This window comes from Sceloporus occidentalis, unplaced genomic scaffold, assembly GCF_023333645.1.
Source record: "Sceloporus occidentalis isolate IW3139 unplaced genomic scaffold, rSceOcc1.0.p SCAF_95, whole genome shotgun sequence".
Classification (NCBI taxonomy): Eukaryota; Metazoa; Chordata; class Lepidosauria; order Squamata; family Phrynosomatidae; genus Sceloporus; species Sceloporus occidentalis.
Genome location: NW_028317075.1, coordinates 2,695,826 through 2,767,914, shown reverse-complemented (window position 1 = coordinate 2,767,914; position 72,089 = coordinate 2,695,826). Strand labels below are relative to the sequence as shown.

At 39.8% G+C, this 72,089-nt stretch overlaps 3 protein-coding genes across 3 annotated transcripts; 2 read left to right on the top strand and 1 right to left on the bottom strand.

The window, feature by feature from the left end:
* Window positions 1-12,803: 12,803 nt before the first annotated feature.
* Window positions 12,804-14,279, top strand: LOC149284328 (UDP-glucuronosyltransferase 2A1-like). Its single transcript, XM_089496901.1, has 2 exons — window positions 12,804-13,544; window positions 14,250-14,279. The coding sequence occupies exons 1-2, from the start codon at window positions 12,804-12,806 to the stop codon at window positions 14,277-14,279; spliced, it is 771 nt and encodes a 256-aa protein (XP_089353027.1).
* A 12,596-nt stretch (window positions 14,280-26,875) lies between these two features.
* LOC149284327 (UDP-glucuronosyltransferase 2C1-like) lies at window positions 26,876-47,123 on the top strand. The gene is made up of 7 exons (XM_089496900.1): window positions 26,876-27,587; window positions 38,856-39,488; window positions 41,870-42,018; window positions 44,159-44,290; window positions 44,379-44,466; window positions 45,557-45,776; window positions 46,844-47,123. Exons 1-7 carry the CDS (start codon window positions 26,876-26,878, stop codon window positions 47,121-47,123), a joined length of 2,214 nt encoding a protein of 737 aa, XP_089353026.1.
* Window positions 47,124-50,234: 3,111 nt separating this feature from the next.
* LOC149284326 (YTH domain-containing protein 1-like) lies at window positions 50,235-68,707 on the bottom strand. Its single transcript, XM_089496912.1, has 17 exons — window positions 68,677-68,707; window positions 66,640-66,741; window positions 66,108-66,436; window positions 65,354-65,699; window positions 61,214-61,303; window positions 60,389-60,442; window positions 59,096-59,190; window positions 58,548-58,656; window positions 58,082-58,199; window positions 57,866-57,950; window positions 57,271-57,437; window positions 54,994-55,076; window positions 53,685-53,721; window positions 53,559-53,598; window positions 51,638-51,700; window positions 50,732-50,866; window positions 50,235-50,474 (listed from the first exon to the last, which is right to left on the bottom strand). The coding sequence occupies exons 1-17, from the start codon at window positions 68,705-68,707 to the stop codon at window positions 50,235-50,237; spliced, it is 2,124 nt and encodes a 707-aa protein (XP_089353038.1).
* Window positions 68,708-72,089: the final 3,382 nt, after the last annotated feature.

Sequence of the window (72,089 nt, the reverse complement as noted above, 5' to 3'; positions counted from 1 at the left end):
AACATACAGACTTACGTACCCCCCACACAAGCAGACCGTTACAAACATACTCAGACACACATACACTAACATGCAAACTACTATATCCTGACACACTCACACATTTGGACACACACATACTAACATACCCAGACACACACACACATCACTACACAGGCAGATACACACACACGGTCACCACACTAACTTACCCAGACACACACAATCACCACATTTAACATACACACACAGTCACTACAAAAAGTGTATCTTTCAGGGCAACCACCGCCACATTCTTCACTCTTACAACCCCTGGGTGAGGAGCGTCAACCCGAACACACCCTTGGAGACGGGTTGTTGGACTCACGGTGCCTTGCCAAAGCGCACATGAGCAGCACAAAGAAGTATACAGGTCGAACACTCCAAATGCAGGTCTTTTTAAAAAAATTAGTGTCAAAGAATCCAGACAGACCAACTGCTTAGCGCATTTGATGCCAAACATAGTGCTTCTTCATAAGTTTCAGATACCACACTCAGGTAAGAGAACAGGACGTCCAAGGCCAGTACACTTGTGGTGGTTGTAACTCCCCAGATGGCAGCCTTGCATGGTACTACTGCAAGGTCATGCAATGTGACCCCGCTTAACTCCGCCTTCTGCTTAACAGCACTGGGGAGGGCTGTCTGGGTACCATGGACCCACTGGGACCCATGTAAGCGCCAGTCCTTTTTGATATCCTAAATGTATTAAACAAATCTCTGGAACTCCAGGATTTAATGCTGGTCGCAGTAAAAATATTTGGCTATATTGTCAGTATTTAAGTGCTTAGAAGAATTTTTAAAATAATTTGAGTCTGCAGTAATGAAATTCATTCATATGGATGTTTTATTCCTTAATGCTGCATTTGGTGATTAGCAGTGTTTAAACTAGATATCAAATATAGAATGCAAAATAATATTTACTGTATTGGACAACCAAATGTTAATTTAAGCTATCTTTGCAAGTTCCTTTTTTTATTACTTTTACTGAAAGGGTGTTAGGGTTTAGGTTTAGAAGTGGTAAAGGCGAATACAATGAGGAAATTTAAACATACATCACATAGGCAAATGGCTCCTGAGATAAGACCAAGGTCAGAGTTTTTATATAAGAAAAAATAGAGTAGATGGTGCTTAGAACATTTTTTAATTCATAGTTTTTTTGGATAATACTCCTAATGTTGATACTGTAATATTTTCTTTAGAGTCTGCACTGTTGAGCATCTATCTTATGGATATTTTTTTCCATAATTCATGTACACCGACCAGCCATAACATTATGACCACTGACACGTGAAGTGAATAACACTGATGATCTTGTTATCAGTGCATCAGTTATCACCACCTGTCAGTGGGTGGGATATATTAGGCAGCAAGTAAACATTTCTTCCTCAAAGTTGATGTGTTAGAAGCTGGGAAAAAGTGCGGCTGGATGTGGAGGCCTTAACAGCTTTAAACTCCCCGATAACGTGCGATGAAGTCAAAGCCGCATTAAAACTTACCCCTAAGGGCAAGAGCCCGGGCCCGGACGGTCTTACAAGCTGATATTACAGCCGCTTCTTCCCGGTTTTGGGCTTTCACTTAACAAACCTTTTTAACCAGCTTGCTGCCGGACACACTCCTGTCCCCCACACTAGCCTAGCCCACATTGTAGCTATCCCCAAGCCAGGCAGAGACGCGGACTGCTGCTCTAATTATCGCCCCATCTCCCTGATTAATACGGATCTTAAATTGATGGCCAAGGTGATGGCGTTACACTTCCAACAATTTATCCCGTCCCTGGTTCATAGGCACCAGGTCGGCTTTGTCTCTGGGAGGGAGGCCAGGGATAACACCATCAGAGTGTTGAATTTAATGACGTATGCCCATGACCATAAATTCCCTTACGCGCTGGTATCTATGGATGCCGAAAAGGCGTTCGATAGGGTGGCCTGGCCCTTTCTCTTCCAAACTCTAGATGCAATTGGCTTAACAGGGAACTTTCTTAACCAAATTAAAGCTTTATACTCTAACCCCTCAGCCCAAATTAAGGTCAATGGTATCCTGTCCGATACCCTACATATTCGCAACGGTACGAGACAGGGTTGCCCCCTGTCTCCATTGCTGTTCATTTTGACTATGGAGCCCCTGGCATGCGCCCTTAGGGAAAACGCCAATATCACCAGCATAACCATCGCCCATCATACCCACAAACTTGCCATCTATGCTAATGACATGCTTTGTATGATCACACAGCCACATTCTTCCCTCACACATATCATCGAGGGGCTTGATTCCTTTCAGGTTCTCTCGAACTATAAAATAAATTTACAGAAATCTGAGATTCTAGGTATCAATGTACCTGACCTGCTTAGGGAGAGACTCACAAGATCCTTCCCCTTTAAGTGGCAGCCCTCAGCGATTAAGTATCTGGGTTTGTGGTTACCCTCAGATTTATCCCAGCTCCGTCAGCTGAACTATGACACTTTGCCTTATTCGGTTATTGCTGACCACCGTAAATGGACGGTTCCGCACAGATCATGGTTTGGCCAGATAGGGGTCCTGAAAATGAATATACTCCCTAGATTCCTATACCTGCTGCAATGCTTACCGATATCTCTTCCCAGGGCGTACCTTAAGACTTGCCAGGGGATATTCCGTAAATATATATGGGGGAACTCAAACCCTCGATTGTCTTTCACTCATTTGATTAGACCCAAAAACAGGGGCAGCTTAGGGGTCCCATGTGTGGTACTGGACGGCAGCTCACCTCCGCCGCATAGTGGAGTGGTCGTTGGAGGTCCCGAAGCTCTGGGTGCCCCTGGAAAACTCCTTCCTGATGCATCACATTGCGGCAGTGCCGTGGCTTCCGGACCGCTTTCAGCACCTGACAATACCCAATCATCCCACTATATCGGCCTCACTGCGTGTATTCAAATGGCTGACTTCCCGCCGCCTCTTACTGACGTCCCCTAGCCCCCTATTCCCCCTTACACAAAACCCGCTATCGACCACACTATACAAGTGGGGCTCAAGGGTCTTTCCGCACAGCTTCGAGCTAAACATCTCCGACTCTACCAACTTCTCCAGGGCTACCAACTTCTCCGACCCCTTCGAGATCTGCTTCGACAGGCCTCCCCATCCTTCCAATGCGTTTTTCTACACATCAACTCAAACACTACATATCCACTCTCCTACCGAATGCTCAACTCACTAGACCACTCTCCAATTTTGAGAACCTCTGCATCTCACCTCGCGAACCCTCCCACCTCCTCTCTCAAATTTACACCCTCTTGATTGACGAATACTGCAAGACCAAACCGTTTTTTTTGAGCCTGTGGGAAAGGGATCTTTCTCTTTCTGCCATGCTCTCTTACTCTGAGTGGGATTAAATCTTATTGCTCACTCATAAAAGCTCCATCTCTAGCAAGATACAAGAGTGTTCCTTTAAATTGCTCTCACGCTGGTATAAGGTCCCGCAAGACCTGCATCACTACTTACCACTTGTCTCCCCCTTATGCTGGAGGTGTGGCGCTGACATTGGCTCCTACATACATCTTTGGTGGGACTGCAAAGACATTTGGCCGTTTTTGGGACACAGTGGGCGCGGTGGTCAAAGAAATAGCAGACCCCGATTTCGTGCCCTCCCCTGTGGCATTCCTCTTTCATCACACCCGTTCCTCCTATGGCTCTTACAAGAGATCTTTATATATTTCACTTTATCCAGGCTGCTAAGTCGATTATCCCCCGATTCTGGAAAACCCCGGGCCCACCACCCGTTGGTGCCTGGATATCCAGGGTGAAAACAATCTCCCATATGGAGGATTTAGTCGCCGCGTCCAAGGGGGAGGAATACAGGAATACCCTTAGGTGGCTCCCTTGGTAGACTTTAATTTCCTCATCACGTATGCGAGACTTGGGTATAGAAAATCCCCCTTCGGTTTAGACCAGTCCCTTCTTTCCGCATATTGTCACCGCCGCCTGCTGGGCTACCTTTATCTATTGAAACTTAGCTCTGTTTTGCGTACTCATCATGGGTTGACACGTGTCTGACAGGCCTGCCATGCAGTGTATTTCTTTGGGGTTTTTTTTACATTTTTTTTTATTTTTTATATATTTTTTTTATACAGAAATGGTTAGAGGTCCTCCTGAACATGCCAGTGATGTCACAATGACATCACAGCTCACATTATAATTTTTTTTAGTATTATTTATATTATTATTTTAATGATTTATTTAATATTATTTTTTTAATGAATTAACTTTTTTTTTTTTTTTTCAGCTTTTCTCTTTCAAGACGGGAGGGGGAGTGAGAGACATGGTTTCTCACTTCCCTCCCCGCGATCCCCCTGCACTGATCACACTGTGATCTCTATGCAGGTCCTCACAGACCTGTATAGAGATCGCAGCGTCTCTGTGCCTCATCGGCAGGGGATATCCTGTCCTCCGATGACCTTCCGGGTTACGTCACGCAACCCGGAAGGGAATGCCCGATCGCACGTTTGAAACTGGGCGATCGTGCGATCGGGCAGTTAGCAATGTAACAGCTTACCTGCTTTCATGCCGGAAGCTGTTACAGCAGATCGGACAGCAGAAAGCCGGCAATGCTTCTGCTGTCAGTGGGGAGTCCAGGCTGTCAAACGACTGCCTGGTCTCCCGTGCAGCGGCAGGGATGTGTCCCTAGGGACGTCCATAGGGGTTTCTTAATAGGCATTTTTTGGACTTCCAGGTACGTCTATAGGGGATTGAAGGGGTTAAAGGCCTGCAGTTCTTTACATTTTAGTTTGGGTTCTTTTGGGACCTCCTGGATTAATTGGCAATGCATGCTTAGGGGAATTTTGGTAGGCCGGCTACTCCTTGGTAGGTTCACCATTGTTCCAAGTTTTCTCTATTTGTGTGTCTACATGTGCTACTTTTTGAGATCCTTTAGCCTACTTTTGCAAGACAGGTTCTATTTAATTGATGTTTACATTCAACAGGGCTGGCAATAGTTATACATGGGTGTGTCTAGTGAAATTGAAATTAAATTTGGTTTATTGGTTGGCAATTATTTTTTCACATTGGACCAGGCTGGGTTGGATAGCTTTTTTCCTTCTATAAATGAAATCATTTAAAAACTGGATTTTGTGTTTATTTGGGTTATATATTAATAATATTAAAATTAGTTTGATGATCTGAAACATTTAAGTGTGACAAAAATGCAAAAATAGAAGAAACTGGAAAGGGGGTGAATGCTTTTTGACAACACTGTATATTTTGCCTTCAAATTTTTACGTTTTAGGTTCTTTACATACACTTTAGGACATGAAGAGTGGATTACCCCTTTTACTGTTTGGAATGCAATTAGACACTGCCACCTAGAGCTTAACCACATTATTGCTGTTAAATATACAAACTGCATTGTAAAAACATCCAGTTGCTCAATATTTGATCCTTGGGTTTACATCTAACATGCGCTACAACTGATTATTCCATATAGTCAGGGGCGTACCTAGAGTATTTGGCACCTGGGGCGGATCTTGTATGTGGCACCCCCCCACACACACTTTAAAAGTACATAGCTTCTATCGTTATATTTTGAGGCACACATTGACGGGGGTACAGCATAACCGTTATCATTATATACTGAGACACACATTGACGGGGGTACAACATAACTGTTATCATCATATACTGAATTAATTAATTAATTCTCTAATTCATTCACACAATTCATCCACACATTAATTCATTCATTCTCTCTCATTCACACAATGTATCCCCTACTCACAATCTACCCCCTCTCCTCCCCCTACTCACTATCTACCCCCTTCTTACTATCTAGCCCATTCCCCTTCTTACTATCTATCCCCTCCCCCTTCTTACTATATATCCCCCCTCACTCCTTTTTACTATCTACCCCCCATTTGCAGTTTGCTTACCCTCGAACTCTCACCACCGCAGTCAGGGCAGCGGTAGGGGGCAGAGGAGAGAAAGGGGGTCGAGCGATTGCTAAAAATGTTTTCATGTTTCCACTCGGTGCGACCACTTTCTCTCCTCCTATCCCTGCCGCCTGCTGCCTCGGCGTGGCCCTGGCGATTGGAATGGCGCATGATGCCCCTGCTGTCATAGCGCCCTGCGCGGCTGGACAGCTCACACACCCCCTAAGTCCGGCCCTGGGTTGCAGGAGTGGGGCCCTGACATGACCCAATCCTTGCCCATTCCCCTTTAAATGGGGGTGTGCAGTTTCCTCTGCTTGATACTGATATACATATATATATATCTACAGTGGTGTGAAAAAGAAAGTACACCATCTTTGAAATCTATGGTTTTACATATTAGGACATAATAACAATCATCCATTCCTTAGAAGGTCTAAAAATTAGGTAAATACAACCTCAGATGAACAATAACACATGACATAGTACACCGTGTCTACAACAAAAATAAAGTAAAAATGGAGAAGCCATGTGTGAAAACTTTTGATTTAATAGCTTGTAAAACCACATTTGGCAGCAATAACTTGAAGTAATCATTTTCTGTATGGCCATTGCAAGACCTTGATTTTTTCTTTTTCAGCATCACTGTTGCGTGGTAGGAAATTAAGTGCGTCATCAGAAAGACGTTCGTTTGTTTGCATTGCCTGTCCTGTATTCCAGGGAAAGTCCTGCAGTCAGGTGTTCCAGGAGCCAGGAGGAACGTGCCATGACTGCCACACGTGGGGATGGGCAGCTTGGTGAGTGTGTTAGGGATACTGATCCCACACGAGCTGGCCAGCATAAAAGTATCACGCTACAGGGTACACAAAAGGTTAGTGGGGATGTTAACACACAGATTGCTTCATTATTTGGGGTGGTGTTTGTTACACTAAATGGTTAATTTAAATTTTTCATGTTAATTATTTATGTTAATTTATGTTTATTTATTGGTTTCAGTATGTTGGTCATTGTCCTGTTAACGCACCTATTTTATGTTTTAGGTCTGCGTGGCAATGGCTAATGTTAAATAAAACGGCTGTGGCCTTTTCTAACCCAACCTTAGTTGTCGTGTATTTATTGGGGGGTTATGCATTTCTGGGGCGGCCTAGCATGGGAGTCGAGGCTGCCGAAGTCATGAATACTGACACTGTCATTAATTAAGCACTTAACAAAGTTAGCGTCAAGCCGGGTTAGGGATAATTTACAAAGTGCAATTTTGGATGTGTCACAGTATTGTACCAAGATGTTACTAAAGCGGTGTGGTCATACACATTCCAAATAAATATTGTGTTTCCAGTGTTGTTATTTCCCCAAGGTGAGCCCAAAATAAGCAGTACATGGTCATGCATTAAAAAAAAGTACTTACCTTCCTAAAACACTGCTGCTTCAGAGCTCCTTTACAGTCCAAATTTTGGCTGCTTGAAGCTGCTAATAACTGGCAAGATAGCATTCCCATTGAAATCAGTAAGGGGGCATAGAGGGTCTCATTAGACTTGCATAGCATGGGCAGAGGCGTATATAGGGTATGGCAGCCATGGCACGTGCCATGGGCGCCATCTCAAGGGGGGCGCCGGTGAGCGGCTTTTAAATGCCGTTTTTGGGGGGTTTTTTTGATGCGGAGGAGAGAGAGGGGCGCCTAGAAACCGCTCGGCGCCCCTCATTCTCCTCCACGAGCCCTCTACCCCCGTCCCGGTGTCGGCATTTCATGCCGGCATATTGCGGCGCTCAGCATGAAATGCCGGCACCAGCGAGCAGCTTTTAAACACTGATGCGGAGGAGAGAGAGGGGCGCCTAGCAACCGCTCGGCGCCCCTCGTTCTCCCCCGCATCAAAAAAAAGAAGACAGCGTTTAAAAGCCGTTCGCTGGTGCCCGCTGCTTCACTGCTGGTCTCTGAAATATGACGTCATATTACGGCGCTCAGCAGTGAAGCAGCGGGCACCAGCGAGCGGTGCAGGAAGACAGCAGCATCGTGCTCCCGTCGCTGGACTTCAAGGTGAGAGAGGGGGAGGGGGGGTATATAGTGGGTAGGGGGAGGGAGAGGGGTTAGAAAGTGATAGGGGAAGGGGAGGGGGTAGATATAAGTAAAGAGTGTGCATTAGTGTGTGGATGCATTGAGTGAATGAGAGAGAGAGCATGAGTTAATATGTGAATGTATTGTCTGAATGAGGGAGAGCATGAGTTAATGTGTGGATGAGTTGTCTGAATGAGGGAGAGCATGAGTTAATATGTGAATGTATTGTCTGAATGAGGGAGAGCATGAGTTAATGTGTGGATGAATTGTCTGAATGAGGGAGAGCATGAGTTAATGTGTGGATGCATTGAGAGCATTAGTTAATGTGTGGATGAATTGTCTGAATGAGGGAGAGCATGAGTTAATGTGTGGATGCATTGAGTGAATGAGGGAGAGCATGAGTTAATGTGTTGATGCATTGAGTGAATGAGGGAGAGCATGAGTTAATGTGTGGATGAATTGTCTGAATGAGGGAGAGCATGAGTTAATGTGTGGATGCATTGAGTGTTTGTGTATCATAGATGTATAATTGTGGAAGGGCAAAGATGGCACTAGCAGGAGGTTTGAGCCTTGGGGACCAAGATGGCACAGGCAGGGTGTATATGGGACAAAGATGGCACTGGCCGGACTGTTTGGGGACAAAGTTGACTTGTGCTGGGCTATTTGGGGACAAAGATTGCAAATCTTATGTGTGTAATCTGGGTGCTGGTCAGGTTCTATGTGGGCAGTGTGGACGCCAGGGCTGGCTTTGGGCTGTGCAACCTGTGATCTATGCCTGTAATTTAGGGGGTTTTAAATATACCTTTAATGCCGTGTTTTTATGTGAATTCTAATTGATCTTTACCTGCAAAGCTGGCTTTTGTGTTATTCTGTAGATCCATATCTGCTATGCTATGTTTCCATACATTATTTATGTGTACCTGCAAATACAGGGTTAATATGTCTTATTCAGTTGATCTATACCTGCGATGCTACGTTTCATATATTTATTGTATACCTGCAAATACAGGACTTGTATGTCTGATTCTGTTTATTTGATATATACCTTCAGTGCTGAGATCACAAGTGAATTTCAATTGATCTGGGTTTGTGTGTTGATCTATACCCGCTATCGGCAGCAGGGACTAATATTTATATATATTTATATATGGGCAGCAGGGGCTAGTAAATGGGTTTTAGATATTTGGACAGGGGCGCAATTTCAGTGCTTGCCATAGGCGCTATTTTCAGTAGATACGCCTCTGAGCATGGGATCTGCCCAGTGGTGAATATTTCATATGTGCACAATGGGCTGACCACATCTCCTACAAACCTAGATGCTGATGCCCTTCGGGTCACAGTCTAAATGCATAAAAGGATATTCTGATGAATCCCCCAATGCATTTGCACAGAGGAAAAAAAACATTAATTGGAAGGTGACGCTCAACTGTCGCATGCATTAAATTGTCCCCTAAAAATTTGGGTTTAAATAGATCAAACTCATAGTGGTTCTGAATTGCTGTTGTTACAATAATACATTTATTCAGAAGCAGAGTTACGTCGGAAACAGAATTTGAAAAAAAACAAAACAAGCCTGTCTAGTTTTCCAATGTTCCTCATGTAAAGACCTACACCTTAATCATTCCTTAGTCCTAGATTCCCATGCATTTTTACATTCACTCACTGTATTGGCCTGTGTCACTTCTACTTGGAAACTGTTTTCTACTACCCTCTGCAAACATCCTTTCATTACTTATAATGTGTTCATTTTCCATCCATATGTCATTGCCATATGGATAAAAAGGCACCTACATTGGTATACAATTGGACTTGTAACCCCACTATTGAACCAAATGTGGGCTGAAATCGAAGCATCATGTCCATATATACCACAAGGGCTAATCTGGCTAATCTGAAATAGACTGGTGGAATTGTAGTAGACTTTGACATTGTCTATTATAAACAAACACAAGACATGATACTAGATTGTAAAAAACAATGTTTATTGTTAAACAATGTACATGACTTTATATCAATACAATTTGAATATTGGAAAAAAAATCAATAAAAATGTTTTGGGTAAAAATAAGGCACCTAAAGTCTCCATGTCGTCTATTGATACAATCCAATTATGATCACTTCCTGGTAGTATCCAATCTGATGAAAATATGTCTAGTATTTTATCATGAAGTCTTGGCAGCCTTCAGGTAAACTAACCCAAAATCTGTACACTTGACTTTTTCCTTTATGTCTTTTGTGATTTCAGATACATTAATAGGAGAATATAATCTTTCATATACTCAAGTGTGTACAAAAAAATTCTCACTGAACCCATTGGTCAAGTATAATTTTAATTACTTTCCAAAGATAAAAGACGTAGTATAAGGCTTAGATGTGAATTGTACATGTAATTGAAGTTGGTATAAGAAAATATTTTTTGATTACACTTTAATCTCCATTCAACACACAGAAAACGGCAAGAACACCAATACAATTACCACTGGTTTTTCTACTTTGAAAAAGAGACCATCTGGCAACACTACCAACAACAGACTTATAAGGAGTATAACAATGTAATGTAAAGTAATCACCTCATCAACACATGCAGAGCCTCTTATTTTAGAATAAAGTAGATAAATACAAAGATTTAGCATGAATTGTGTTTTTCCTTGCACTTCACAGTTCTATTGAGGTCATCCATAATGGTGTAGTTGGTTGTGCATTATATGAAAAATAAATGTACGAATATGTATGTTTGTATATTCACAGATGAGCCATAACATTATCACTACCTACCTAATATTGTGTAGGCCCCCTTTTGCCATGAAAACAGCCCTGACCCTTCTGAGGCATGGACTTCACTAGGCCTCTGAAGCTGTGCTGTGGCATCTGGCATCATGGCATTAGTAGCAGACCCTTTAAGTTCTGTAACTTGAGAGGTGGGACCACAATGGATGCATCCTGGTGCCTTGTGTTCTTCCAGTCAACGACGAACACGCACCTGGCCATCCATGTGATGTAAAAGAAAGCATGATTCATCAGACCAGGCCATGTTCTTACATTGCTCCATGGTCGAGCTCTTATGCTCACATGCTTGTTAGAGGCACTTTTGGCAGTGGACAGGGGTCAGCATGGGCACCCTGACTCCTCTTTGGCTACTCAGCCCCATACGCAACAAACTGCAGTGCACTGTGTGTTCTGACACCGTTCTGTCAGAGCCAGTATTAACTTTTTCAGCAACTTGAGCTACATTAGCTCATCTGTTGGACTTGACCACCTAGACCAGCCTTCGACCCCCACGTGCATCAATGAGCCTTGGACGTCCATGACGCTGTCGCCGGTTTGACACTTTTCCTTATATAGACCACTTTTGATACTGACCACTGCACACTGGGAACACCCCACAAGAGCTGCAGTTTTGGAGATGCTGTGACCCAGTCATCTAGCATCACAATTTGGCCCTCGTCAAAGTCGCACAGATCCTTATGCCTGCCCATTTCTGCTGCTTCTAACACATCAACTCAGAGGACGAAATGCTCACTTGCTGCCTAATATATCCCACTCACTGACAGGTGCCATGATAACAAGATTATTAGTGTTATTCACTTCACCTGTCAGTGGTCATAATGTTATGGCTGATCTTTGTATGTTGCACATTAATCTTTGAGGTCTTTTCTCAACATTCAAAGTTGAGTGGTCAGTCAAGTAAAAAACTAATGTGAGTCACTAGACTGAGAGTCTCGTGAGTCACTAGAAAGTTGCATTCTCTTTGCATTGAGTTGCTCACAAATGCATATGACTTGCATGTCTTTACTTAAAACTCCCTAGTTTAAAAAAAAGAAAAGTGTGGTGGGATGGGGTAATACAATAAACCATCTCTAGAAACTCAGAGCAAATGCTTGGTTTCCCCTTGTGACTCCACCCTGTGATGGGATACATATAAATACAAATCTTAAGGGAAAATAAAGGCAAGTAAAATCTCTGAGTAGGCATGTGCCCACCACACTTCTCCCCTATGATGTGGGATGTTAAGGGGTTAAGTATACACATAAACAATGAAATCTCCCTACCCCTTCACCAAGACAAAGATTTTTTAAAAACCTGCTACAACCCGCTATAAGAGGTAAGAGGATGCAAGACTATAAAAATGCAATATCCATCCAGCAACATTATATTAAAAATATTTTTTATTGTGACATGTACCTATGTTTAAAGTAACATATGTGACATCAAATGCTGGCCTTCAACAAGAGTCATTGCTTCAGTAGCAGAAAAAATTATTGTCATTTATCACCATACCACTTTAGTCCAACATCTGGTACATGGATGCATTAAAATCACTGTTGCCCTTCACGACAAATTCTTTAAGGGTTAAAAGGGAAGGTGTGTGCCTAAAAGTGTGGCAAGAAGTGTAATGAATCTGCAGTTTCTCATGACTTTGCTCCTATTGTTTACATAATCTTCTTTGTAATAAACTATGAATATTAGCCATTGCACAGATATATATAAACCTGATTTGGCATTCACGTTCAACGCAGCAAGAGCTAAAGGTAAGCAATGTAAGAGCTCAATAATTCACTTCAGATGCATATTTATTAAATCAATGGTGTATGTATATATATATATATATATATATACATATATATATTATATGTCACGCATATAATTAATTATGCAAATTAGCATGGCTGGTATTTGTGTAAACGCATAAAAATGCCCCCTGTGATACATATTTTCTTTATAAGAAATCTAATTCTTTGTCCAATTGCTTCATCTATAGAGAATCATCTGGTACAGAAGGTGTAAACATAAACATTACCACCACAAAAAATATATTTAGCCGGTAAGCAAAATTACACTTTGACATGGCCTTACTGGATAAGACGTACAGCCTATTGGCTCAAATGCTTATCATTCAAGTTCTTCTTGCAAAAACCATGTTCTGTGGGAATATATTGATTTGGCCAGCAGAAGGAAGTCACTGGCTAAACATTAAAAATATCATTGATGAACTGATAAACAGGGGTCATAATGTGACCATTTTGGCTTCCTCTGGATCAGCTTATATCCGGCCAAGCCAGAAAACTTTTCCAGAGACGTACGAGACATTTTACGTTCCATACGGAAAAGAAGACATTCATTTGCTAATTGAACAATTTGTCAAGTTGTGGATGTATGAAAAACCAAACATTACTTTCCTTCAATTCTACCAACGTTTAAGCATTTTGACTTCAAAGTGGCATCAATTCAACAAGAACAATTGCAACAGTGTTCTTAAAAGTCAGGAGCTATTTATGAGATTAAAATCACAGCAGTTCAATGTCTTAATATCTGATCCAGTGACTCCATGTGGGGAACTGGTGGCTCTGGCACTGGGAATCCCTTTCATGTATTCCCTAAGGTTCACACCAGGCTTAGCAGTAGAAAGACACTGTGGCAAAATATCCACGCCTCCATCTTTCACCCCAGCTGTTCTTTCCGAGCTGACTGACAGAATGTCGTTTTCTGAAAGAATGAAGAACGTTGTGTCGTATCTAATACAGGACTACATATTTTTCTCACTCTGGAGAGAATGGGATCAATACTACAGTGAAATTTTAGGTAAGGTATATATGCATAAAGGTTTTACACTTCAAATGTAGAAATGTTTGATATGTATTACACATACTTTTGGAGTCATCCTCCTGTAGGTGCTGGTCAGGTATGTCCTGCCCTGACTACATAAGAATATAAGAACACAAGGAATAGATAACAGCACAGGTACCCTCTCCTTATTTTATGCACACATACAGTGTAACAGTTAAACAGGGACACATAAAGAAATGTATCATGCAGGACAGCAGTGATTTAAATGCAGCCTTGAAGTATACAAAATTTGTTAACGGTATTTTGGTGCACCCTGCAGAAACTAACAATGACGAGAGTGAGGCCAGTGCTTAGGTCGATGCTATTCAGAAGATTTGCTGCAAGTAAATAAATGATCTAGAACTGGCTTTTTGATAGGCTGGTACTGCTGTGGTTAATAGGTGAGCAAATTGTAGGTCACTAGTAGAATCCTTGCACTTATGTATTTCACTCAAAGTCAGTTTGCATAGCTCAGTGGTGAGGAGGAATGGCGCATTGTTGCCTAGGTCAACTAGGGCAGTTGCTCCACCAGAAAGCAGCTTTCCCTACAGGATGATCATCCTCTCCTGTGCGCAGCTGCTCAATAGTGAGAAGAATAGTGATCTAGTGTGTAATCAATCGATTTACACTACAGTAATCTGAGCCTAGCTGACCCACCCTCTTTTGTATCTATTCCCCTTTCTCAGATGGATGACATCATGTCACTCAGCAAATAAGATACCCAGTGTAAGGAAGAAGAACATCTGAGGGAACTGTCTGAAAAAGTAAATGTTATTACACTACTGAGTTTGTTGGAAGAAGCCTATACCTACAGTGTTGCCCCAGGGCCTCACATGGTACTGACCTGCCCCTGTATGTGTATGTGTGTTCTATATTATGTAAGTGCATACAGGCATTGGGAATTTTCAATTACATGAAACATGGGTTGATTGGCAAAAAAGTTCATTTTTCGTTTTGTACCCTGTGGGACCGAGGCTGTTTTGACACTTCTGTGGTGCTTGTGTTCAGCTGTAATTTTCTCCTCACCCATTTAGTGTACCCACATAAGTTATATATTGTTTTTTTCAGGACAAGATGGGCTTTCTTCAGATACCATTATTTTGATTGTATCATCTTATTTACTATAAAAAAAATAAAAAAAAAGTGGTGAAAAATTGAAAAAAAACACATTTTATGACTTTTATTTGAAAAATCTTTTAGTCACCTAAAAAAGCAAGTAAAAAAACTAGCTAAATAGATTCTACTACTTGTCCTGAGTTTAGAAATACCCAATGTTTTTATCTTTTTTTGCTGTTTTTTGTAAGTTATAGGGCAATAAATACAAGCAGCGTTTTATGATTTCCAAATCTTTTTTAACAAATCTGGTCAGTCTGCCTCCATCTCCTCTTTGGAATATCTTTGAAGCCGGTTAACTCAATTTAACCCATTCAAACCATATATTTGTGAAAACTAGACACCCCAGGGTATTCCAAATGCTGTTATTTTAACCCTTTCCATGCACCAATTATAGAACTACACTTTGTCAAACTTTGTAATAGTAATTTTTTTTTTTTTTTTCACACAAATTGTACTTTAGTTATAGATATACAGGTCCTGGTATATGTCACTGTCAAACAACCCCCCAATATGTGTTCAGGAACATCTCCTGAGTACAGCGATACCCCACATGCATGGGTTTGTCAGATTGTTTGGCTGGTAAAAGGCTACTTTTGGGGCATGCGTAATCCAGGTGGTCATTTGGTCATTCTGCCTCCATCTCCTCTTTGGAATATCTTTGAAGCGGGTTAACTCAATTTAACCCATTCAAACCATATATTTTTGAAAACTAGACACCCCAGGGTATTCCAAATGCTGTTATTTTAACCCTTTCCATGCACCAATTATAGAACTACACTTTGTCAAACTTTGTAATAGTAATTTTTTTTTATTTTTTTTTCACACAAATTGTACTTTAGTTATAGATATACAGGTTCTGGTATATGTCACTGTCAAACAACACCCCAATGTGTGTTCAGGAACATCTCCTGAGTGCAGTGATACCCGACATGCATGGGTTTGTCTGGTTGTTTGAGATTTAAAATGCCACATTTGGGAAGTGCGCTTTTTTTCTCCATTTTGGTCAGTCTGTACCTATGCCCTATCTTTGAGCTCGGCCACTCCAATTTACCCCATCAGCCATTTTTTTTATATATTAGACACCCCTTGGGTATTTGAAGTGCTTTTATTTTAACTCTTTGTTGAGATTTTTGAGAAATTTTAGCACTTGCTCAAAATAATAAACTTTATTTTTTTATTTTATTTTATTTTTTTAATACTTTTTTTTATATTTTTTTTACACATTTTGCTGGTACTGGATGGTTCATCAAGTGACATCACTGCATAATTATTTTTAAATGTTTGCAAATTTTTTTTTTCCATTTTTTTTTTTTTTTTTTAATATTTTACTAATCACATAGTGATTAGAAAGCTGGGTTCCATTGACTTGCTTGGTTGAATGCAGTACCTGTATTCAACCTGCAAGTGGAGCCAGAGTTCTCTAGAGGGTCTGGAGACCGTCTAGCGAACTCTTTCTTCTTTATTGTTTTTTTCCCGGGCCACCGCCATCTTGCTGATGGCGAAGATCACCGGTAGCTGCGGCTGTGACCGCTCTCCGGAGCGGTCACAGCCCATCCAAAGGTAAGTGTTTGGTGTCGCTGGATGCCTCCTGATCGAGGCATTCCAGCGACACCATTTAAGTTTAACGCTTTTAAAACAGGCGTCCGCCGCCATACAATGTATGGCGGCTGTTGACGCCCCGGGGCAGACATGGCCCCCGATGCCGATCTTGGCGTTACTGAATGCCTCGACATCGAGGCATTACAGTAACGCCGTTTAAGCGAAGAAAGTGATCGTTGATCACTTTCTAAGCTTATTTAATTTTTTGACGGTTCAGGACCGTCAAAGGTCATTTAGTGACCTTCTTGTCATGACGGTCCTGAACCGGCAAAGGTCGCGAAGGGGTTAAACTCTCTGTATGAATATATTAGCCATGCTAATTTGCATAATTAATTATATGCGTGACATCACAGAGACATAATGTGCACCTACGCCCCCCCAAATATTTCCTGGCACAGAAACCTAATGTGCACCTACCCCCCCAATATTTCCTGTCACAGAAACATAATGTGCATCCAACCCCCCCAAATATTTCCTGTCACAGAAACATAATGCGCATCTACCCCCCCAAATATTTCCTGTCACAGAAACATAATGTGCATCCAACCCCCCCAAATATTTCCTGTCACAGAAACATAATGTGCACCTACTTCCCCCCCAAAAAAATATTTCCTGTCACAGAAACATAATGTGCATCCAACCCCCCAAATATTTCCTGTCACAGAAACATAATGTGCACCTACTTCCCCCCAATATTTCCTGTCACAGAAACATAATGTGCACCTACCTTCCTCCCCAATATTTCCTGTCACAGAAACATAATGTGCACCTATCCCCCCAATATTTCCTGTCACAGAAACATAATGTCCACCTACCTTCCCCCCCAAAAAATATATCCTGTCACAGAAACATAATGTGCACCTACCTCCCCCCCCAAAAAATGTTTCCTGTCACAGGAACATAATGTGCACCTACCCCCCCAATATTTCCTGTCACAGAAACATAATGTGCACCTACCCCCCCAATATTTTGTGTCACAGAAACATAATGTGCACCTACCCCCCCCCCCCAAATTTTTGCTGTCACAGAAACATAATGTGCACCTACTTTAGTTTACTTTTATCAGGGCAGGCAGGAGTAGGGACATAAGGCTTTTTCCTCCGAGTCCACAGGCAGCAAGCTTGCACAGGCCGGTCGGTCTGCAGATCCTGCCTTACTCCAGAGCGCTGGGGAAGTGACGTCATGAAATTAAACATCACTTCCCCCAAGCGCTCAGCTTCCGCCAAACACGCCGTCGCGGCACGTAGCGCTGCGCTAAAGACAGAGCGGCAGGAGGGGGAGCGCTATAATGGATGCTACCCCTCCTGCCAATCACCGGTCTGCCCTGCAAAAAATACCGGCCATTGCATGGCTGGTATTTTTAACATACCGTTAGCGGCAGGGTGCTCTAAAAACCTGCTGTGCTGGTGAAATACCGGCCAGGTGCAACCCTATATGAATACCATGTATATCATATTAACATCACCTGACACAACTTCTTACATTGCTGTGAAACAGGAATTAAGCCTACAATGTTAAAGAAGCTTATATTGATCTAGTAACAATGACCCATTTATTTAAACGGATGATTGCATGTACAATATAATCCGATAATACGTGATTGAGATCTATAATTCAAAACATCTTTTAGCACAACATACTATTAAATGCCTGATGTATTATTCATGAAACTTTACCCATTTACCATGAATATATCTAGGTTGTTAGCTAATCAGGTTCTCTAGTTACACCATACATTGATCTGAGTACTGTGCCTTCCTTAAAGAAGACACCTGGGAAACTAAAAATAGTCTCTTTTCGTGTGAATAAGCTATTGAGTCCAATGATGTATACATTTTCTATAAATACACTTTATTTGAAAAATGTTGAAAAAGTAGCACACTTAGTTAATGAACAATTCTTCTTATACCTTAATACAATGTTTTATTATTTAAGGAGTCATTGAACTTTAGAAAATGAGAACATAATTCTATGGAAGAAACAATTTTTTGAAAATGGTGTATCGTTACTAAGATGAATAGCTACTCCTTTACCCGAAGCCTATTAGATGACCAGTTGCAAACATGCTATGATGTTGTTTAAAGCCAATAGGCTCTTCCAGTGAGAAATACTCTTGGGTGGGCTCAAGTCAAACTCAGCCACTTAGGAGCCAAGCTGGCTAAAACACACATTTTTCTTCTGGACTCTCTGTATCCAGATGTGTACCTACCTCTATAAAAGATGTATTCAAATTGGCCATAGAAATGTAAGACTTTACAGTTGAAGGAGGCATTAGAGTTAAGAAAGGTATAATCAACCTATGAATTAAACATATTTTGTGTAGTTTCAACACATCAACCTTAATACATCTTTATTAGTGAGATGCCCTGTAAGATGCCTATAGCAATCTATATTATATTCATGTGTACTATGGACTGGACATGAACAGGAACTCCTTTATTCCTATCATGCAATTCCTTTATAATAGAGTTGCAGGGAAACGTATATGAATTATGTGGATTTCCGCATTATTGGTCAGTATAGTTGATCTTATCTTTAACTAAGTTACAACAATAGACAAACACAGACTGCTTGAACTAATAGCACACAAGCAAATACACATGTGCATGTCTTTTGTTCCCGCAACGATATACATAACTTTTTTAGTAACAAATGTTGCTTTTCGAATTACGGTTACTTGCTAGCTATGTTTACAGTGGGCATTCAAATCTGCAGTGGTGCAGATTACAATTAAAAACATGTATATGTTCTATGCTCCTTCTAATGAACCCCGCAAAATTGAGCTTTAAAAACCTTCCACACCATCAATGATCACAGTGTGGGCCAGTGCATTGGGACCATGTGTTTAGGTGTTTACCATGACCCAAGATTTCTCATGGCGGCACTGCCTAGTATGAACGTTCTTAGCCATCCCTTGTATGGCTTCAGAATATTCCATCCTGTCCTGAATCAGAACTGCAGCCAATAGACTGATATCAAGTTATTTAGTGTTCTCCTTCAACTTCTGGTCCCTAATAGTCAGTTTGTACTGAAAACCAGCTCTGTTAACACGTAATACATATGAGAGTACTGTGAAACATGGCTGCAGTCTTTGTACATCCCATTGTGATTGTCTTAAATGCCTCCTTTTAATGGTTTTGATGCTGGCAGGGGTAGCAGCGTTATAGCCTACATTTTCAAAAAGGTTCTGCATGACTGCACATTTGGGTAAAGTACTTAAAAGACAATTGCTGCTTTTGAGCAAAAGACATGAATTCAGTTCTGTATCTGCTTTAAAGCAGCCGGAAAGCTTTTATATGACATCTTTGGTTATACCAATGGGTCTTTAACTAATTTAATGATTCCTTTTAACTCAAAAAATCCTTGATTTTCAGTTGATGCCCTGTGAAAGGCTCATGAGCTTTACTTCACCATTTATTTGAAAAAAATGCACCTGTTCTCTGTTCCTTTAAATCTATTAGAATTTTGTCTAAGCCATTCCCACTTGATATGAAAATAATCCACTCCATGTTTTGCTGTATCAGGCTATAGAAGAAGCCACTTAGTCACTCTACCGAAGCATGAATATTTGATCATATTCTCAGATACAGCATGCAGCAGTAGGGCACAGAGATTCACACATATCGTGAGTACAGCTCCTGCCTCGTCGTATTATCAGTCTGTGATGCTCTACAGAAATGCTATTTTTTCAGTGCATTTATAAATCTTTTCTACTCTACTTCTTGCTGGCTGGAAGATGTCTTTGTGGAAATGTGATAGTATGGCCAGCAGAACACAGTCATTTAATGAGCCTGAAACTGATAATAGGGGAATTGATTGCTAGGGGTCACAAAGTCACCATGCTGGTACACTCAGCCTCTATTAATCAGGCTGCTAAGGAATCATCAAGTCTCCACATTGAAGTAGTAAAGGTGAATTTTACTTCCCAAGAACTTCAATCAGTTTGGGAGAGGTTTCTCCAGTTTTGGGTGTATGAAAGGCACCAAATTTATTTCTGGAAGATCTACAGCACTTTGAGGGCCCTTTCGAGAAACGTAACTTTCATCCACAAGCAAATATGTGGTGCCATTGTTGGAAGCAAGAAAATGTTGGCCACGCTTCAACGGTCAAATTTTGACGTCCTCCTGTCTGACCCAGTGCTGCCTTGTGGAGAACTGCTGGCCCAGAAACTAAATATTCCCTTTGTCTACTCATTACGGTTTTCCGCAGGTTTTGTTTTTGAGAGATTGTGCGGAAAAGCCCCAGCTCCTGCTTCGTTTGTCCCTGCTGCCACTTCGGAATTGCATGAGCAAATGGGTTTTTTGGAGAGGGTCCAAAACTTTGTACTCTACCTTGTCCATGATCTGTTTCAAGTCTTGGTTTGGAAGGAATGGGACTTTTATTACAGCTATATCCTTGGTGAGTTGCAACAGTTTTCATTCCATCCGTAAATCTACATTTCTTCATGCATCACTTGCACAGCTAAGTACCACAACAGTCATCAAAAGATGATAATTTGTTATATTTAACAGTACAAGTTCATATGAGTCTGAGAATTGCATGGGTGAGTAAACAGAGAAGCCCTCTTACCTTTATAGATTGGGGGGGTTCAAAAAGGAGGGCATTTACGCCTTATAAACACTCAGCTCTTCCCCACACTGATGCAAACTCAAACTCACAAAAAATAAACACACAGACTACACTGACCACTCTAACCGCTCTCAATAACTCTGGCCACTCACAGCCAAACTGACATATTTTCAAACACACATTGCAGCCAAGGTAATTTATCATGGGTGAGTGGCACCTGGGTGCAATATTTCTTCAGCACCTCCTCTGTACTACAAAACATATTAACATACAAGCTTGCTCTAACACTGCCTCATTATTTCCCACCCTCCTCTCCCTTGTAACATTAACCCTAGGCTCACCCCTGACACAATATGCTGGCACACACACTAACACCATACACTAACAACTCATACACTCTGACACCAAATACTAACAAACACACATGCTAACAACATACACTAGCACACACTCAAACACTATGCTCGTATACACACACACACACACATACATACTCGTGCTAGCACCATATACTCAAATTTACATCACTTCCATCCACACACATCACAATGAGGTCTATTCCCTAAAGGGAGAGATGGAAGTTGAGTTTGTAGGAACTCTCTCACTGATTATAAGATTTCTGCAGTTATGATACCCACTGCAGGCCCTGAGCTCTTAACTTTGGGACTGAAAATACATTTGTAAACATCATTTAGTAAACGTGTGAAACCTTAAAGATATTGATATGTTGATAATATTCATTCATGACAGTATGGCACTTGATTTACGAATAACTGATATTACCTCTGGCCCGATACATACCCATTATATTTTGGGACTTTTTAAAATATCACTATAAAACTGAATAAATGAGATCGTTAAAATGCATTATTTTTGATTATGGCTCCCATAAAATATGATGGTGCAAAGTATGCAAATTGCACATGTGCATTGTATAGAAATATACAACTATCCCTTTATTTTCAAATATAAGATGGTCAGAGGTTAGATGTAATGTAAGGAAATTTTGCATACCAACAAAAGTTGTAGAGACTATTTAAACATGCATGGGATAACCATAAAGCTATCCTGAATCTAAGACAAGAAAAGGGACTGATTAAGGCCTGGGTCTCTCCATCTAGAAAAAAATAGGCATGAATTGTTCTTATCTACCAACACATTTTGGTTTCTATATGTAGCATATCTCCAGCGGTTAGATTACCCCATTGGAAAGCAGATAAAAGGCTGTGCAAGGAAACCAGTGTATATTTTGTGGTGTTGTTTAAACATAGAGAGCCTTAAATTGTCTTTTGCACCACAGACCAATAAACTATGGTTCAACCATCACAAATGGCAGATGGGTTGCCAGATCTTTCTATATCTCTATGTCTCAACATATTTTACAGGGGTCTGTCTTTATGAAAAAAAAACGAACGTAAAAATGTATATATATATATATATATATATATATACAGCATGCACCTGATCTCCTTCTTTGAAACCAAAGTAATACCTACTGGGTTCAGTTTTTTGGCTAGCAATGCTTAACTTTAGGATGTATGGCTTGCTGGGAGGATGGGACATTGAACTAAATATTATCTATCACTCTGTGGAATTACTTTAGTTTTTTCTGTTTTCTTTCTATTTTTTACATGTATCCCTTTTTCCATTTTTTGTGTTGTTCGATTAGGAAATACTTTTGTTGATTTACTTAACTAAACATAGATAAATGATACAATGTACACAAATGTTTTGATTGCTTCTATTTATTGTTTTGAGCACAATCTTTTGCATATACTTGAAGTTCATACTATTGCGGTATTTTTAACTATTTTAACTTCGGGGTAGCCACTGGCTTTTACACCCCAGGAATTTCTGAGTGCCCGATTGCTCTATAACTGTCTAACGTAGAACCTTAATCTTTATACAGTTTGATGTAGGAAACCGCTGCTGGCTTGGCCTAAGATCCTGTGAGACTCCTAGACACACTTTCCCCACACATACACACACACACAAATCATCTTATGTGCCAGGTATCTGGCTCCTCTCCCCCTTGCGTGTGTGAGATGACATTGCTAAGAGCCCTGCTCCTGGCTACAATGCTCTGAATAGCCAGTCACTTGAATGGATATTTTGCCACCACCGAAGACAATAAATAGGACGATGTTTAAAACAGTATCTAGTTTGCCTAATGGACAAATATTTATGTGGTCATAACTCCCTTAATGATGAATTCAAACGTTAAAACAGCATACTGCTCAACATTTTAGTTATAAAACAATATATTTTATTTGCATGGTTTAATTCCTAAATCCATTTCTTCTACACACACAAGTAAAATGGATGTAGCTGTATAAGTCCAACAGAAGAGTCTTTAGTTGACGCTGATACCTTTTTGTGGACCAAATAAGTCTCAAAAGCAGGGGAGGATAGAGGGATGGATTTGAGTCCCAAAGGGAAGCTGTCCTTCCTGAAGAGGGGCACATTGGAGGTACTCATATTTATGGGTTGTATACTCAGTTGAGCTGTGCTAAAAAAATATGGGACATAATCTAAACTTTAAAATTAAATTCGAGCAAAACCATCTATTTTACATAATTTTTGCTTTGTTTTCTAACACAGTGTTTATTCTTGTAATGTTATTAGGTTAATGTCGGGACTCATATTTGAATAGTAAATTTTTTTAACAAAAAAACCATAATAAAACAAGACAATAATTAGCGTACAGGCAGCTATTCTGCCCTTGTGCTAATTGGATGTCAGATACCTTAGCATTTGTTAATGTATTTATTTACTTTGCTTAATTTCATATGCTCCCTCCAGAATTTCACTCTGGTAATTGCTTATTTGGCACCACATATCTGAAACTGTAAGAGTTCCACTCTGATTATCAGTTTTTTTCCCTAACTCTAGGATAAAAGGGGCAGATTGAGAAAGTATTCTGTGCTTCATAATATCTGAGTATCCCAATTGGTGCTTTTTCTACTGGTAACTCCATTTTTTTCATGTGGCTGATTTCATTTAGAAAACTTCCTGACAAGTAAACTAAAATCCAGCCTTTCCGATGAACTTTTAAAGGGTTAATATTGAAAGCATATCATTGTCACCTAATTTAGAAAGTTAGGTTAGTTCAACAAATGATTAGCATACTCTTTTTCTCCATTCTCAGGATCTGAGGGTGATGGGACCACTTCTCATAACCACACAATCTAGAAGGGGCAGCTTCTCAGGGCCACACAATCTAGAATAAGACTATAAATCGGTGATTTTACTACCAGTATGTATACATGGGAACTCTCAGCATTAGAATCAGAGTTTGAAAGCGAAGGGGCAAAATATCAGTCACCAAGTCTAGGGGTCACTGATTCATAATCTACATTGATCTGATGATATCTAAGACCCCTAATTAGTGCTTTTTCTACCTGTGTGTTAAGGTTGATATCCCAGTCTGAATGCATGCTACTCAATTGTGTGTCTTTAAATACTGGCAAGTCAAGGTCCCCATGAAAACAAGTATTAGAATCATTTGGTTAACCCACTTGATTGGTCTCTACAAACAACCTGCATGATGGACTATTAATGGGTTAATATCTCAAGAGGTATGATGATTAAATAGATCGAGGGAGAACAAGTGATAGATGATAAATGTATTTTGTGTGATTGTAGCTATAGAAGCTAAATGTGAATAGTAATACGTGTTGAAATACCCAGTTCACGTTTTCATTTCTCCCATTGCAAGCTGCTGACTCACTCTTCTGTTCTCCACCCCCATCCCTGCTGTGCCCTGCTTACCTCACAGAACACTGTGTATTAACGGCATGCAGAGCCATCTTACAGCTCTTCAACACAGTTATCGCTGCTTAACACTTCCACTAACACATTGGAGACATAATGGTGAAATTTAAAATATACGGTAGTTCTTGAAATCTATATCACCCGAGAGAACACAGTCTTTTATAAATAGAATCAGTGCACATACACAGGGGGGGGGGGGATTTTAACAAATACGTTATAGTAAGAATGCAATCATTACCTCAAAGCATAAAAGGGCACATCACTACCAAAACTTTGGTCTGAAGTGTTTCTTAAAGGGATAAGCAATACAGTTCAAAGCACAGGCCCCCATTAGCATGCAGTGCTAGGTCTATTCACTAAACTGTGAGTGTGTGTGACTACAAATTCACTAATGTCAACTAATAGGTGCACCCCTAAAAAGGAGCACTTGGCTCACATATCTTTGATGGCAGAAATGACTGGTCAAAGCACCAGGCAACCCAGTCAGCTACCTGGGGCATCTTCTTCAGAGAGGAATTGGGGATACTATTGATAACCCCTTAAAATGTGTCCAATGTGTAGAAGGTTTGGTGCCAACACAGTGGGTGGGGATGTGCGAGGGGTCTATGCCTATACAAGCATTCTAAAAAGAGACATAGCATACACATGTTTCGCGGGTTAGGATTTCTGTCTGGAGTGGTTACGTACCAGTCCTGCAGGGGACTTGAGAAAAAAAACAAACAAACAGCATGCTGACTCATAAACCTAACAGGTATGTGAGCACGTTGCAAATGTGATGGCAATTGTCATTAAAGCTAAAAAAAATGCATACATTTAGTTATCCTCCTTCTCCCCTTGTTTGTGGTGGGTGTCATTAAAATATTTTGGGTTATATAGGTTCCCACTATATTCCCCCTCCCCACTACTTGCTCAGTGGGCTATAAGTCCACTTTTTTGGACTGGATGATTTGTAGGTAGATCTCATTGTTGAAAGTAATGTAGTTATGTGTGAGGATGAATTTTACCAGTTCTGTGATGATTCGGGGGTTGTATTTTTGGTTGTCCGTGCCTGAGAGAAAATGTGAACAGGCTTTAATGCCATCTTTATGTGGAATGTGGCTGTACAGGGATTCCACATCCATGGTTACTACGATGGTGTTAGCAGGGAGGTTGGTGATTTGGTTGAGTTTGTTGAGGAAGTCAGTGGTGTCTTTTATGAAGCTGTTGGTGTTGATGACAAGAGGTTTTAGGGTGTTTTCGACCAGTCCTGAGATCTGCTCTGTGAGTGTGTCCATACCTGTAATTATAGGTCTGCCTGGATTACCTGCTTTGTGGATTTTGGGAAGCATGAAGAATGTACCCATACAGGGATTGGTTGGTATAAGTGATTCCAGTTCTGGCTGTAGCCCCTCAGGGAAGGATTTGATGAGCTCCTTAAGTTGCAAGGTGTATTCTTTGGTGGGGTCAGCGCACAATTTTTTGTAATATATGCCATCTGACAATTGTCTGTCTCCCTATTTTATGTAGTCCTGGGTGTTCATAATCACTACTGCTCCTCCCTTGTCTGCTGGTTTGATGGTGAGTTACTGATGGCAATTTGTTCCTGTGCTGAGAGGTTGTGAAAAGTTTTTTTCTGGGTTTTTTTGGTCGCCAAAGATGAAGTTCTAAGGCGGAAACTTTCAAAGTTTTGCATTGCGGCCTGGTGCTGGAGTGAAAAGGCTGTTCTTTTTCCTGTTGTAGTCCAAAAAAACCTGCTATATATACTGTATTTTTATGTGCACCATGTTCATCTATATTTACCTGTATATATGACCACAGACATATTCATTCCCATCGCTTAATTCATCACTGCATTCCTATCCCCTGTACTCAGAACATTTATGACCCTCTGGAGGGACACATACTTTTACAACATCTCACCCTCCCTTATCCGATCTGGGCAGTAAGCCCATTGAATTCTATGTGTCGTTTTGCTCAGAAATGTTTTAGACTTGAGAAAGAAGGAAGAGCTCCCGAAAGCTTGTCATTCCAAAATTCTGTTAGTCCAATCAAAAAGGTATTATCACAAGATACTTATTCCATCTGTTATTTGATATATATATATATATATATATATATATATATGTGTGTGTATGTGTAGCCTGTAGATGGAGCTATTTAAATAACAATGCTATCATATGGCCCTTATGAACAGTCACATGTAACATAAACCAATCAAGTGCAGAGCTGCTCCACTGTGCTTCTGGTATATCATTTTTTTGCTTGACAAGAAAACATGAATTGGCTTCCTTCTTTGGTCCTACAAATTGTATTTTTCAAGACTGTGTCCTCAGGGAAGGTTCTGGCTTGGCCAACTGATGGAAGCCATTGGATGAACCTAAATGTAGTCCTTCAAGAGCTTGCAAAGAAAGGACATGACATTACATTGCTAGTGCATTCAGGCAATGTCTTGATGGATCCCAAGAAAGCCTCATCACTCAACATTGAGGTGTTTAATGTTTCATTTTCGAAAGAGTGGAATGAAAAGCTTATGCATGACTTTTTAAGTTTGTTTATGTATGATGCATCCAGTGTATCATATTGGGAATTCTTTGTGAAACTAAAGGAAACTGCTGCACAGATGCAGCTGTTACAAAGACATGTGTGTGATGGCGCGTTAAAGAACAAGACTTTGATCCAAAAGCTTCAGTTGGACAAATTTGATGTGGTTGTTTCAGACCCAGTTTCTCCTTGTGGAGAGATCTTAGCAGAAGTACTTGGGGTGCCTTTTGTTTACACCTTACGGCTCTCAGTAGCTAACACTTTGGAAAGGCTCTGTGGACACCTTCCTTCTCCCTTTTCTTATGTACCTGGAGCCGTGGTGGCACTTACCGACCACATGTCCTTTGTAGAAAGATTGCAAAATACCATGTTTTATTTGTTTCAAGATGCTCTGTTCTACACAGCTTTTACAGGATTCTGGGATGATTATTATAGTGAAGCACTCGGTAAGTATTAAAATCTCTGAAAACACATGCATCTTCCATATTGCTCACTTTTTATAGCATTGTACACAGAATTAACATGATAGGCATTCTAATCTAGAAAGCAAATGCTGCTCTTTTATGTATATTGCATGTTATATTGCGCTTTGTTCAAAGGGGAAATCAAATGATTCATATCTTCTGCTATAGCTAGATCATACAGTATTTTCACATGGCTATGCTCTTGAGCGTGATCACACATGGCTCCTCCAACTCTTTTGGAGTTGCTGAATGCCACAAGTGCCCCAAACCCAAATCTTGATAAACCTAGACTGCCCAAACGTACCTTTGCTGCCTTTCCTGGAGCATATCAGGTCACCCAGTGTGCAACCACCAGATGGATACACACACATTAATAATGTGCAGTGGAACATATGTTATTTAGTGGCCATTTTTGTCTTTAGCATAATTACATTATTTAAGCCCTCCCTAAATGTGCCTATCCTGTTATATTATATACCTCATTTATTACATATATTGACTGAGGTTGGAGTTTATTTACAATGACTCAAATAGCCAGCAGGGGTTTAGTGCTGCAAGGACTTTGGACAGCACCTACACCATGAACGGGTCCTTGCCATGCTTCTGTTATTGCTTCCTCTTCAATCCATTTTGGTCAGGATGTTTTCGGGGCAGGATAAGATGGCATATATTGTTTGTCTAAATTGGCTTTGGGTGCTCTGGAAGGAAAGTTGCTAACCCTTCCCTGGTCATATTACAAATCACCTTTATACTAACACAAAGTATTAACATAAATGGGCATTAGGACACCAGATTTCTTGGTTTACATTATCGCAAATAGGCTGGATGGGGCAAAGTGCATATGATTAGAACACATACATTTGCAGAGATTTCATTTATCTCTGCTGGAATTTGGCACTGTGCAGGAAAAGGGGAGTGGAGCCCAGCCATTTCTTCTTACTGTACTTACAACACTACAAATAAACGCATGGCAAATATGATAGCTTGTTAAATACCTTAAGTATATGGGGATCTACTGCATGCAGAGGTGAATAATCTCAAACATGCTGGTTATAAGTTTAAAACGACCAAAGTTCAAAGGAGGGGTTTTACCTTGGTGCAAATACAAGCAAGTTCATATAAATGTGTTCCTTTATGACCTGCCTCAACACGTGTAACCAACATTAAATGTGGGTCTGCCCCTGTGAACATGTTATATTACTAGACAGAACATACATTTTGTTTTACAAAAATTAAGCAGTATGTATCATATTTTAATAATATATTCATACTTTTACTGTCTATGTAATGGACTCCTTTGCAGTTTTTTTATCTTTGGGATTCAGGTTCACATTTTATACAAGACATCAAATGTACATAGCTGAACTTAGTTTAGTTTACTTAGTGTCTGTGTAGAGCTGTATGTAGCTGGCTTTGACCAGTTTGGCAGCGATTGTGGAAAGGGATTTTAAAGGGGTGGGTCAGTAGGTGGGATTCCTTTCACACAGCTAAAGTACTTCCCACCTAACTGCCCTTTGCACTTTGAAGGGGGCTTGTGACAACTTGGTGCTGTGTGGCACTTGGGAGTAGTGATGGGAAGTTCGGATCATTAAAGTGAATCGGATCATTTCGATTCGTTCACTGAAATGATCCGATTCATGATCCGAATCTTCGGATCACTCAGTGTGCCTGCACGGAGTTACTGTTATCCAGTAACTCCGTGCAGGCACACTAACGATTGGCCCCGCCCCTTTCATTATGAATCCTCCCCCCTGACTCCAGTGATGTCAATGAAGGCAGAGAGTCGTTCAAAGATTCGGATCTTACAGGGATCCGAATCTTACAGTGATCCGGATCACTGTAAGATCCGGATCATTGTAGATCCGGATCATTGTAAGATCCGGATCTTTGAACGACTCTCTGCCTTCATTGGCAATCTAATCATTCAGAGAATATCACCATACTGTTATAAATAATACATTAATAATCACTGCCCCCAGGATTTACATTCCCCTTTACCTGCAACTGCACCTTAAGCTAACTTTATTAAATTAATGAAATTAACCCTCACCATTAAATTAACCCTAAACACCCCATCAACCATGACTGCCCCTAAAATTAACCCTAAACACCCCATCAACCATGACTGCCCCTAAAATTAACCCTTAACACCCCATTAACCATAACTGCCCCCAAATTAACCCTAAACACCCCATTAAGCATAACTGCCCCTAAATTAACCCTAAACACCCCATTAAGCATAACTGCCCCTAAATTAACCCTAAACACCCCATTAAGCATAACTGCCCCCAAATTAACCCTAAACACCCCATTAAGCATAACTGCCCCTAAATTATCCCTAAACACCCCATTAAGCATAACTGCCCCTAAATTAACACTAAAGACCCCATCAACCATACCAATTTATTAGGTAATTTATCTGGAGAACATGCAATTAATTTAGGGGCAGTTATGGTTAATGGAGTATTTAGGGTTAATTTCAGGGGCCGTTATGGTTAATGGGGTCTTTAGGGTTAATTTCAGGGGCCGTTATGGTTAATGGGATCTTTACGGTTAATTTCAGGGGCAGTTATGGTTGATGGGGTACAAGGGTTAATTTTATGCTGATGACTGAGGGTTAATTTAATAAAGTTAACTGTAGGTGCAGTTATAGGTAAAGGGGGGCCAAGTCAGGGGAATCTAAATCCTGGGGGCAGTGTGAACATTATTAATGTATTTATTTATAAAAGTATGGTATCAGTAATATTCTCTGAATGATTCGAATCTCTGTAAGATTCGGATCCTTGTAAGATCCAGATCCCTGTAAGATTCGAATCATTCGACTCTTCGGATCATTCGACTCTTCGGATCATTCGACTCTTCGGATCATTCGACTCTTTGAACGACTCTCTGACTCTGAGTCATCGTTCCTGTGTGAATTAATGAGCTGTAACCTGACCCCAGAGTCTGTGTCTGAGTGCTCTGCAGATGACTCACAGCTCTAGGATCAGGTTACAGCTGCATGATTCACAGACTGAACCGCTACAAATGAATCGTTCAGTCTAGTGAACCGATTCATCCGGATCACTAAAAAGAACCGGATCAAATGAACGATTCGTTCACGATTCGGACATCATTACTTGGGAGTCTAAAATGTTAATTGATCCTCAGGATAACAGGATACCTTAACATAGTAACATAGTAATTTAGGTTGAAAAGAAGACCCAAGACCATCAAGTTCAACCTTGCTATTAAGAGGAAGGATTGAAATGATCAAAAGGGGGGGGGTGTTCTTGACTTCAAGATGGCAATCTGATTTCTTGCTGGATCAACAAGCTATAAGTAATCCTGTCCTTATAACCAATTATATCCCTGTATGTTCTTAATTGCTGAAAATATTTATGTTCTGGATTTTCTGCACCCTGGACCATGGAGCAGTTGACTAACATTAAACACTGTTTTCTAAATTTTCCCCCAAGTCCTTTTCATTTAATGATTTACACAACCCCATTTAAAGTATAATTTACACATTTATTTCTTTTTCCAAAATGCATAACTTTGTTTATGTCTACATTGAAACTCACCTGTCAGTCGCGCAGTGTTCCAATTTGTAGGGACACAGTGACACATTTCGATACCCACTGCAAGATCATTAATAAAGACATTAAGTAACAGTAGGCCTAGGACAGACCCCTTAGGGGTAAGGATGGTGGCAGATTTTATAGAGATGTTCAGTTTCCAGGAACACTTTCATGTCATAGACTCTGCTCTGCACCTTTGTCTAACCTTATACATGGGTTCACAGTGGCGTGCGTACTTTGTCTCCATAGACTTTTCTGTCAGTCAAATCTCTCAATGTTAGCATGATGTTTCAGTCATCTCGTTAATAATCCAATTTGTAGAGGGAAACATTGATTATAAAAAACCAAAGCATGACTCTTATCACAAGTCTCCAGACTATATCTGTATTCACATTATCTAAATCTCTGCTGAGTTCAGCACCTGAGCATGAAAGCTCAAAACATTTGTATAGAAGGATCTTATCCTCTTTCTTACTATTTTATCTATAAATGTATATTAAAAGATTTACACAGCACAACAATTTTACAGTATGATAGAAGAGGAAGTATAATAAGTGCCACCATTCACTGTAATAAGTAAATTAGTAACTATCAGAGGCTCTCAGAAGAATTTTATCAGGGGGCACACTGTTTCCTTTGAGCCCCTTTCCTTCTCCATTAGACAATCTGTTTTTATCCAGGACGGTTTTATACCACGAGCTGTAGCCTGTCAGGTCTGCATTTATGATCTTATGCGCATATACTCCCTCCATGATAAATATAAATGAAAAATATGTATTTTTTTTTAAAAAAAAGCAAAAAATACAAAAAGGCAAAATATTACACATTTCTTAACCCCTTCGTGACAATAGCTGATTTTTTTTTTGTATCCTTCGTGACAATGGCTGTTTTAACATTTCTGCAGTGATCATGTTTAGCTGTAATTTTCTCACTTACTGAACCCACACAAGTTATATATTGTTTTTTCCCTGAATATAAATATTGTGCACACACGTAAGTAAATGTGCACACACATAAGTAAAAAAATATGTAAATATATAACATATAAACAATTCCTACGCTGTTTATACCAGTCATGTAAAACAAACTCCTACCAGTAATAAATATAAAGCTTATATTGTTATATACCTTATTTATGTATGTGGTCAACAAACAGTTTTTGTACACACATGTACATAAATATATCTGTATGTAACACATAAATTGTTTCTATGCCGTTTACCAGTCATGTATGAAAAAACTCTTCTGAAGACAATGAATATATGGCTTAAATATAGGAGGGAGGAAAGGGGCTGTAAATTAGTGACCTTTGTGGTTGAGGGAGGAGGGAGCCTGTAAATCAGTGACCTTTGTCATCCCACATACCTCAACAAAACACAAACCTTTCCTGTAAAGCCTAAATTAAATAGCAAGCGAGTAAATAATTGCTTACTACAGACTTGCGCTTTACCTTTCAGCAGGTGGCAGGTCATGATTTCTCCTTTTCCCAGAGCTGCTTCACTTTGAGCATTCTCCTTGCATCACAGAGTTATGCTATGAAAGCCCCGCACTGATTGGCTGACACATCACTCTGCAACCTATCACTGTAGGGCTTTTCAGACACTGTCTCATAGTTGCCAACATTTGAAAAAAATGTCCATGGAAACTTTGCAGCACAGCTTGAAAGCTGATGTTGACCACGAGAAACAGGAGTCTCCGGGACAAACCCGAAGATTTCCCGGGTATGCTCATCAGTATACAGTTAGCCAGACACGACAGAGCATAAGTCTCATCATTAAATAGTAAGTTAGACACTGAGGATGGTACAACATAATTCCCATCACTATACCCGGAGCCTGAAGGTGGTACAGTATAAATCCCATAATTACATAGTGATCCAGACAAAGACAGTGGTACAACTTGACTCCTGTCATTTTATAGTGGTCCAGATACTGATGGTTGTACTGCACAACTCCCATCATTATAAACTGAGCAAGATAATGGTACAGCATAACTCTCATCAATATATAGCAAGCCAGATACTGAGGGTGGTACACCACAACTCCCATCAGTAAATATTGAGCTTGACAGTGGTACATCACAACTCCACACATATGATGGAACAGCATGGCTCCTATCATTATATATCCAGACACAGATGGTGGTACAGCATAACTCCCATCATTATAGACTAAGCAGACACAGATGATGGTATAATATAACCCGACGGTGGTACAGCATAACCTAAATCACTATGTACCGAGCCAGACACATATGGTGGTACACCATAGCACTCTTCGTTAAATGCTGACCCAGACATTGACGGTGGTACACCATAACTCCCATCACAATATACTGAGCCAGAATCAGACAGTGGTAAAGTATAACTCCAAACATTATATATCAAGCCAGACACAGACGGTTGTACAGCATAACTCTCATCACTATATACTGAGCCCGTGTTGTTGAATTAAATATACCTCACTGAACTACTGGAGTGCTGAGCAACTTTATTTGTGACATTTTGGGGTGTTGGTGGAGCCCAGTTCAAGCACCAGAAATATTGGAGTGCTGTTCTGCTATTTATACATTGGTATATACTGAGCCAGACTCAGACGGTGGTACAGACACAGATGGTTGCACAGCATAGCTCCCATCACTATATACTTAACCAGGCACTGATGGTCAGGGTCGGCCCGACAATGGAGCCGAGTGGGGCAACCGCTCCAGGCGGCACTTTTGAAGGGGCGGCACTTTGCCGCCCCAAGCCCTTTTTTTTTTTAAAGCGAAAGAGAGAGAAAGGGGCGCCGAGTGGTTTTCGCTTACCAAGCTGTCAGTACCCGCTCGGCGCCCCTCTCTCTCCTCTGCGGCGAGTCTTCCTGTTCGGTCTCGGTGCCGGCTTGTAATGCTGAGTGCCGGAAGATTTCCGGTGCTCAGCATTACAAGCCGGCACCGAGACCGAACAGGAAGACTCGCCGCAGGACTGCTGAAAGGTAAGTACAAGGGGGGGGCGGCAGGGACGGAGGGAGAGGAAGGGTAGATAAGGGGAGGGGGGGGCGGCATTTTAAAATTCGCCCCAGGCGGCATTTTGCCTTGGGCCGGCCCTGCTGATGGTGGTATACCATAATTCCCATTACTATATACTGAGGCAGATATTAGCAGTGGTATAGCATAGCTCTCCCATCATCATAATTTTTCTTTGCATTTTGTTTTCACTTATACTCTCTACTTTTCACTTTCACTTTCATTCACTCACTCACACACTTTTACATTTTCACTCACTCTTATTCAGGCTCTTTCACACTCTCACTTACGCTATCTCACACTCTCAGGCTCTCTTACTTTCTCACTCTCTAACTCTTTCTTATTCAGACTCTCTCACACTCTCACTAACATGCTCTCACACTCTCTCTCACTCTTATTCACACTTTCTCACATTATCTTTGTCTCTCACACTCTTATTCATGTTCTCTCACACTTTTACTCACTATTATACATGCTCTTTCACTCACACTCCATCTCACACTCTCTCACACTGTCACTTATGCTAACACTCACTCATGCTCTCTAACACTCTCACTCATGCACCCTCATGCTCTCTAACTTTCTCATGCTCTCACTCTTTCACTCTCATACACTCACTCACTTTTATTCACACTCATGTTCTCTTACTCATGCTCTCATTCACATTAACTCATTCTTATTCATGCTGTTTCATACTCTTGCTCTCTCTTGTTCTCTCACGCTCCCATTCACATACTCACATGCTATCTCACACTGTCTTGTTCTCTCATGCTCCCTTTCACATACTCACCCTCTCACACTCTTATTCACTCTCTCACTCTAAAGGCTATCACTCACACTCATGCTCTCTTGCACTCTCACTCAATCTCTCACATTCACTCTCTCACAGCCTCATGCTGTCTCATGCCCTCTCTCACCCTTTTATTCAGACTTTCACTTACTCTGAAGTGTCTCGCACTTTCACTCATGCTCTTTCACACTCTCTCACTCAATCTTTCACAATCATTCTCTCACTCCTACTCTTACAATCTCATTCACTGTTTCTTACACGCTGTCTCTCTCAATGTCTCCATACCTTTTCTGACGACCAGTTCAAAGTCCCTGTCTTCTTTCTTGCAGCTCCATTTCTTCTCTTGCCCCTTCTTTTTGTTTTCTTTTTTCTGTTTTCTTTCTTCTGTCCTCTTCTCACTGGTACCAGCTCTGCTGACCAAGACATTACAAAGCACTTCCTCAAAAGGGCGGAAGAGAGTGTTTGCGGAGGCTTCGTCCCTTTGAGGAAGCACTCCAGAAGCCCTCACCAGGTGAAAATAGGCACACATGTGTGTTTCATGGCGAGAGACACGAATCGTAGGACACCTACCAGGACAAAACTTTGCCGGGACAGTGTCTCAAAAACTGGGACAGTTGGCAGATATGCTGTCTGTGCAGCATGAGGGCAGAGTGCACAAGTAGTGGAGCTGTCATTGAGGTGCCGATACAGACACCCAGGGCTTTGCCTCAGCACATCTGGTGCAACAATTTAAGGCAATTTTACCCACCTATTCCTGTTAGCCAAGGAAATATCTGTTTTAGTTATCAGTTTAATGCTATATGGTGCTAACTTGAAAGCACCTTAAACTCCGCTTTATTAGGAAACTGCACATTTTAATTTAAATGATTCTGTAGGTCATTCAGCGGAGCTTCAGAGATCTGGGGCCATCTTGGGTTACAGCCAGACACAGTTAGTTTTAATAAATTAATTTCCTTTTTTAAGTCCTCGAAGTGACTGTCACACCCATCACATCTCACTACCATCACTTGCATTAGACCTCACTTCCATCACACCTTACTCCAATCACAGCCATCACATTTAACTCCTATTACACCTAGCAACCACACACCACACCTCACTCTCTCCTCCCTTTTACTTTGAGCAGAGCTAGGATCTCCAGTAGATGAGGGTGGGCCAGACCAGAGGAAACAGGAATAGAAAGAAAGGGACATGTCAAAACAGAAACATATGAGGGAGTGGCTGGGAGAAAGAGAGGTGGTGGATGGCTAGATAGTCCCTCATCTGGTGCTGGCAGGTGAAAAAAGGAGCTCTTCCGTTTTGAAGATCCTTGCTCCCTGCTCCCCGGCACACAAAATGGCTTTGTATTTGATGACATATTTTTCTATCCTCTTGCCTCTTTATCTTGCTTGTCTACCTGTTTACATTTTTCCTCCTAGTTCTATTCTCCAAATTAACGTCACATAATATACAGACATACATACTATACAAGTACTGCACAAAATCCAAACAAAACATTTCTCTGGACTTTACCATGTTAAAATATACACATACTACTTACTGCATCCTGCTGTAGGTCCCTCCTTGCCGCGTACTGTAAGTACTGTGACCTCTAGCAGCTCCCTTGCTGTGCTGTGTACCCAGAATTCACATCACTTCTCAGTGTGGGAAATACAGGCCACAGTACTTCTCCATCCGCTGTGAGTAATGGAGGATAATTGACAGTTTTGCATCAATAGAGACCACCTCTTAGGAGCCAATTGGATCACCACTTTGTGGGATAGATGAAAGGTATGGGTCCCTCAAAATGCAGGGGCCCTGGAGCAATTACTACGTGTCTCCCACTTAAGAGATGAGAGAGGCCTGTAATTTTCACCATAGGTACCCTTCAACTATGAGAGACAGAATGAGACAACAAAGTCCATAAATCACATTGTCTGATTTTTAACGAATTTATTTGCAAATTATGGGGGAAAATAAGTATTTGGTCAATAACACAAGTTCATATCAATACTTTGTTGTATACCCTTTGTTGGCTATGACAGAGGTCAAACGTTTTCTGTAGGTCTTCACAAGGTTTTCACACACTGCTGCTGGTATTTTGGACCATTCCTCCATGCAGATCTCCTCTAGAGCAGTGATGTTTTGGGGCTGTCGCTGGGCATCAAGGACTTTCAACTCCCTCCAAAGGTTTTCTATGGGGTTGAGATCTGGAGACTGGCTAGGCCACTCCAGGACCTTGAAATGCTTCTTACGAAGCCACTCCTTTGTTGCCCGGGCGGTGTGTTTGGGATCATTGTCATGCTGAAAGACCCAGCCATGTTTCATCTTCAATGCCCTTGCTGATGGAAGGAGGTTTTCACTCAAAATCTCACAATACATGTCCTCATTCATTCTTTCCTTTACACTGATCAGTCGTCCTGGTCCCTTTGCAGAAAATCATCCCCAAAGCATGATGTTTCCACCCCAATGCTTCACCGTAGGTATGGTGTTCTTTGGATGCAACTCAGCATTCTTTCTCCTCCAAAAACAACGAGTTAAGTCTCTACTAAAAAGCTCTACCTTGGTTTTATCTGACCATATGGCATTTGCCCAATCCTCTTCTGGATCATCCAAATGCTCTCTAGCAAACTTCAGACGGGCCCGGACATCATGCAGTGCCAGACGTGTCCCCCTGCTTAAGCCAGTACGGCTTCAGACGGGCCCAGACAATCATGCAGTGCCAGACGTGTCCCCCTGCTTAAGCCAGTACGGCTTAAGCAGGGGGACACGTCTGGCACTGCATGATTTGAGTCCCTGGCGGCATAGTGTGTTACTGATGGTAGCCTTTCTTACTTTGGTCCCAGCTCTCTGCAGGTCATTCACTAGTTCCCCCCCGTGTGGTTCTGGGATTTTTGCTTACCGTTCTTGTGATCATTTTGACACCACGGGGTGAGATCTTGTGTGGAGCCCCAGATCGAGGGAGATTATCATTGGTCCTGTATGCCTTCCATTTTCGAATAATTGCTCCCACAGTTGATTTCTTCACACCCAGCTGCTTGCCTATTGCAGATTCAGTCTTCCCAGCCTGGTGCAGGTCTACAATTTTGTTTCTGGTGTCCTTCGACAGCTCTTTGGTCTTGGCCATGGTGGGGTTTGGAGTGTGACTGTTTGAGGTTGTGGACAGGTGTGTTTTATACTGATAACAAGTTCAAACAGGTGCCATTAATACAGGTAACGAGTGGAGGACAGAGGAGACTCTTAAAGAAGATGTTATAGGTCTGTGAGAGCCAGATATCTTGCTTGTTTGTAGGTGACCAAATACTTATTTTACCGAGGAATTTACCAATGAATTCATTAGAAATCCTACAATGTGATTTCCTGTATTCTTTCCCCCCATTCTGTCTCTCATAGTTGAAGTGTACTTTGGTGAAAATTACAGGCCTCTCTCATCTTTTTAAGTAGGAGAACTTGCACAATTGGTGGCTGACTAAATACTTTTTTGCCCCACTGTATTTGTAAAAATTATTTTGGTATGCAATCTTCATTTTATGAAAAAGTCTGGATTTTATTAAATCACGTCTATGATAGCGGAGGGAAATCCAAGAACAGATTCCATAAAAGGTTAAAAATCGTCACTGTAAAAAATGATGATTTTATGCCATACAAACAAATACCCAGTAGATGGAGCAGTTCAGCACAATACTGCTGACAACTTGGATTCCTAGCAAGGATATTTCATCACACTTGCTCTGTGTATGCACACACATAATTTACTTCACAGCACAAGTAAAGATAGTATCCTACATGTTTCCTGTCTAAAGGGAGTACACAGAGTCTGCTGAACAAGTAACATGATTTGGTTTCTGGCTGTCTCCCTCCTACAAGCAGGATTATTCCACAACAAAGTGTCTTCAGAGAAAGTTCTGGCTTGGCCAGCTGATGCAAGTCATTGGTTTAACCTAAATGTAATCCTTGAGGAGCTTGTACATAAAGGACATGAAGTGACTGTTCTAGTCCATTCAGGCAATATGCTGATGGACCACAAGAAACCCTCACCTCTAAACTTCGAGCTTTTCACAGTACCATTTTCTAAAGAGAAGAATTTGAAGCTGCTTGATGATTTTTTAAGTTTATGGGTTTATGAAGCAGTTAATATGTCCTACTGGGAGTTCTATGTAAAAATGAAAGCTATGGTATCAGAAATACAACTGCTGGACAAACAGGTGTGTGACGGTGTTTTTAAGAACAAGGAGTTGTTGAAGAAATTGCAGATGGAGAAATTCGACGTGGTGGTGGCAGATCCTTTGGCTCCTTGTGGTGAACTTATCTCAGAGTACCTAGGAGTACCACTAGTTTACACTTTTAGATTCTCAATGGGTAACTCAATGGAAAGACTATGTGGACATCTTCCATCTCCATTCTCCTATGTACCTGGGGCAATGGTGGAGCTTACTGATAAAATGTCCTTTATAGAAAGACTGAAAAATACCATGTTCTATTTATTTCAAGATGTTCTGTTCAATACGGCATTGTCACAATTCTGGAATGAATATTATAGTGAAATATTAGGTGAGTAAACTTTATGAATAAACATTTATTTATATTTATTAGGGTCACATTACAGAGAACAATTGACCCTTTTTAGCGGTAATAAATGCATAATACACATTTTCAAAATGTTTTAAAAAATCCTTATATTACAGTTTGCTACCTATAGAATTTGAAGTACATCAGTATTCGGGACCAACAGAGGTTCTGCAAAAATTGTTGCAAATCTGTCTGAATAATAACTAAACTATACAGTACATAGTTGATTTCAGTGTACAGGAATAAGCATGAAGATTTTGAACTGAAACAAAGGTTTGGTAAAAAAACAAATCACTTTTTGTAAAGCGTGCCAGTGTTTATTCAGAAATACTACATGGCACAGAGACATGACTGTTCTTTTAAATATGCTGTTATCTGTTGGTTCAAGTATTAGATAAATATAAGCCATATCACCATACATGTGAAATTTGAGTTGACCCTGAGCCTCTTGAAACATCAACCCTTTAATAACTCATCATTTAGAATCTTTGTAATGACACACCAAATGTGTTAACCAAATGGCTCTAATACTGGTCTTCATGGAAACCTTGACTTGCCATTATTTAGAGATACACAATTGATCCACCTGCATCACCATCACCCCAAGAGCCCAAGAATAGGACAAAAACCCTGAAACAGATTTCCAGGAATCTGCCTATTTTTTTAAAACACATCTGTGCCCCAGCTCTGCTTTTTTTTAATAAAGGGGAATGTTCTATTCTTTCCTACCTACTAGTCATTGGTTCTGTTCGAAAAATAAATATAATGTTCCAAATCATGTGTATCCTCAGGCTATTATCCTAAAATCTTAAAGAAACAACTCAGTTTGTAGCTAACAAGTTTGGAAAATAAATTGTTTCAGATAGGACATCCATTCAAATAACTTCTTTCTATGAAACATTTAACCTTCTCAACAGTACAAAATTTCAGTGATAAGCCAATCAATACTGTATCTAAAGTTGAACTATCTACAAAAAAACCTTTTTCACACACATGCTTGAATATCTGTAGCATACTGCTTATCATCACAAAAAGGCTGAAGTTCGGACAGTTTGAATTCCAACACTTTTTTATGCTTGTGTAAGATGAAATAGATCAACTATTAATAACTCTAGCAAGAGTTGTATGTGAAATAACATCCAGGGACATTTTGTCAGTGACTTTATTTAACCTTGTATGTGGTTGTAATTTCATATATTATACTTTCAAGAGCAGATACAGTCATACAGAAAGTAACATAAGATGTGTTGTCTTTGGGTCTAACATTAGTGGACTAAAAAGGTTATATTGGCAAGAGTTCGATAAATCACAGGTGTGCGGCCGCACGCCTAAAAATAGGTGGAAGCTACTGATGAGCATGGGCCCACCGGGCATTTGTGCCACATCACTTGCATCAGCCGTATTGCATGCTTATAACAAAATTTCTTCGCAAAACTCTGGATGTCAAGTTACTTGTGCCCTTCTCCTACATGTTTTTAGGTGTACAGTGCTCAGTTCTAGCTTTGGTCATGGCAACTAACAGATGAACCTAAGCTTGATATTTTGGTGTCTATGGTATCATACATAGTTGCATATTGTACCCAATTCTCTACAAGGCTACATTTAAATGTGTTTTTTTTTCACAATGTGCTATTTATTAGTTAATGCATGCTAAATATACACTGTAGAAATACACATGCAGGACAGGTGAATACGTAGCCCCGGCACCTAAGGGGGATAAGTAGCCCCATTACACTTTTTTATTCTTATGGATATATTGCATATCCATCACCCGACACGCACAATGTAGTACCCAACCTGCAAATGAAGCGGCAGCAATGGTAAGAGTAGGTTGCTACCCGCTATCGGCCCAGTATGCTATTTTTTTTACAAAGAAAAACCTAGATTTTCTGAAAACATTGAACATATAATTTGAATAGGCAGTCAAAATAAAGTAAGTGGTAGTCCCGCATTAGGCCACTGGGCACCCCCCTGATGAGTGGCTCCCCTCTCGCTCCCTTTTAGGTATGCTACTGGTTACAACTCACAAAGCATCTTGAATGCTTATTATTATTATTTACGTCTGCAAAATGTGAGTAAATGTGGGTTTAAATTTTGCAAGCACGTTGAAATAATACACTGTTTCGACTCACGTCCCAAGCAACCTGGAGACTGCTAAAGGTCATATTATGGTATCAAATCATTCTAGATAAATCATTTTAATTATTTATTTTATTGGTTTTTTATTGGGTTTTTTTAGTAGCATTTTTTTTTTTTAAATTACAGATAGAAAGCATTACAAATAATAACATTATAAACAGCAATGATATTACAGACATACCTTATATGCAAAAAAAAATTAATTAATTTGTTCATTTGTTCAGGTTACCCTACGTCACTTTGTGAAGTAATGGGAAAAGCAGACATTTGGTTGATCCGAACTTACTGGGATTTTGAATATCCCCGTCCAACTCTGCCAAATTTTGATTTTGTAGGTGGCCTGCACTGCACACCAGCAAAGCCTTTACCCGAGGTAAGAATAGTGTTCATGATATGCATGTTACTAGACATAATCTGTGCAGAGTATTAAAAAGCCCAATCATTAAAAATTATTATATGCAAGGGTGACCAGATTTCCCCTGATTAATCTGGGGCAAATTTTAAAGGAAAACCTGGCAACAATTTTTATGCAATTTATGCTATGTAACTACAAACTTTCTGCAATGACCCGTCTCAAAGAATGTGTACAATTGCAAATGGTATAATTGCTTCCTCTATTCACTCAACTGTGAGTGCTTGCGAGTTGGCTGTATATGTGAGGTTGTAACAGCATACTCTCACCAGTTGAACAACAGTCCATGTTGCAGACTCATTCAACAAAAAAATCACTTGCATAGCCTATTTCTAAAATATATTTTACTGCAGACTAAAAAAAGAGGAGCCAATACCATGTAGCCTATGGCAAGCAGGGGAGGGCTGGAAGCCTAAGACCTGGGGGGGGGGCAAGTCTAGTCAAGTGGCCCATCGTGCCACCGAATCAGCCCACCATCCATGCCCATCTTTTCCTGATTTTCTAACGCATATTGAGGTAATGTGTTGGTATTGGGAGTACATCAATACACTAAAAAAAGTCATCATACATGGGACGCCTGAAGCTGCTAATCCTTTTTAATAAAACATGGAGATTAAAATAGAGCAAATAATAAAGAACCTTTTACTTTTCCTCTCACTGATTTCCGGTCCTAGAAAGTTTTGTCCTCTGAAGCGACTACAAATTCAGGAGGGTGTTTTATCTCCGGATAAGTAAAAATTAAATAGTTCAATTTATTCGTACAGTAATTAAAGTACCAGGAAACAGATGACCAAACACACACACCAGCATGGGCTCTACCATATCGACACCCAAACACACACACCAGGACAGGCTCTGCCACACCGACACCCAAACACACACACACCAGGACAGGCTCTGCCACACTGACACCCAGACACACATACCAGGACAGGCTCTGTCACACCAAAACACGCACACACCAGGACAGGCTCTGCCTCACCGACATCCAAACAGACATAGACAAGGACAGGCTCTGCCTTACCCACACCCAAACACACACACACACACCAGGACAGGCTCTGCCACACCAACACCCCAACACACACCAGGGCAGGCTCTGCCACACCAGCACCCAAACACACAAACCAGGACAAGCTCTGCCACACCAACATCCAAACACACACGAGGACAGGCTCTGCCACACCGACACCCAAACATACACCAGGACAGGCTCTGCAACACTGACCCACATCCGGATGGGCTAAGCTACAACAATAATACTGTGTATTTATGCCCCCAGTCTGCCCCTCACTTTAATATTGATTTATGTAATGGACCCAGCTGCCCTCCTTGTGTATTGATGCCACAGCACAGATAAAATGCTTCCCTGCAGTATGGAGGATGTATATCTGACTAGTTGGTTCCTCCCATAAGCCTATACATCCCCCATACTGCAGGGCAGCATTTTATCTGGGGTGACCAGCAATATGTAAAATATGGCCGATGTGGTCACCCTAATACCCCCTATGCCCTTGTGTATTGCCCCAGCTAGCCCCACATTGTATATTTATCCCCTTAGTATTGATTTATGTCAGCCTCTTAACCCCACCACACACACACACACATCCAATCAAATGAGCCATACCTCAAAGCAGACATTAACAGTCAGGCAGACTTTTTATACATAAAAGTCATGCAACAGTAATCTTCCTTTAAGGCACACTGTGTCTGAAGTAGCATTGTTGTGATATTTCTAATACAGTGATGTATCAACAGAAAAATAAAAGATATTAGCATACCTTTTTGTTAATTGGTTTGGCCCATTGGGTAAAAGAATCAGAGCTCACTCAGTATTAGACCTCTGGGGCAGTTTTTGGCCTCTGGATAGAGGAGTGATATTTGGCTCTGCCAACTCCCCTCATCACCTTGATTAAACGAAATTAGGCTCGTCCATCCCTGTGTCTAGCTAGCCCTGACTTATCATGCTTTTCATAGGGAGGAGGTTTAACGTAAGATATAATTATTAGTGAACTGTTGGTATAGTACATTACAAGCCATATACCAACTATTTTTTTGCCATAATGTAAGGCTTAAAAGATTTTTTTTCTTTCTAATAAAGGAAATGGAAGAAGTGGTCCAAGGCTCTGGAGATCATGGAATTGTGGTGTTTTCATTGGGTTCCATGGTTAAAAATCTGTCAGAGGAGAGAAGTAACATGATTGCAGCTGCTCTGAGCCAACTACCACAAAAGGTAAAATATAAACCAAGAATAATGTTTTTTTTTAGATATATTTTCCATTGGCATGGTATATTACACCTTAATATGCTTTTTCCACCAGGTGATTTGGAGATATAGTGGGAAGAAACCAGATACTTTAGGAGAAAATACAATTGTGTATGACTGGATACCACAGAATGACCTCCTGGGTAAGACTTTTTTTGTGTGTTTGCATCACACATGTATGACATAATGCAGCTTTTAGTATGGCCTGCACACCGATCAGCCATAACATTATGACCACTGACAGGGGAATAACACTCATAATCTTGATATCATGGCACCTGTCAGTGGGTGGGATATATTAATTAGCACATTAACATTTCGTCCTCAAAGTTGATTTGTTAGAAGTAGGAAAAGCATCTGAGCGACTTTGACAAGGGCCAAATTGTGATGGCTAGACGACTGGGTCAGAGCCAGTAGTGTACCTAAAGGGGGTGAGGGGGGTGGCACAGACAGGCTTTTTCCAGGGACAAGCTGCTTTAGGGGCAGAGGTGGCACAGGCAGGCTGCTTCAGGGGCAAAGGTGGCAGATAAATGGGCAGCAGTGGCACAGACAGGCTGTTTTGGGACAGAGGCCTACTACTTCAATGTCTGGCTTAGTGTATAATAATAGGGGTTATGATGCACTCCTGTCAATGTCTGGGTCAGTGTATAGTAGTGGGAATTATGCTGTAGCATATCTGTTCAGAAAATCTTATTTATTTAAACTTACTTAATTTATTTATGAGTTAATCATTTATTTTTCCAGATTTCTAATTTGTGAAATTTAAGATTTGTGAACTAAATATTCTGGCCAACGGCACACCTTCGGAGGTCTAGCGAAGTCTATGCCTGGATGGGTCAGCAAAATGGGGACCTACACAATATTAGGCATGTAGCCATAATGTTATGGCTGATTGTTGTATATAAATTAGGAACACTCTGCATTTTGCTCTGTGACTCAGAGTCTGAGTCAGTATTATGGAGAAGTGGCATGTGGCATTTTGGTTTTATTTGTGAGGTTAGTCCTGCCCCTTTATCTGGCCATGTCCTCTCACTATGATTAAGTGCTGCTAGTTGGTCTATTTCTCTCTCTACATTGTCTGCATATAGCAAGGAACTTTGAAAAAGATTGCATGTGGTGGTTTGATGTTTTCACTGTGCACATTCTCTACTTGCATCAATAAGGAGACTCCCCAATGTTACAGGGTATGACTATAAATCACAGTGACTGATTAATAACTATTGTGTTTTTCAGGCCATCCTAAAACAAAAGCTTTTATTACACATGGGGGAACTAATGGAATTTATGAAGCAATTTATCACGGCATTCCCATGGTTGGTATTCCACTGTTTGCTGATCAACCAGATAATATGGTCCACATGAAAACCAAAGGCATGGCTGTAATGTTGGACTTCAACAAGATGAAAACACAGGACTTAGTGGACGCAGTTAACACAGTCATTAACGATCCCTCGTAAGTCCTCTTTAATTATTGGGAAAATGATTTCATTAAGCTACAGGTGGTCCCCAGTGGTTTATTTATGTAGGGTGCTAACCTATGCATTGACCCTCTTCCCTTCCTCATACAAAATACAGATAGTAAATACCTTTAGATTATTATTATTTAGATTGTTTGATGCTTCAGTTTGGAAATGTTAAACCTTTATCAAACTAATATAAAATGTTAATTACGTCCAAATAGTACGTTAGAATTTGAACACATAAAAATGAGTAGTAGTTCCTTCAAGGATTTTGTTTTACGAAACTACAAAATATAAACATAAAGGCGACTGTAGTCCAATCTTTATCGTAGATTGTTAGACGTCAGGTTTTGTCCTAGGCACTGGGACAGAATGGGAAACATAACCTTAGTTGTAGAATAGTCAAGCTTCTATTGTTGACACAGCTTTTTAATATATGGCTTAATAACCAATTTAATATTACTGACATATAGTACCATCATATTTCACAACGCTGTACAATGGAATATTATCTTTCAAACTTTTTGTGTACACATAAGTTAGATAACTGATCTTAGTTTTGTTTGTTGGTGCTATTTACACAACGTTAGAACATTCCAGTTACGCTTGTTTTGAAAACTAGTACTGGGAATCCTTACACATTTTGTATAAAACCATTATGACTAAGCTATTTTGATGATTTTTTCCAAGCAGCTCAATGTGAGTAATTTGCCACATTTTCAGTCAGGCTATTTCACAAGTCATCAGTTGCTACATTTTTTACTAAACCAGCAAAACAAGTACGCAATGTTAGGAAATTGCTTCACTATATCTGCTGAATATATTAATCCACAAATCTTTCATTCCAATTACAAATAACTTTTATGGTGGGATGGCCATCTGCTCACTTTAAACGCAATTTCCATAGTTTCACCTTCATGTTTAGGAATATTTCTTAGCATTTATTTAATTACTGTCAGACTTTATGTAGATCATATTATTAGTGAGGGGTTTCCCCAGCATTTTGAAAAATAACACTCATATTAAAGTTATTCCATAAAACACTTTTTTGTTATTTTAGTTATAAGGAAAATGCCTTGAGGATATCAAGCATCCATCACGACCAGCCCATCAAACCACTCGACAGAGCCGTTTTCTGGATTGAGTTTGTCATGCGTCACAAAGGTGCTAAACACTTGAGACCTGCGTCTCATGACCTTACCTGGTACCAGTACCATTGTTTGGATGTTATTGGCTTCTTGCTTGTCTGCCTGTTGACTGTTCTCTATATCACTGTTAAACTGTTTACGTTCTGCTGCAGGAAGTGTTGCCGTACAAAAAAGAAGCTGAAAACACAGTAGTAGAGAAAAGTGTTCCTAAACATATGGCACTGTTATTATCTAAACTATATTGATTATTTTCTTAATTTAAAAGCAGCCAACAAAATCGTATGAGCAACAATGTACAAAACAGAAACCTTAGGTACCTGGTATAACAATATATCGTAATAGCAAGTTAAAAGTGTTTTTGTGTGAGTGAGAAGCAAGAATAGGGTTTACAATTTGTTCCTGTGTAATCGTTCCTTCTAGCCCATAGATCAACAAGTGAGGGGGTAACATTTCTCATGGAAGCAACTTAATGAGGACATCAGTATCTTAGAATCTCATGTATTAAAGCAAGGACTTCAACTATGGAAATACTAGTACAAGACTGTATGACTTGAAGTATCATGGAAATACTTGTACAGTAATGGAAATATTCCTTGTGGGTCCTTCAGACATCCTGTAATCAATAAGTTGTACACCATGACGGATGAACATGGCTTGCCATCAGTTATGCTGCTTCATAGCCCTCAAAAGACGCAAGGTGCCCTATACTTGCAGCTTTAGGTAACAATAGCTGATATGATGGAGCAAGGTTGAAGAGTTACTAGAGAGAAACCCTCGCAGGGACTAAAGTACTTTATTAAAGTCACATCACATTACGATGCCAATATTTAAGTCATCACTACAAACATTTTTGTGTATTGTGCCAATTACTTACAACACAATAGTTTGATCCATAATGTTTAAGGTTTTACCTTAATCTAGATGACTCAGTGTCAGCATCAATTTGCTCGCTGTATTTGCCAAAACAGGTCGTGTCGATGTCCCTGTAAACTTTAAATGCACATTCCTTTTTTTTTTTCCTTAAAAGTCCAGACATTCCTTTTAGAATAGTTTTTACTAAAATCTAAGTCTACAGTTGTCTTGTGCATTAAAACGGTTAAACTGGGAACTTGTTAGCTACCCACGCCTTGGATTTGTTATCGCATTAACACTCTTGTAATGACTGTTATATGTTGCTTTGTGTGCAGCCAAATTCATGTTTTGATGTGTCAGCAATTTTGTGCCTTCTCACCAGATAAGTATTTAAAAGGGAACTCCTTTACACCATTCGTGAGACACTTATGTGATTATGTTACATCCTGTTTCACATGCAATCATGCTCCGATTCCAAAGAAGCTTCCAAGTTAAGAGAACTAGCTTCACAAATACCAGGATAACTGGTAAAAATTTGCTTTTTGTGAAACATTAGTATTTGTAAGGAATATGTGTGTATATTTGTTGCAGCCATTACACAGTAACAAATAGGACACAGACGTATGACAGAAGTTCCCCTTTAAATTATGTTAAAATGTAACCCAAAATGAAACCAAGGAACATATGACATGAAGTTACAATTGCCAAAAAGCGGCACGTGCAAAACTTTGATTATTGTTTGTATTAGCTGTATTATTGAACAAATAAATCTAGTATAAAAAAAAAAATTCATGTCTCCACTTTTATCAAACATTGGGACTACGCAAAGAGATGGAGTGGGGTGTTAACTATAGCAAGAATTCTGGTAAATGCAACATAGTCCTCCATGTCTCCGGAAGCACCAACAAATCTACAAAAGAATTCATTTAACAGCTTTTTTTGTTATGGGTTGTATTCAACTTCTGCATGGCATGACTTGCAATCCCTCAGTTGCATCTATGCCCGAAATGGATTACACTAAAAAGTTAGTCCACTTTGGCTGAATTACTTCAGGGCTTGACAAATTTGTTTTGAATCTAGGAGCCAGCTAAAAAAAGTTAAGAGCCAGGATTTTTTTTTTTTTTTTTTTTTTTTAACAGTTTTATTTTCAACAACGCTTGGGGAATGCTGTGGGCATTTCAACAGATTTTAATGAGTGCGCTTTTCTGCTACTGATTGGCTGCTGCAGGCAAAAATCTTTGTTTCAGAAAAAAAGGAGGGCAGTCGCATGGCTGTAGTTTTTTCATTTTATTAAAGACAATGTATTGTGAGCCCATACATGTATGGGCTTTGTCACGAAGGGGTTAAAATCTGTTGAAATGCCCACAGCATTCCACAAGCCATCACTGGTATCAGGTATCATGTACGTGAAGGTGTGTACACATTTATACATTTTACTTCTAGTGGGGAAATCATGGACATTTAACTGACCCTTTAAAGATTAAATGAAAAACATTGACAATAGTAAGTGGAAGCTTTGGAGTCAATACATAGCATAAGGAAATAAAAAGTGTTCCTTACTTTTCAGAAATAAAACACTTCATAAGTCATTTCATCTTTTCACAGTAGTTTTTATTATAAAAAACAAAAAAACGGCACAAACACAACCCAGTGTAGCCGGAGACTATTCAAAATAACAGATGCTTTGTAGCAAGGGATTATAAGCGTAATAGCTCATACCATGGCTCATTAAACTGCAGATATTGCAATTTTACCAATTTAAAACCAAAATGATGGCGGATGTCAAAACATTATCTAGCACACAGAGGTTATGATCACTCCCCACAGGTGATCAGACATCAACAATCAAAGCATCCAAATGGTTGTTTAAAAAAAGAAAATTAAATATATATTAAAAAAAAAAAGGTTCATGGTATTGCTCATCGTTACTAAGTGGGATTTGGAAAGGACTTCTAACAATTCATACACTTGGCCTATATCTCAAGATCTGCATACCTTATAGCAGCATTATGGTCACACAATCAAATTGAACTATATGGAAGGAGAAAAAAAGCAAATGTGTAAAGGCAGTGACTACCTAACCATTTCACAATCAAGGGGGGGGGGCATTCAAATTGTGTGTGATCCAATTTATTCGCGAATTAACAAGGAAAACAAGCACTGGGATGAATTTGGTGTTACATTTCAAGAAAACCAATTACAAATCATTATGCAAGGCTTGTGCGTCTTTATAATTTCTAGGTTTAATGACGATGCACCTTCTTTGCTTCATGTTTAAATTCATCCGGAGGACACTTGCATATCAAAAAAGATCAAAAGACATTTCTTGTTTTCCCCCCACACAAAAACTCTTTAGAACAGCCCTAACAGATGTCAACACTGCATATATTTATGAGGGGAGGACATAAATCCATAAGTTCTTCAGAACACAACCGGTAGTGTGTAAGCCAGTTATCTTCTATATCTGCCCCGGTCTCCCCTGTCACTTCTGTCTCCTCGATCACCCCTGTCTCTATCACGAATTCGCTCCCTCTCCCGGTCTCTATCACGGTCGCGGCCTCTGTCTCGGCGGGCGTCTCTGGGGCGCTCTCGCTCACGCTCTCTATCCCTCTCTCTTGGACGGCTTCGCCGACCACTGACGACTGCTTGAGTGCGACGCAGGAAGTCATCTACTCTCATATCATAGTCGTGCTGAAAAAATTAAGGAACATTTTATTGCAAAGGTTTCAAAATCCCCAAGAAAAACTGGAGATATATGTAAGTTTTACAGTTTACCATGAAGATCATACATACTAGCATAATAAAATGTTTTTATTTTTATCTTCAACCCATCTGCCTAGCACAAGGTATAGACTTAAGCTTCACAACAGTAGCATTTAAGGACTAGAAAATATACAATAACTAAACCAAATGAAATTTACACTTAAGTACAGTTGGATTTCACTTACTACGCGTTTGTCCCGATATCTTGCATCGTGGGGAACTGGATGATGACCTGAGAACTGTGGGTGTGCTTGCGGTGGAGGTGCATGGTGCTGATAGTAAGGGTGATGTGGGGGTTGTTCCATTGCAGGGTATGGAGGCTGAAAATAAATGAAATACCTTTAGGCTGAAGCTCTTGGTGTAAATACTAATTCCATCTTTAACACGTTAGGTGCTTGACATAAATTTGATACTTAGACCAATATAATTGATATACATTACATTTAGAGTAGTGCATTTACATAAATCGAACGATAACACAAAACCTGAATTCAGTAAAGGAATAGCCAGTCAGTAATTAAGATTGAGAAGCCTAGTTGGGTAGGATACCAGTAAAGTGCCAGTTCAGTGTGAAAACACAAAGCAGATTAGCATTAAACTATATTTAATGATATGTCTCTCTAGCCTTTCGCAAACAGAACAGAAAAATTATTCAATAAAAGGATATGGTCAGCTGACATATCATTTAAGCCTTTACCGTCAAAATGGGCTTAAAAAGTATAGCCTGGTAGACACACATTCCAAACCTTTTGCTTTAACTACAGATACATGCATTTCCTCTGTGTTTAGGTCCATACCTACTTTCGGATAACAATTGATACAGCTGTATTAGCCCAAAATAATACAGAACCTTTAGTTGAAGGTCAATAGCTTTTACCATGCCCACACAGAATAAGGCCTTTGGGATCTTGGAGGACTCTTCTTTAGGTAGAACAGCAGACTGACCAGAAGTCCTATGCTGGCTCAATAAAAGTTAACTGACTTTAAGGCCCAACTTAAGTGAAAGATGACTTTTATAAAGTTTTGGACATAACTCAGAAGTTAAAAGTAACTTTAGTTTACATCACTTGAATCACTATACAAATACATACCATTCCTTGCCACGGCGGTGGCGGCCCCATGTTGTGAAACTCTCTAACATAATCATTATAAGACTGAAAAAACAAAAAGAAGAATGTGTCACTCAAAAGCAAGGAGAAATTAAATTTAAACAAACCAAACTGTATAAAACAATGTTTATTTTGGAACTACATGTGCCACGCATAAGCAGTCTCGTCTGTTTATTTTTACCTTCCACGCAGACAAAACCAATGCATTCCACCCTTCCATATACAGTATCTCACTAAAGTGAGTACACCCCTCACATTTTTGTAAATATGTGATTATATCTTTCCATGTGACAACACTGAAGAAATGACACTCTGCTACAATGTAAAGCAGCGAGTGTACAGCCTGTATAACGGTGTAAAATAATACCCCTAGGTGGAAATGTCCCAATTGGGCCCAATTAGCCATTTTCCCTCCCTGGTGTCATGGGACTCAGTGTTACAAGGCCTCAGGTGTGAATTAGGAGCAGGTGATAATATATAAAGATATAATAAAATATTTACAAAAATGTGAGGGGTGTACTGACCTTTGTGAGATACTGTATCACTTAAGCCAGTTTAATGTATACAAGCAAAACAGAGCTCACACAAACACTGATCAGTTAACATGAATATATCAGTTACATATTGCTCATTTTTCAGTCTTGCATATTACGTTTCTGTAGTGCAGCAGTACTGTTCTACCTTTATGGACAGTATGGGTAGTACTTAGTGCTGTTCAATTGTTAGAGGAAGGTGAATGGATCTCTCAGAAAGGAGAAACAGGCAAACATGTAAAGCATGTGTGTTTACAGAGAAAGACGTTCTAAGTGAACTCTATAAAAGTAGAAGGCAAATCCACGTGATCCGATGGGATACACCCAAAGGTAATAAAAGAGCTTCAGTGTGTCCTCACAGAGCCTTTGGCAGCCTTTTTGCAGTCACTGTTGGCAGGAGTAGTTCAAGAGGTTGGCAATTGCAGTATCACTTAAAAAAAAAAATGTAGAAGGAAGACGGTCAACAACAGACCGGTAAGAATTATGTCTGTGGTTGGGAAACCATTGTTAAGTCAAGGAATGTTAAATATCCTGACGTAAGCGGTTTGCAAGATCAGAAACCGCATGGGCTTACTTCAGGGAGGTCAACCTAACAATCCTTTGGCTGTCTAACTTAACTAACAGTGCCAAAAGAAAGTAATGAAAACCAGTGTGAAGTGGGATTTTCAGAGAGAAAAATGTAAATATACTTCCCTTTCTCTTGCTGACCGGATACCCAGCTGCAGCTCGTAAAAAACACTCTCCAGGTGTTTGAAGTACGCAAAAAGACCACTAGGGGGCGCTCGTCTATACCGGTTTGGAAAATATTTCCCAGACCGGTATACACGAGCGCCCCCTAGTGGTCTTTTAACTTAACTAACAGACCAGGGAGTTACAGTAGATATCACCCTGATATCTAGATTTCAGTAAGGCATTTGACACTGTCCAACAGACTGTCTTTGGGTTTAAATGTTAATAGTTGAACGGATAAAGCAATGGTTAAGTGAAAGGAGATAGAAGGTCGGTGTATGGTGTACATTGGTGTATATTCGAGGGATCAGTATTGGGATCCATATTTGAATATTTTTATTAGGGATAAAAAAGGTATGTCTTTTTGAAGATGAAACAAAGGTCAGCATTTGCAGGATAAAAATCTCAATATCTATAGCTTGGAGGAAGAGAAAAGACATAGGGATTTAGAAGAAGTACAGGTGGGAAGTCTACGTCAAAGGGGGAGAAACATTAGCTGTTAGCTGCTTTTTAACTGGGCTACCCGAGTGTTAGCCTTCCTCTGCGAGTAGAGATCTCATATTTCAATTGTCAAAAAAGCAATAAATTCATAAAGCTCAGTTTTTATCAGCACACACGACACATGATGTAACCAATCTTACCCCATTTAGAAATACATCTCTGCGCACCCCGGTAAATCTTCTGTCAAAAATAAATATAAAACAAAATTAATATTTCTGCGACAATTTTGTCCGCAAGTAATTTATACAAGAACAAAGCATATTTACCGATCTACTTCTTGGTATCGAGGATCCTTAACAAACCCTGTAAGTAGAAGAGACAGATTTCTCCAGTTATTAAATTACTATTTCTGGTCCCGTGTTTGTTTTTTTTATTTCTATTTAATAACCACCGCTGATTAATAGGAATTACATCCGAATTCAAATTTTATACTTTGTTTTCCAAGCACACAATATATTTAATTTATAATTGCAGACATTTAATAGTATAAAGAATTGATAATGGAGAAAAGAACAAAAGCAGTACAAAAAGACCAATAATTGAACTTTCAAACATGTATGAGAGTGGAAGCACTCAAGACATAAACCCTATGTTTCAGAAAAGGTTGGTGATGTTGGTGGCACATAAGAGAATAAAATACCTTGGAACCCAAAATGTCATCATATTTTTACCACAGGTAAGTCAATTTACAGAAAAAAAACCCCACATAGCTTGAGCTAACTGCTTTGGAGATTTTTAGTTTAAAAGTTAATGAGAGCCGAGACTGGTGGCTTGAACCAGTCAACAACGATCAGAAGCACTAAGGAGAAATTAGTGGGAAATAATCCCTATTAAAAGGATGGGAAGGTGGCTCCCCCCCCTCAGTATACACTTAAGATGGGGTTCCAACACACTGGTTATTGTTATTGACAAGATACCATTAAATAGCTTTTAGTGCACTTTTAATTTCTAGCTACAATGATTTAAGAATGTACCGATTTGTTGAATTTTGACTTTTCATCTTTTCCTCCTGCCTTTACCAAAACTAAGAAATGTAAGCAGGAAGCATACCTAAGTATACTCCCTGCACATCTTTTAAAGTACTCCCATTAAACCTAACTGGAATAGGGGAAGCCAATTATGTATGCTAGTTGAACATCAATGTTCAGCTAGCAGACTTGCCAATGGCTACGAACAGTCCAACTGCTTTAATATGCTTATGAGCATGTACAGGAAGTATACACAGGTACACACATACGCTCCCTGCACTCAGTAGAGGAGACAGAAGTCCAATCTTGTAATAGCAATAACTAAAGATTTTATGTTGTAAATGGAATTCAGTTCATGTTACTTTAGCATCTCCAAGTAGAATTACAAACAGCATTTGAGGACAGATAAGAATCATTTGGATGACCAATGTAATCTTTCAAATAACTTTTAATTAAATTGCAGCATAAATATGCTTGTTCTTCATAATCCTAAAACGCACATGTAGAGAACCGTGATGGAAAGTTACAGACTAGTCACGTATGCTGTAACAAAGAACGTAGGTACCAAGCGTTTATAATAGAAAGAGAATCTTGGCGAGATATTAACCTGGTCTCTGGTGAAACTCTGCGGGATAGTCAGTTCTTGGTTTCTTTCGGTTGTTATGAATATCATAATCTTCCGGTCGACGCCTACACAAATTAAATGTCAGAAATTAAATCAAAAATTGGAAAGAGGTTTGGTAAATACATACCTGTAAAAGCTGCCACCACCTTGAAGCCAAGTGGATTTCTATATATTATCTGCTGAAGGCACTGAATCACTCTGCAAGCACTCACAGGTTCCACATATAAACTACTCAAAGGCATACTGTATAACAATAGGTGTACCTACATCTTTAAAGCAATAAACTTTTGTTTATATAGAAGGAAATACATCTAAAACACATTCCATGGAAGCTGAAGTTATCTCTTACTAAGGTTGGAGAAACCATAAGAGCCAACCAGCCTCGTAGAGTAGGCTCCCTATAAGAGTGAATGCTTCCGCAGCAGGGCTGCATTGAAATCATTAACCTGCACAATGTATTACGTTAAAAGATCCCAACTGGTCCTCAAATTCAGTAGACGTACTGGCTAATCTGGAATTTATACTCTCCCTCTACTATCATTATCTACACGTGGAACACTACTATTGCATTAAATGTGAACAGGTGAGTTTGTCAATAAAAAAACACCTTACTAAACACAAAATCACGACCCCTAATCTAACTAAACTGTTATATTGAAGTACATAAGGTATTGATCACTCAATTAACAATGTAACATACTTCAAATGAAAGCACTAACAAAAGTTTATTGAAGTTTACCCTCTGAGCAGGAAGCACTGCAGTTGCACATTTAGCAAAAAAAAGAAGAAAAAAAAAACTGGTGTAAAGAGGGAACATACCGCTTTCCTGTAGAGTGCATTTACGATCGGTATAAAATATAGCAACAGTTCATACAGTAGTCCGCTAACGGTTTTAAGCTGCAGGCCGCACAAATACTCGGCTGACCTGAGAAGGTGTAGTGCTGTTACAAGAATATTTTGCAGTCCATTGCAAAAGTGCAGTAAAGGATTCACTTGTTATTATACACTTGTTATTAGCATGGAAACCTCTTAGCTTACAACTTCTGTGTGCTCAGTCCATTTAAGGCCATAAAAAAAAAAAAAAAAAAAAAAAAATTTAAAAAGTAATAAAAAAGAAAATGAAATAAGGGGGTTCTGTCAGGTTTCCTTCTACCTAAATCGGCGGCATCCTTTCGAAAGGCATAGGGACTCTGGAACTGGCTCTCTACCACCTACCACCGAATAACCCAGTTGTACACCCCATGAAACCAACATATCCAGTCTTTAGAAGAAACCTGCATGGTGTATCTGTGCGCAATTAGCCTATAAGAGGGAGGGGTGATTGGCTGAAGGGCTTTTAAACATCAGTTCTTTGAAAGCCTTCTCCAATTCTGAAACCTGTTATACCCCCATATTTTTTTTCCTGGTATATGATGTTAAGTTCATAAAGTAGTGAATAAGAACCAAGGCGATCCACTATAGCATTTATAGTCCACAGGTACTGCCAGCATCTGGAAGGAATGTATAGACACAGCAACAGCCCCACTTTCTGGTTTGTTGCCGGGTCTCCAAGTGCAACTTTCTCCCCTTTCCAAAGAACCTAAAGCGGTTTCAGGTGCTCAGCAAGATGTGGTATTCACTGCGGTATTACTTAAAGAGAACATTTTGCAATCTGCTTCTAACACATCATGCCGAAGCCATATGGAAATAGTCCCAACAAGGCTCCTCTTGAAAACAAAGCAACATTTTTTTTTTTAAAGCTTTATCTCCCCAAAAGGAGGTGGCATCTTCTGCAACACCATTAATGATCCATTAATAAAGTCCCATATCTGACAGGGGTTATCCAGGGTTACACCTGAAAGAAAAGGCTTTTAACAAGATATTAACATTTTCTTTCTGTATGTTAAGATGTATTTCTATATATGTTACTCAGACTTCAGTCTGCCTACACCTCCAACACGGCTCAAAAACTTTCACTTGCGTATTAAAATGAATGCTAGTCTATACTGGTCTACAACTGCGCCTCTCCAGTGAACTTTTTTTGACTCAATTGAGCAACCTCCCCTGCTGGGTCAAAAGCAACGTGGGACTGGGGGGAGAGTGTGGGAGGGGCGGAAGGGACAGGAACAACATGAAATCCTCAATGAAGCCACAAACGCCTCCATGCAGCTTGATGTGAGGATTTTGGATCTTCATCATTGCCAGGAAAACGCGTGCTGTGTTGTCCGTCACGTTACTCCAGCACAAGTGCTTATTATCAGTCCAAAGAACTTTTCTAACCTTCCCACTTCTCGGGTTGTCTCTCGGCGCGACGGGCGTCCTCTAGATCTTGGCTGGGAATGCATTCTTCTCTTGTGTCTCATTTTGTGGATGACTTGATACAAGTCAATGGTTTCATCCGTGGGAAACAGAAGGCAGAGCTGGTTTCCGCACTCTGGTTCAATTTCCTGAATATAGCAAAGAGATATATATGACTTAAGTCGCGTAAGAACAAGCAAAGCGATTGTATGTATTTTAATGAAAAATTTGACGTCAAGGTAATGACAATATTCAATAATATAATTTCTCTCTATGGCATTGTGTGATAAAAACCAGGGTGCATTAGCAAATGTACACATACACACACACACACACACTTATTTTACTACCATCACACAGCTGTCAAAATGTATTACGTAAAAACCATCATTTTTATTTAAAAGCCAACCAATTCTTTCCAGCGGCAGATATGTCAGTACGTCTGCCTCACTTGCTGTAGGTCAATATAATCATAAGAAAATTTTATCTTGTCTCTTCAGCAAATGCACTTCAATCTTTAAGTTAAATTAGTAATACGAAATAGTAAAAATGAAGATCTGAACTTGGTCTTTTTTACCTGCCCATCCCGTCCAATCTTCACAGGTTTATGTTCGTTCCAAGGGTTGTTTAGGTGCGCAGATTTGGTGAAGGGCAATTCCCTCCTGTTGATGGTATGAATATACATTTTTAAAGTTTACATAAAATTTTGATTATTTTTTTTTGCTATAAAAGCACGTGTTTGGAAAACAATTTGCTGTCACAACTGCTGTTTGTAGTATATGAAAATGCCTACCTGCAAATCCAGTCTATCTTGAACACCCCCCCAAGCATCTTTGCATTCATTCCTGCTGGCAGCACCCAGTGGATAGGAGAACCACCATGATGAGATTCTGATGACAGCCGGGCGAATCCTATGAGAAAATAACCCAAGCTATTACATGACATGGCACTTACTATACTATATGATGTGTGCGCATGTATATGAGAAAGGTTCATAAAAAAAAAACCCCTATTTATTTTGAAAAAGAAAAGGTTTGGGTGGGCACTTTAAACAGAGGAAAATGTACTGCTTGAGAAAAGCAGTCTATTACACACATAACTGATCATAATTTATATTCAGACACTGGAAAGATATACATTTTGAATTCAGAGCAGTGCTTGCACACACAATGTGTAACGCATGGACAAAAATGCAAATGGGGCAGAAAACAAAAGGCACTATTAAAAGCCTTTTTTGGTCCCAAAATGAACAGGCTTACCTTGGAATTTACCACTTTCTCTAACAGAGAAGATGAGAATAACACTCCTTGCAGCTCTGAAGGCTGCATTTAGCTTCTTCTCATTCACTGGTAAAGTTGACCAAACGCCCTATGTCGTAAAAAAACAAAAAACATTGCGTTCAAAAATAAATCAATGGGCACCAAAATGTATATGGTGACACACACATAGCACATATCAAAGTCAACCATTAATGGCAGCTTTACAGCACAAATAATCCCAGCTGCTGTTATTCTGATCTGAATGTATAACATGTGCGCTGTTAACATTGTTATACTCATTTATGCACGGCAAATATTTATTTTGTATGTTAATATTGATAAACGTAAATACATTTAGATGGCAAGCACACATTTAAAGAGCTACAGAGTGTGTCTTTATGCCACTAAACAAAAAAAAAAATGAATCGCTTGCCTTAATTATTTGATAGTTGGGCACCCATTCGCTGAACCAGAAACAAATTACCAAAAACGATTGGTGGAATTGCAGCTGTAGCTATACGTGTCTGCCATGGGTAAATTTAAATTACCTTTGCTTTAGCCAAGGACACATTCTCATGGTTGTTACTCTTGATGAGGAAGAATCGAGCATCTTGAAGAATATACCTAATTTTATTGATTCGTTCTGAAAAACGAAGCACAGTCTTTATTTTTTCATACACATGCAATCTTTTTAATAATGTTATGGTATAATTAGACAATTAGACTTTACTAGTCAAAATCAGAATCCCATACACACAGATATATATATATATATATATATATATATATATATATATATATATATATATGTGTTTTTACTTTCATTTTTAAATACAAGGTTTTATTCATAATATATTTTGGAACAACCTTAAACAAACTAAAATCCACTGAAATAGATATACCTAATATATGTGTCTTTTATTAAATAGTCTGCTGCTCTACAACAGAGGAAGACATAGCAACTAGTTAATATCCCTGGGTAAAAAACAACCCATCAGGAATGAATACAGTATAAAACTCACTGAGGCATCACTATGGGGTTAATTAACTAATGGTAGAGCCATAGTTTTAAATTGCCTCATTTCACACAATTTATGATGAAGAACACTGGCTGGTTCCTCCACCAAGCATGGTTAAGCTGCTCCATGATTGAGGGCCAGCTCCTGTAGCTTTAGATCACAGAGGTTGGCCCTTCACACAGTATAGTGATGTCAACAAACCGTAACCGTGACTTTCCCGATTAAAACTCTCATAGGAGGGATGCAAAATGATAGATCGTAAATGACATAAATTAAACGAAAATAGAAGTTCAAGAGCAGCTTGGTCAAACCAGTGGTGTCAAATTTCGTACATCTCTGCAGCAATATTATTAAAATGAGTATAATGAAGGGGGGAGCACCCTAATTGCTTGCCTGTCACTTTCACAGACTAAATGTGGAGTATTTATAAAGAAAAAAAGCCATCAGTAATAGAAATTAATTATGTAATTTTAAGAACCAACAGCCCTTGCAAGTCAAGTAAAGTAATAACAGTAACAAAATCAGACATTTTGGCTTTACCAATGAAAACTGGGACAACTACTGAAAGCGGTTGCATCCTGAAAATGTATTCTATTCCATCTTTAAATTTCTCAATCAGTTTTATATGATTTAAGTCCGAAGTTTGTTGGAGCGCATATATTTCAAATTTCCAAAATATTGTCATTTTACTGAAAATTGACAATTCAGACCCACTGTGGTAAGAACCATGCAAGAACTACCCAAACGTTCTGGAAACAGTCACAATTCTTGGTCTTTTAAGGGATTGAGGGTCAATCGCAGAATAACAAAGTTAAAGAATACCTTTTCGGACATCACGAACAGAAGAGGATAATTTTTCGTGCTTCTTTTCTGAACCTGCATTTAGCCAAAAGTACATGTATTCAGGTTGTGCCTTCAGACATAAAATACATTTCCAAAACTGTATTGTCCAGTTTTCTTTGATCATTCGCACAAAAACAATATCAATAAGAAAAATGTTATTAAACCGATACCATTCAGCCATGACTAGAAGACATCCAATTTATAAATAGCAGCAAACTTACGATCCAAGGAGTCGCACGAACAATGCCACATCGCTCCTACACGATTAAAATATATATATTTAAATATTTTACCCGTGTTGGAAATGTAGTTTGAGGAGAAGACGATCATTGAGCAAATCAAGCAGCCAAAGAATTATTTTCAGCACAGTTTGGCAGCCAAGAAACAGAGAATTAGGAAAAGTCTGCCGTAAAGTCACTTTATCGCACCCTTGTGCAAGACGCCTATTCATATATGCATTTTCTGTGCCGTATCGGAGGCTGTTATTAGGCCATAATTCATTTTTGGAATTGCTGCTCATAATGCCAACATAGCAAATCCAGATCAATACATCTTAAATCGGGGGGGGGGGGGGGGGATGTTTACATTACAGGCATTTTCCTCAAAAGAAATTCTGAATTGGGTGTTTCAGTTTAACTAAAACATTATGTTTCATAAATCAATGAAAAGGACAGAACAAAGCCACTAACTGTTCCAGACTGATTGCCATTACCAACGTATACTATGCTTACAAAATCTATTTATTTTGTGGAAGAAATCGGTATTATCTAAAAAAAAATTAAAAAAAAAAAAGGGAAATACTACCTGCATACGAGTCTGATGCAGAACTTCCACTTCTATCAAACACAATTGGAGAAATACCTCTAGCCCTTTTCCTTTCCTTCTTTTTCTCATCTAGAAAATATGTGAAAAGATCATGTAAGCATGGCGGGGGGGGGGGGGGGGGGGTTAAATGCTCCAACAGCCAAGCACTGACAGAGCGGTATCCCTTTCCATGTTGAAACCGGGATCCATTAACAAAACAAGGGATCAAAAACCTAATTTCACATTTACAAGGAGGCAACAGTCTCCTGAAAAGCTACACTTGGACTTAACGTCTTTGGATAAGACCCCCTAAAAAGAGGACAGTGTGCCAAATAACAGCCAATAAGATCATTTTCACAGAAGAAGCGAGGACAGGCGAGCGATCATACCAAATCTGCAAACAGAGAATGGCAACCTGCTCAGGAATATAACCAAAGGGAGCCAATTTGTGCTGTCTAATGAGACTAGCACATCTATAATCCCCATGTGCCTTTTGTACTATTATTGAAAGTAAATGTGTGTCTTAGTTCTCAGAGCTGAAGTTTAAAGACTCATCTACTTATTTTTCACTAAATCCTTTAAAGCCCATCCACAGGCAAGTAACCAACATTTAAAGCACATAAGACATTTCCAAGAGGAAAAGACTTCTAACTCCGCCGTATAGGGTGCACATTCCAGATTAGAAGGTGATGAATGTGTATCCACCATCAGTAAACACTTACCAAATATTCAGATAAGGATAATAGCATATTATACGAAATTATAAAAACCTCATGTGAAATAACTTACGTTTAGTCTGTATAACATTGGGCACAATTTTTCATTCCACATGCACAGCAGGTTACTGGGATTACAGTAACACAAGGATATAAAGTCAAATGGAATTGTACCCCGTAGCTACAACCATTGGTACGCAGGTGCCGCCAAAGTTATTATGCAGTCATGCTCCTGGGCACTTAACCACAAACATATTTTGGGGAAACTGCCGGCATTTAAACAGCTCAGCAATTTGCTGGTCTGGGGTTCAGCAGCTCGGGCGGATGAACTCAACAAGCAAAATGATCTACAATAAGTTAGTCTGTTTAATACTTTAATCAGATGAGGACATCCAGGAAAATGTACGACTTCCCACGCACAACGTTGCATAGAGTAGATGTTTTCACGTTCATCAGATTTTAGTAATGGCCGACTTCTACTGTTGGCAGTCAGTAGGAATCTACCGCTGTGTGCTAAATACATTTGTGTCGGGGTGTGCCTTAACGGCCATTTTCCAGTGTGATTCACAGACACAGTGTTTCCTACAGCTGCGTGTGCTGCCTTTCCTAGAAGTAACTAAACTCTCCAATAGCAAAATGACCACAGGTAAGAAAGTACTCAAGTGAAAAAAATATATAAAAACTTACTATTTGTGGCAAAAAAAAAAAAAATGTACATTGCTACCAACCATAGAGCAATATCAAAGGGATACAAAAGTATGGTGAAAGTTCCCCTTTAAAGTTAATGCTTTTTTTTTTTTTTTGACATGGAAACAACATACCAAGCAATTACTGTCAAGAGTGGCTGAGGGAGCTATCCCTGCACTAGAGGACTGCATTGGGAGGCGGGTCCCGCCAAAAAACTTGCGGATGGTTTTGCTGGGGCTGCGGGCGGGAGCGGGCAGTCAGGCACTGTACCTGCAGGTCCCAGTAATCCCGCAAAGGCTGCCTTCTCGCTGCTCCATTACAGTGTCTCCTATCTTGCTCTGCCCAGGAACAAAATGGAGTCACGTGATTTCCTGTGACTCCGCCTTGTTCCTGGGCGGAGCAAGAGAAGAGACGCTGTGAGGGAACAACTCGAGGGCAAGGAGGCGGGCGTGATTGGCCACAAATGTGGAGGGAGCGGGATTAAAAACAGTGGGAGCGGGATTAAAAACAAGCAGTCGTCCGCAGGGCTCTACCCTGCACTTTACATTACGGCATGCACTGCACAATTAACCCCTTAAGGACCGGGCTCATTTTTCGTTTTGTACCCTGTGGGACCGAGGCTGTTTTAATACTTTTGTGGTGCTTGTGTTCAGCTGTAATTTTCTCATCACCCATTTAGTGTACCCACATAAGTTATATAATGTTTTTTTCAGGACAAGGTGGGCTTTCTTCAGATACTATTATTTTGATCGTATCATCTTATTTACTATAAAAAAAATAAAAAAAACATGGTGAAAAATTGAAAAAAAAAAACCCCACATTTTATGACTTATTTGAAAAATCTTTTACTCACCTAAAAAAGCAAGTAAAAAAACTAGCTAAATAGATTCTACTACTTGTCCTGAGTTTAGAAATACCCAATGTTTTTATGTTTTTTTGCTGTTTTTTGTAAGTTATAGGGCAATAAGTACAAGCAGCGTTTTATGATTTCCAAATCTTTAACAAATCTGGTCAGTCTGCCTCCATCTCCTCTTTGGAACATCTTTGAAGCGGGTTAACTCAATTTAACCCATTCAAACCATATATTTTTGAAAACTAGACACCCCAGGGTATTCCAAATGCTGTTATTTTAACCCTTTCCATGCACCAATTATACAACTACACTTTGTCAAACTTTGTAATAGTAATTTTTTAAAAAAAAAATTCACACAAATTGTACTTTAGTTATAGATATACAGGTCCTGGTATATGCCACTGTCAAACAACACCCCAATGTGTGTTCAGGAACATCTCCTGAGTGCAGTGATACCCGACATGCATGGATTTGTCGTGTTTGAGATTTAAAATGCCACATTTGGGAAGTGTGCTTTTTTTGTCCATTTTGGAAAGTCTGTACCTATGCCCTATCTTTGAGCTCAGCCACTCCAATTTACCCCATCAGCCATTTTTTTTATATTAGACACCCCTTGGGTATTTGAAGTGCTTTTATTTTAACTCTTTGTTGAGATTTTTGAGAAATTTTAGCACTTGCTCAAAATAATAAACTTTATTTTTTTATTCTATTTTTATAATACTTTTTTTTTTTTTTTTTTACACATTTTGCTGGTACTGGATGGTTCATCTAGTGACATCACTGCATAATTTTTACATTTTAGCACTTAATTTTTTCCATATTTTTTTTTTTTTTATATTTTACTAATCACATTGTGATTAGAAAGCTGGGCTCCATTGACTTGCATGGTTGAATGCAGTACCTGTATTCAACCTGCAAGTGGAGCCAGAGTTCTCTAGACCATCTAGCGAACTTTAAAAACTTGTTTGTTTCTTTTACAGAGCGGCCGCCATCTTGCTGATGGCGAAGAACACCGGCAGCTGCGGCTGTGACCGCTCTCTGGAGCGGTCACAGCCCACCCAGAGGTAAGTGTTTGGTGTCGCTGAATGCCTCCTGATCGAGGCATTCCAGCGACACCATTTAAGTTTAAACGCTTTTAAAACGGGTGCCCGCCGCCATACAATGTATGGCGGCTGTTGACGCCTCGGGGAGGGGCCAAACATGGCCCCCGATGCCGATCTTGGCGTTACTGAATGCCTCGACATCGAGGCATTACAGTAACGCCGTTTAAGCGAAGAAAGTGATCGTTGATCACTTTCTAAGCTTATTTTACTTTTTGACGGTTCAGGACCGTCAAAGGTCATTTAGTGACCTTCATGTCATGACGGTCCTGAACCGGCAAAGGTCGCGAAGGGGTTAATCGGGTTATAAATGTTGCATATACAGAAAAATATGGCTTCCCTCAAGCAAATAATGTTTGGTCGGGATAGGATACACAAATTACATCATAGTGGAAATAGTTTAAGCAGATTTTTAAATATTTGAGAGAAAATGATTTTTCAGAAATATATATATATATATAAAAATTAATATTAGATCATAAAAGTATCAATAATACCCTCAATATGCTCCCCAAGAATACGATTGTTAAATAATATGAAAGGCTGAGATGTGCGTAAGGCTATCCAGAAGATTTAGTAAAGCGATTAAAAAAAAGGCAGGCTGAATGGTTCTTTTCCTGTCATCTTCATCATATATCTAGGTAACCAGATAAAATTAGTTGATAAACTAATGACTTTTCAACCATGTGTAAGTTAACAGTCTGCAGTAAAAACATTGGCAAATTTGTCACGTGTCATTGGTCACGGAAGACAATACAGACAAATGATATACACTAAAAGTTACCTGAAATGTCAGAGCCTGATCCCGATCGAATCGAATCACCAGAAAAAGAGGCAGACTCAGATTCTGAGTCGCTGGCCTCGCTGCGTGTATCATAATCATTTCCTTCCCTCTGGTCTCGTTCCTGTTCATCCTGATCATATTCTTCTTCATCTTCTTCACCCTCTTCTTCCTCTTCAGCATCTTCACCGTCATCATCATCCATTCCGTCATCATTCTCACTATGGTTGCCTTGATCAGACGATTCACTACTTCCAGATTCTTGATCTGAGCCATATTCCTCAGAATTTCCATCATTGGAGGAGTGGCTGGACCTACTTTGACGTCTGCTTGCCTCGTGTCTTATCTTCTAACAAAGGATTGGTTGTCAAAACAAAAAATGTAAAAGAGTTACAAAACAATATACAAAACAGTGAGATTTCCCCTAAGAGTTACTTTACATTAATAGAGAAGATGTTAAACTGTTGAGATAGTTGCAACAATGTTTAATCTAAACATAAAATCCACAAATGAACAGAATGAAAGTTTAGAAGAAGTTATATTACCAAGTATAGGCCAGCATCTTTTCCCAACATAACTATGGGTAAGATGTGTACGTTGACATGAATGTTGTCAAATAAGAGGTCATTAGGTTTAGCCAACGTTAACATGTTCTTGCTTATAGTCATCGCTTGTTAACAGTGTCAAGATATCACTATCCAATATCATAGTTTCATTGAAATTTCATCATTTCATATACGTAAGAAGCACTTATTACCTCAGAAGCTATTTCTGGAGTGTTCGATTTGGGCCTCCTGCCAGAGTCTCTCTTTCTAATGCTCATCTTTTCGTGCGGACCTTTAAAAACGTCATGTACAGCAGCACTGCCAGAGGAACGGATCCGTCGATCGCCATCGGGTCTCCGGTTCCGTTCTTGCCTCTGAAAGTCATCACTTTTGTATTCCGGAGCCTGCTTTCCTTTAACGCTGGCAACCCTTTTGTTGCTCCCCGCGGACAGCCTCTGAGGCGGTTGTCTTGTTACGTGTGAGGATTGTTTTTGTCTCTTTGACTCTCCCATTTCAATTCTGTCGCTTTTCCTTTTGGACCCTAAGGAAATGTAAATGATCAAGCTACAGCAATGTACCAATTAAACATGACATTAATTCCAGGAAAAGGTAAAATTCTGTAATCACTGCGTTTAGTCATTTGACAATGCCGTACGTATATCTAGACATTACTGGCTTAAAAATGGACATCTTCACATAGGGAAAAGAAGCATTCTGATTGGCAAAAAGTAATAAAATAAATACCTTTTTTCTCATTCACATCTTGCTCACTTTCTGGGTTGTACAGTTCATCATCTTGGTCCGGTGCTTCAGTTAAAATATCATCCAGCACATTAACTTCACCATCTGAAAGGCACAAATATGATGTTACAAATATACCTTATCTTTTACTTTAAATGCAATAGAAAAACTTAACAAAAATGAAAAAAACATGGTGGGCAAGAAGAAACTATAAAATCATGATCAAGTTTTCCCAAATCTACATATTTGTATACTTTATAAACCAATGTAATATTTTAATGAGTATATCACCTACCTTATGAAACCGTATGAATAGCTATTTTAAATTCCTGCTGTTTGCGAGAATTTTATGATTTATGAGTATTTTCTTTCAAGAATGTTAAAGTGTCAGCGAGGGTATGGCCAGTAACTGTTTTTCAGTGCTTTGAGTCTGGGCATCACAAGGTATCTCTCCGTATCTTCCCACTGCTTATTCATTAAAGGGACACACAACCCAACTAGCGGTCCCCCTTGCAAATGCATATGTGGGAATTGTGCGTAATCCCTTTTTCCCCACTCCTTGGCTTGTAGGAGATATGTTCATGCCTTAGCCCAAGGCGCATACTCACTCCTCACTAATAAACTTTATATAATGTCCTACCGTGAACTCAACCGCTGCCTCAAATAGACAGACATCTTGCAAATTACTTCTCTCAGAAGAGCTCAGTGTATCTCCAGTTTTCAACAGTCCAAAAATATGACCACTTCCTCCAGCTGCTGTGATGTCAGCCTGCATCCTTTTAAAGGATACACTTCCTTTCAGTATAGACAGGTAGGGAGTCCCTTTCAAACTATGGTAAAGACGAGTGACGAAGCCAACCACATATCTTAAGATCGGCAGGCTATAAGACTGAACCCCCCCCCCCCCCCACTGATTACTACCATCATAAAGGGATCAGTAAATACAGTGCCGCAGATATGTATCTCCCAAAAAATAAATAAAAACAGATTAGGAGGATGGAGTTACCTCAAAACCAGAGTCGCCAGAAGGTTAGCTTAATTATGGAAAGAAGTATTATGTAACTATATATTTCTTTAATATAATCATTTAATTTTACAGCTTCTCACGTGTCTCCATTACTTACATGGGCTTGGTATGAAGACTTTGTGCATATATATTATATATATATATGTTGGCCATTACAGAAATGACCCTGGAGTTAAATGCCAGTGACACCCCCGTTAAATGTATTACAGTCCTCCCGCAGGCTTCTAGACCGTGAACCGGTCCAATGCATAGAAAGGAGCTGGGGGACGGTGTTGAATTGCAAAAGAAACACCATGAAAATGTTAAAAGGACCACAAAGCTATCATGTGCATTACGGAGAAAGTTTTATTTCTTGTAATTTTCCCATTATATAACGTAACGGGATACACCGTTTGGCCTTAAGCCATGTTACTGCGAATAGTTGAAAACGAAACCCTAATGCTAGCATTGAAAGGGTTAAGAAACCAACCGCTCATTTATTTCGAAAATTAAAAACTGAGGCGATACATAGCAGCATCGAAAAGCTCATCCTAGTCACTTCCGCCAAGGCTAGTCCTCAGTTACAGGCCAACAAAGGAAGTCCTGCCGCAAAGTGCCTCCAATGAGACCGTGTGGAGTTATGCCCTCTCTCAGCCTCCGCACAATTATCCTTCGCTATGCATCACCCACATAGTCACCGCTTCCTGCTCCATCAATAACTCACGTACAGTTATCAAGATTGTAAGCAGGGTCCGCCATACCTCGTGACTACGTATGCCCCGTTTCCGCATTGTACTACGCTGCGGAATACGATGGGGCTTTATGAATCAATGAGGCCTGGGTGAAGCCCTGGCTCTATAATTAAATATACGGTAATATAACAGCAACAAGACTACAAGCAAGTCTCCGCCAATGCAAAAGGGACAATACGAGAATACATAAACGGGAAATACCACATATATATATATATATATATAGATATCTATATACACACACATACGCGTGTACATCACACAATAGAGGCTGCTGTGTACCTTTGCTCTGGTCTCCTCTCTCCGCCTCCATCCTCCTCCCGCTACCAGCCCGAGATCTCCTCCTTCTCCGTCCTCCCCTCCTTAGGTCCCCGCTGTTGTCCTGGCCGCTGGCGGATGTCAGCGTGTCCCCCCCGCCCCGCCGAGCGCCCCGCTCTCCTGCCGTGGCGAAGCGGATCCCAGGGGGAGTCACCCAAGCCAACACCGGGGGGGAATAAGGGCAATAGCCTCACAAGTAGACAGTGACGACAGCGGTTGTCACATAAGCCACAGCACTCTTAATTTTCCGGTATAATGGCTAAGGACAGAAGCTCGCTACAGTCCCGTCGGTGGCTTTTTTTCTTTCTATTATAATACCAAAATGGCGGCTGCGTGATTTATTCTCCTGCGACAACAGCACTCGCCACTCCCAACGTGCACAGCGCGTTGGCACAGTCTGCCGGTGACGTCATACACTTCTTCCCGTGGGGTAGTCTAACGTTGAATGGGTTCCGATGGTTTATTTGAGGTTATTTTATAAATATATATATATTTTTTTTTTATTTAGGCGTTTTCTTTCCTTTCTTTCTGCCAATGTTGGGATTTTAGATTTTTTTTGGAGATGAATCAGGAATATTTTTAGTGTCAAATACAGGCTGAAATGTATTTCGTTTCAAATATACTAGCGCCATCTAGTGGCTCTCCTAAGTTCCTGATACTTTTGCACTTGCTGCCCCCGAAAAAATCTCATTAATCATGAATGCATTTTAAAGTAAATTAATATACATTCTTTGTTTCGATTTAAAAACAAAAAAAATAAATACATATTCTGATAACAATGCAGCTCCAGAACCATAGCCTAGTGCCCGCCTCAGGTCTCTGGGATTCTTGGCGGTTTTGGCTAGGAAGACAGCAGTCCAATTGAAATCGATGAGAGCATCAGATGTAAATTGGTCTTTTAGCCAGTAGAATGAACTATTAATTGAATTAATTAATGCGCTATTACTACAGGGTCATGAAATGTCACATTACGTGACCCCACTGTGCTCCTGCCCCTCCGAGCAAGGCGACCACAGGCAAAGTCAAATTCAAGAGAATGGGAGATAAAGGCTAACTGGACTTGTGCTTTTGTTTTTGTACAAACTTTATTTTTAACGAAAATAGCCTGTTTTGTGTGAATGTGAAACGGTTAAGTTAGCAGAGACTGGGATTATTGCTCAATGCTCACCTACCATACTGCAAATTAATGAATAGTTTATTGTCATGCACATATTTACTGTTGTAGGGCCCCCTGTGGTGATGCCACTCCCTTAGCCACACCCTATCATGACCACATCTCTTCTTGGTTAAGTATTTTTAGTAATAAAAAATATACATTTTAAACAATGTAAAGCAATTTAAATATAAATATATTAATATTGGCTGCAACTGAAAAATACAAGTAATTCTAATCATACATCTATAAATACTGAAAAAATAAAAGTATATTTAATATGACATAACTGCCATAACTATATATTGTGTCAGACATTGATGGTGGTACAACAAAACTGCCAACCCTATATACTGTGCCAGACATTGACTGTGGTACAGCGTAACTGACATCACTATATACTATGCCAGACATGACGGTGCAGTACAGCAAAAATGCTATCACTACATACTGTGCCAGACATTAACGGTGGTACAGCATAGTTGCTATCACTATATACTCCACTACTACCCCTGAGTGCCGGCGTGACATGAGCTTCTGGTGCTCCTTCAAAGAAGCTCCAGCGAAAGTGGCGGACAGCAGCGGAGGTTGTCTACACGCATCGCGCAGAGTGGCATATCTGGGGGGGAGCCAGAGTGGCGTATAAGGGGGTATAAGGCATATCTGGGGGGCAGAGTGGCATATCTGGGGGCAGAGTGGCATATAGGAGGGTATAAGGCATACCAGGGGGCACAATGGCATATAGGCGGTATAAGGCATATCATGGGGGCAGAGTGGCATATCAGTGGCATATAGGGGGTTTAAGGCATATCAGGGGGCACAGTGGCACATAAGGGGTGTAAGGCATATCAGGGGGCATAAGGCATATCTTGGGCGGAGTGGCATATAGGGGGGTATAAGGCATATCAGGGAGGCACAGTGGCATATAGGAAGTATAAAGGCATATCAGGGGGCACAGTGGGATATAGGGTGTATAAGGCATATCTGGAGGGCAGAGTGGCAAGCCTGGGGTCAGATGTGCATAATGGGGGGGGGGCAGGTTGGCAAATAAATAGTAAAACCTTTTAGGTATTAAAACCTAGTTTGAGAAATGTGTTTGAGTTCTTGTTCCCTTAAAATATAGCTTTTATTATTATGTCAGTAAAAGAAGAAGGCGATTAGAGAAATGCCTTTGTGATAAAGAGAAGTATTGTGCACAATGACACATGTTAAAGTCAATTTTAAGTTTTTTATTTGGCCGTTTGTTTTAGCATCCAGTTTGTTCATTAAATTATTTTAAATAAACAAAAAAATTGCATATTGTTTTGTTATTGTTTTGTTATTCGATTAATTGTCCAACTAATCGATTATGAAAATAATTGTTAGTTGCAGCCCTAGTATTGGTAAAGAAATCTTGTTCCATACATGTCCTCCTATCCAAAGCGGAAGGAATACTTCCACCACATAGCACACACACAACATGTTTGGCCTCTGCTTGGGTTGCTCATGGTGCTGACATGGTGAAGAGGCTGTGAACAACTTATAGTCTGAATCTCTTAACTCCTCTGTCGCTAATGGTCTGGAGGATGTAATATCTTTGAAACAGAGACATTTTACAGGGGGGGGCTTGTTGAGTCCACTCTGGACATACTGTGTGAAGATTTTTATATCACAAAACTTTTAATTAGAAATGTAAAAAAAAAAATATCACATTAATATATAAGAAATAGTAATACATCACAGATAAATCAACTATACGATTTTAATTAAGAAGAATTACTTTAAAAGAAGAAAATAGCAGCTTCAAAATTAAAAAACCTAAAATGATAAAAATCATATCAGTCAATAAAAGCACTTAAGTAAGATCTATGGATAAGATTTTTTCACTAAGTGTTTTAAGCAATCATAACACAAAACATAATACAAAAAATGATTTAATTAAAAAACAGATTTTTTTTTTCCCCTTGATTTTCTCCAAGTGGATTCTAACTTTCAAAATGAAGATACACTATGTCTGGGAAACCTTTTTTTAAATGTTTCTTGTATGTTGTTATTCTAAATGTTGGTTTCTATCTAGATTTTCATACTCTAATTGTGGGTTTAAAAAGATTTATTCTGTCTTTCTGGATGTCCGGGCCATGGTCTCTTACTTCCCTCAATGTCAGGGGATTGAACAAACCGCAGCAGCGTTCTAAATTGCTTCAAATACTTCACTCACACAGGACACACATCGCATTTCTACAGG

Excerpts from the sequence above, each read along its gene's own strand:
- LOC149284328 (XM_089496901.1), top strand. The coding sequence starts at position 12,804 with ATGGCCTTACTGGATAAGACGTACAGCCTATTGGCTCAAATGCTTATC. Across the intron at positions 13,545-14,249 it reads ACAGTGAAATTTTAGGTAAG|ATGGATGACATCATGTCACT; the intron begins GTATATATGCAT and ends CCCCTTTCTCAG.
- LOC149284326 (XM_089496912.1), bottom strand. The coding sequence starts at position 68,707 with ATGGAGGCGGAGAGAGGAGACCAGAGCAAAG. Across the intron at positions 61,304-65,353 it reads ATCAGGCTCTGACATTTCAG|ATGAGAAAAAGAAGGAAAGG; the intron begins GTAACTTTTAGT and ends CATATTTTCTAG. Across the intron at positions 53,599-53,684 it reads CGATACCAAGAAGTAGATCG|AAGATTTACCGGGGTGCGCA; the intron begins GTAAATATGCTT and ends TATTTTTGACAG.
- LOC149284327 (XM_089496900.1), top strand. The coding sequence starts at position 26,876 with ATGAATTGGCTTCCTTCTTTGGTCCTACAAATTGTATTTTTCAAGACT. Across the intron at positions 42,019-44,158 it reads CAGCAAAGCCTTTACCCGAG|GAAATGGAAGAAGTGGTCCA; the intron begins GTAAGAATAGTG and ends TTTCTAATAAAG. Across the intron at positions 45,777-46,843 it reads ACAGTCATTAACGATCCCTC|TTATAAGGAAAATGCCTTGA; the intron begins GTAAGTCCTCTT and ends TTGTTATTTTAG.